General features: G+C 34.9%; 6 protein-coding genes across 7 annotated transcripts; 3 read left to right on the top strand and 3 right to left on the bottom strand.

Moving 5' to 3' along the window:
- The first annotated feature begins 12,446 nt into the window (after positions 1 to 12,446).
- On the top strand, positions 12,447 to 16,415 carry LOC108343814 (ankyrin repeat-containing protein P16F5.05c). Its single transcript, XM_017582205.2, has 7 exons — positions 12,447 to 12,663; positions 12,898 to 13,006; positions 13,108 to 13,195; positions 15,117 to 15,181; positions 15,466 to 15,534; positions 15,608 to 15,657; positions 16,104 to 16,415. The coding sequence occupies exons 2-7, from the start codon at positions 12,929 to 12,931 to the stop codon at positions 16,225 to 16,227; spliced, it is 474 nt and encodes a 157-aa protein (XP_017437694.1). The 5' UTR covers positions 12,447 to 12,663; positions 12,898 to 12,928; the 3' UTR covers positions 16,228 to 16,415.
- A 1,634-nt stretch (positions 16,416 to 18,049) lies between these two features.
- Positions 18,050 to 22,219, bottom strand: LOC108344869 (protein SIEVE ELEMENT OCCLUSION B). 2 transcript variants are annotated; one of them, XM_017583390.2, is made up of 7 exons: positions 21,997 to 22,219; positions 21,394 to 21,486; positions 20,714 to 21,141; positions 20,430 to 20,524; positions 20,148 to 20,287; positions 19,297 to 19,779; positions 18,050 to 18,922 (listed from the first exon to the last, which is right to left on the bottom strand). In XM_017583390.2, the coding sequence occupies exons 1-7, from the start codon at positions 22,195 to 22,197 to the stop codon at positions 18,311 to 18,313; spliced, it is 2,052 nt and encodes a 683-aa protein (XP_017438879.1). In that variant the 5' UTR covers positions 22,198 to 22,219; the 3' UTR covers positions 18,050 to 18,310. The 2 variants fall into 2 exon arrangements, with proteins under 2 accessions (XP_017438879.1, XP_017438880.1); XM_017583391.2 differs by having other exon boundaries at positions 21,394 to 21,483.
- Positions 22,220 to 25,028: 2,809 nt separating this feature from the next.
- Positions 25,029 to 27,014, top strand: LOC128197500 (protein MAIN-LIKE 1-like). The gene is made up of 4 exons (XM_052879554.1): positions 25,029 to 25,049; positions 25,732 to 26,066; positions 26,163 to 26,825; positions 26,913 to 27,014. The coding sequence occupies exons 2-4, from the start codon at positions 25,734 to 25,736 to the stop codon at positions 27,012 to 27,014; spliced, it is 1,098 nt and encodes a 365-aa protein (XP_052735514.1). The 5' UTR covers positions 25,029 to 25,049; positions 25,732 to 25,733.
- A 17-nt stretch (positions 27,015 to 27,031) lies between these two features.
- Positions 27,032 to 27,847, top strand: LOC128197450 (uncharacterized). Its single transcript, XM_052879400.1, has 2 exons — positions 27,032 to 27,494; positions 27,574 to 27,847. The coding sequence occupies exons 1-2, from the start codon at positions 27,126 to 27,128 to the stop codon at positions 27,757 to 27,759; spliced, it is 555 nt and encodes a 184-aa protein (XP_052735360.1). The 5' UTR covers positions 27,032 to 27,125; the 3' UTR covers positions 27,760 to 27,847.
- Positions 27,848 to 28,099: 252 nt separating this feature from the next.
- LOC128197499 (uncharacterized) lies at positions 28,100 to 29,045 on the bottom strand. The gene is made up of 3 exons (XM_052879553.1): positions 28,605 to 29,045; positions 28,340 to 28,531; positions 28,100 to 28,264 (listed from the first exon to the last, which is right to left on the bottom strand). Exons 1-3 carry the CDS (start codon positions 29,043 to 29,045, stop codon positions 28,100 to 28,102), a joined length of 798 nt encoding a protein of 265 aa, XP_052735513.1.
- Positions 29,046 to 29,175: 130 nt separating this feature from the next.
- On the bottom strand, positions 29,176 to 29,854 carry LOC128197498 (uncharacterized). Its single transcript, XM_052879552.1, has 2 exons — positions 29,288 to 29,854; positions 29,176 to 29,181 (listed from the first exon to the last, which is right to left on the bottom strand). Exons 1-2 carry the CDS (start codon positions 29,852 to 29,854, stop codon positions 29,176 to 29,178), a joined length of 573 nt encoding a protein of 190 aa, XP_052735512.1.
- Between the last annotated feature and the right edge of the window lie 26,227 nt (positions 29,855 to 56,081).

The following is a 56,081-nucleotide window of genomic DNA, read 5'->3' as shown; positions in this document are numbered from 1 at the left end:
TCAGTGGATGCATAGATGGAAGAAGAGCTCTAGGTGATTGAATATACTAGCTCAAACGGCCTTCACTAGAAGGAAGCTAGATGGAGAAGGAAAGCTCAATAAGAGGTGACTTTTGGCAGAGTTCTGGTTGCTGGAAAATACATCAGCAGAGTAAAACTCAATATTCTTCAAAAGTAATCTACAAGCTTTGCCTATGAGATTTTGTAGATCAATCTCAAGGCTTTAAGCAAGCAATTTACACGTTTCAAATTTGAACCCATGTGCTAAATGTGTGGCTTCTAAAACACGTGACAAATGAGTTTTATGTGGAGAAAACAATTACTAATGCAGCCCCATAGAAGGATAAGCACACCCCTTCTTGTATAGAAATGTCTATTTTACCCTTCTCCATGTTTTGGCAGATTTGGAATATCTTAAAAGCATCTTCTAGGTCTCCAATCTTCCATCCAAAGATAGCAAAGAGGGTTTAGCCTTTGGGAGAGTACTCATCTTGTAGCTTCTTGATCATCCCTCTTGAGATAGGTCCAATGGTGCTAGGCCTTCTTGTATCATTCCCTTCCCCTTGGAAAGGATTTGTCCTCAAATCTGATGGTGCTTCTGAAGACTTATTTTTGGTGGTTCACAAGGGTTCCTCCGGGGTCAAATATCCATCTGCAATAAGCATCAAACATATCTCTAATTAGTTTTCTTTGACCCAATAATATATATAAAAGACTATGTGTAGAAGAAGGTTTCCTAATTTTTAAATTTTTAATGTTAATATAACAAAGAAACCTTTCTTCATTTGAAATTTTATTTGTATCTTGAGTTATTGGTAACCATAATGGTAACCATAACCCAAGTTGTGACTTTTCATGTGTTGAAAGTGATAACATTTTTAAGGATGGAGTGGCAAAGTCTTTGAAAGAAAAGTGAAATTTGGAAATTTCAAATATAAATGGAGAAAAATGAAAGGATAGAAAACCTCCCCTTAAGAATCTAGCTTCTAGGGTAGAAGGAGATGTTGCCCTTAGTTGCTTTTTCTTTTCTTCCATTTCTATTCGTTCAACTTCTTTCTTTTCTCTTCTTTGTGCGTCTTTTCTCTCTTTCTCTCTTCTTTCTCTTTCTTCCTCATCTCTTCTTTCTCTTTCTTCCTCATCTCTTCTCTCTCTTTCTTTCTCTTTTCTTCTCTTGTTTTCTTCTCCTTCTCTTCTCTCTTGCTCTCTTCTTTTCTCTTCTCTCTCTTTCTTCCTCTTCTCTTCTATTTCGTTCTTCTTCTTCTCTTCTTTCTTTTTCTCTTCTCTCTCTTTCTTCTTGCTTTTGTTTTTCTCTTTTTAATCTCTCAATTCTATATTTGCTTGTCTCTTGCCATAGCCTCTTAAGTTTTTCTAGAAACTCACTTTCCCTACGAGAGTACCCACTTATATTTTGAATGAATGACTCACCTTCTCTAATAAGCTCTCTCATAAGTTCTAAGTTCCTTTCAATTTCTCGAGGCACAAACTTTCTTCTCATACAAGCTTTCAATTCATTCCAATCATGGATGGGAAATTTTCTACCTATGTTAACATGATATTGTCTATCATCCCACCACTCTTTTGCATGCTTTTTAAAACTAGAAGTGTAAAGACTAAGAATATAAGATTCATTGTCTCTAGAATATTCAGATTTAATTTTGCTCACCATCAATGAATGCAGGTCATTAATTTCCTTTTCCCAAGCTAGGTATGTTAATGCACCAATATCATCACCAAAGAATGGAATGTTTTCACTAGCTTGTTTATACAAATCATCTTCAATTCTATCAAATTCATAAGATGAACAAAACTTCCTTCTAGCTTTACTTTTCCTTATCAATCTCAACTCATCTTGAATAACAACATTTTGAAGCTCTCTATTGACTTTTTCTTCATTCATTTCTCTTCTTATTTCCTTGAATTCATTAGCTAAAGTTTGAAGAGAAAAATGTTCTTTTTCACTATCACTAATCCTAGGAGAATGCCTTCTAGACATTATGATGGACTTAAATGTTATTCTTGAAGTAAAGACTAGAGCTTTTCACTTGAAAGCAATATTCCAGGTAAGGGAGGTGATTCACTAGGAATGCTTAAGTACCAAGCCTTATCCTTGCCAAATATGCTTCTAGTTACTTACTAGAGTCCTTAGATCAAAATCACTCTTAAATCCACTTAAGTCTTAAAGACAACAAAGAAAACACAAAGCAAAGAAAGAACACAACCTAACTCTAAATTCGGACCCCTAAGAGAGCTTCCTATTCGCACAAGATATATGCTATCTAGTCGAGAATGGGAAAAGCAATTAAAGTGAGGTCTCCTAGGTGAGGCTTAGACTTTGGATCTAAGACACACTCACCGACTACTCAATTTTAGGTTGTGAGACTTCTTTCAGTCAAGTTAGCAAATGAGGGAAGAACACTTATGAGTTCTTCCACTTCACTTGCTTGCAATGGCCAACTTACAAAATTGGAAAAGAAAGTAAACACAAAAATACAAGGGAAACAACAAAATTTGGGAAAAACAAAGAGGTAGTTGAATGTGGCAGCTTTGGTTGCTCTCAAACAAGTAATGAATCAGACTGGATTCATGCAATTCTCTCAGCTGCAAAGTGAATTATGTTGCTGTTGCAGCAACCAGTTTGATGCAGACCAGTGAAGAATGTGGTTCTGCTGCACCAAAAATCAACTCCAAAGTTGATCTTTTCTTGCTCCAATCCACTCCTTAAGATGCTACCAGTGTTGTAGGACCATCTGAGATAATTCTGCACCCAACAAAGAGCTCATACAAACCACCAATAATCAATTATTAAGCCAGAAAATCAACACTGTTGCTGCCAGAAACTGTTAAACCAGAATGCACAACTGTAGTTTTATCAAACAGCTTATGTGCAGGATTTTCAAACAGCTTAAATCAATCAATTAATCGGTTTCCAATGAATGGTGGCACTCAAAATGAACTTAGGAAAGGATCTATAGTAGATTTGAAAAGCAAGAAACAAAGATAAGTTGCAGCTTTGATCAATTTCGAAACCAAATGTAAACTAGGCAAAGTGTTTGATAAAATGCCTAGAAGAAAGCTGAAAAACTGTGCATCAGATTTTAAATTTTGCTTGGCACTGGTTCACACAGCTTTTTACAATGCAGTTTATGGTAAGATTTGAATTGTGCACTTCTTTTAATTCAATTGAACCAAGCTTTTGCTACCAATTCTGAACTAAATTTGATGCAGTAATCACAACAAGCTTTCAAATTAAAAATTCTGCAACTATACCAGGAAAAGATGCTTAAATATTGGTGGTTTGAATGGTCATTTTGCACAAACAAATTTGGACTCTTAATTTTATGATTGGAGCAAATTTGTTTTACCAAATATGACTTGTGCAAACTGCCAGCAGAGGCTAAATGCTTTTAAATCAAAATTTGACTATTGCAGTTGCTCTTTCACACCAAATTTGGCCAATTCACCATCCAATTTTTAGCAAAAGAATCAAACTGATATGTAATCAATTAAAATGACTCTAAGACAGCAAATCAAACTTAAACAAGACTCTAGGAATGACTGAAAAGATATCCAAATATGAGTTCTAATTTGGACAGATTCAAAATCAGAAAAATGACTCAAACAATGATGATTGCAGTTCGGTCAAGCTGCTTAAACCAGGATTTCCAGATTCTGCATAATGGTGCATCCAGTTTTTATGGTCTTAGACAATACAATATTCATATGGTTTGCACATATTGTAAAGTCAGCATATCATCACAGCCAAGGATGATATTTCCATACAATCCAGTTTCAGAGAAAACATATGAAAACCATATTTAAAACAGATTTGGATCAGCATTCATTGGCACTGCACTGTGATGGAATTCAAGATGCACTGAGCTCTTTAATCATTGCTCATCTCATGTGCTTCTATTGAAAATCCAATCAAACACAGCAGATTTATCCCAAACCAGTTTCAACTCAGAAATTTGACAAAATAAACCAAAACACAGTACTAGACATGACAGAATTAGATTCCAAAATTAAAAGACTCAAAGCAAAGAATTGACCGATTAAAATGATGAACAATAAAGCAATTAAAAGCTGGAAACAACAAATTTCTCAATTGAAATCTACTGGAACTGTGAAAACAATGTAACAGTACAACAAAATACAGAAAACAAGAATGGAAATGTTGAGAGAATGCAGTGAATGAAAACAGATACTCAGCTGGAGCGTGATGCAGAACCAAGGCTCTGAATACCACTTGATACAGTTGCTCCAGAAGAGGTGTGGGTTGAAGGCAGTGGAATGATGAATTGGATCATGAGCAGTGTCGAAGTTGGCTCATGAGAAGCAGCTGGCAGCGGAAAGAATTGTGGTTTGGCAGCAGCGGAATAGTGAATTCAGTGGATGCATAGATGGAAGAAGAGCTCTAGGTGATTGAGTATACTAGCTCAGACGGCCTTCACTAGAAGGAAGCTAGATGGAGAAGGAAAGCTCAATAAGAGGTGACTTTTGGCAGAGTTCTGGTTGCTGGAAAATACATCAGCAGAGTAAAACTCAATATTCTTCAAAAGTAATCTACAAGCTTTGCCTATGAGATTTTGTAGATCAATCTCAAGGCTTTAAGCAAGCAATTTACACGTTTCAAATTTGAACCCATGTGCTAAATGTGTGGCTTCTAAAACACGTGACAAATGAGTTTTATGTGGAGAAAACAATTACTAATGCAGCCCCATAGAAGGATAAGCACACCCCTTCTTGTATAGAAATGTTTATTTTACCCTTCTCCATGTTTTGGCAGATTTGGAATATCTTAAAAGCATCTTCTAGGTCTCCAATCTTCCATCCAAAGATAACAAAGAGGGTTTGGCCTTTGGGAGAGTACTCATCTTGTAGCTTCTTGATCATCCCTCTTGAGATAGGTCCAATGGTGCTAGGCCTTCTTGTATCACATTTGAATAATGATAAAGTCTTGATTGACTTTTTTCCTTAATAGTGTGATGTCTACTTGACCTTTTGTGAAAACATTTTTGATAAGGAAGAGACTTAACCTTTCGCACCAAGCTTTGGGGGCTTGCTTTAATCCATATAGACCCTTGTTAAGTCTAAAGACATGTGTGGGATTGATTGAACATTCAAAGCCCGAAGGTTGTTCCACATACATTTCTTCCTTAATGTCATCATTTAGGAATGCACTCTTGACATCCATTTGATAAAGTTTGATCTTGTTGAACTTCACAAATGATATAAGAATGTGAATGACTTCTAACCTTGCTACCGGGGGATAAGTTTTGGTGTAGTCAATTCCTTCTTGTTGTGAATAACCTTTCGCAACCAATCTTGCATTGTTTTTTGTTACTATTTCGTCTTCATCCAATTTGTTGTGATAAACCCATTTATCCGACTACATGTTTTCCTTGAGGTAACTTAACGAGTTCCCATACCTCATTTTTCTTGAACTGATCCAGTTCTTCTTTCATGGCTTCTAGCCAAGAGTTATCTTCTAGAGCCTGATTGATGTTTCATGACTCTATTTGGGAGATGAAAGTTGTGGTAGGTTGCTTGTGATATGCTTTTGTTCTCACATACTCATTTAGATTTTCTATGCTCTTTTCTAAGGGATGATCCTTGACTATTAGGCGGTGTAGATTGTTGGGTTCCCTCATTTCTTTAGATGTATCATTGAGTTGTTGTTCCTGATGATTTTCTTCTTGACCACTGATTATATCTGAAGTAGATTCATTTGCCTCCTTGGACAGAGTATCATCTATCTACAATTTAGAAAATGAGTTGTCTAGCTCTGACTTGTTTAGGTGAGGCTCATGATTAAACTTCACATGAATGACTTCCTCAACTTTAAGGTTCTAGAATTGTACACTTTAAACGCTTTTGATGTTTCTAAATAGCCAAGCATGATTCCTTCATCACTTTTGGAGTCAAACTTCCCTAGATTGTCCTTAGAGTTCAAAATGAAGCATTGACATCCGAAAGGATGAAAGTAAAAGATGTTGGGCCTTTTGTCTTTTCATAGTTCATAAGGTGTTTTGTTAATGATTGACCTACTGTAAACTCTATTATGAAGATAACATGCAATATTGACTATTTCTACCCATAAGTGCTTAGGAGAGTAAAAGCATTTAACAATGTTCTGGTCATCTCTTGTAAAGACTTGTTTTTCCTTTCAACGACTCAATTTTGTTGTGGAGTCCTTAGAGTTGAAAAGTTGTGCTTAATGCCAAAGTTTTTCCAAATTTTCTGAAAAAAATCATTTTCAAATTCTCCTCCATGGTCATTTATGATAAACATGATTATAAAATTCTTTTTAGTTTCTATCCTTTCATCGATTTTGCAGAAAGTATCAAATGTCTCGTCCTTGTGAGTCAGAAATAGAACCCAAGTCCACTTAGAGAAGTCGTCTACTACTTCAAGTCCATAGCGTTTACCACTCATAGACGTTGTTTCTTGAGGTCTAAATAAATCTATATGAAGCCACTCTAGAGGTCGTTTTGTAGAAATAATATTTTTACTTTTGAAAGACTCTTTGACCTGTTTGCCCTTCATGCAAGAACTACAGAAGATTGTATCATTGAATGACACTTCAGGCAATCCTCTTACGAGATCATGATGTTGCAACTTTGAGATTAATCACATACTTACATGTTCACAATTATTGTGCCATGATATTGCCTCATCTTTCATAGATATCAAACATGAAACACTTCAGACTACAATTCATGTAGATTTATTTTATTCAAGTTACCATGTCTATTAACTATAAATACTATTGAACTGGTATCATCTAATACCTTACATTGACCTTTTTCAAATACAACATTGTATCCACTTTTACATAATTGACTTATGCTTAGTAGATTATTTTTAAGGCCATTTACTAATAAAACATTATCAATGGAAGGGGAGAGGTTCGCACCTATCTTTCCAATTCCAATGATCTTTCTCTTTTGGTTTCTTCCAAAGGTGATTGTTCCTTCTTTCTTGCTCCTTAGGTTTAGGAACATACACTTTTCTCTTGTCATGTGTCGTGAGCACCCATGATAGGGTTTTTCTTTCCGTCATTAAGCATATCTACAAAAGGAATTATTTGACTCTTAGGTACCCATATTTCATTGGGTCCTTGTTTGTTAGTTGTGTACATCTTCTTCTTTCCTGAAGATGATGTACCACTAATTAACCTAACGAACCTAGTATTTTTGGTTTTTGTATTGAATTTACTAAACCCTATGACTCGTTTATATGAGGGATGCCTACTTTCTTTTAATAGGAGATTTAGCTCGTCATTCCGTTCAAGTGTTCTATTCAACACTTTGGTGAGAGTATTGTTTTCATGCCTAAGGGATTTTATGTGTCTAACACTTTCAACAATGGTTTATCTTCTACAAATCTTTTATTATGCAAAAGAGTTATCTCCTTTTCTTGTTCAGAGACTATTAACTCTTTCTTAAGACCACTAATATTTTGTTATAGTAACGTCACATTATCCTTGCATGAAGTTACTTCCTCTTTTAAGGCATTGTTTTCTACAAAATGTTCTCTACTTTGTTTACATAAAAGCCTATGCGTGCTAGACAATTTATATGAATATGAAAGTAGTTCATAGTATGCATGAATAATTGAGTATAAGTTTGAGAAATCTACCTCGTTATTAGAGTTGTTAGATGTATTCTCAGACATACTTTTGCGTCTTCATCCTCATCAGACATGTCCATGTCCTCCCAAGTGCTCATTAGCATTTTCTTGTTTTCATTTATGGGTCGACTGAATTTTTCTTTATATTTTCGATATCAGGACATTTTGATCTGAAATGTCCAAGTTTGTTGAACTCATAACAAATAGTTGAGTCCTTCAGTCGTCTGTCCTTTGATTTGTTCTTCGAGCCAGATTCAAAGTGTCTGCCCTTGAACATTGTGTCTTTGTTTCTCTTTCACATAGACTGAAACTTTTTCGATATGAATGAAAGCTTCTCTTCTTCATTTTGGTCCATGGAGTTTTGCTCATCATCCGACTCTTTAGAGGATTTATTAATTCTAAGAGCTTTGGTGGAAGTCTTATTTGAAACACTTAAAAAACAATAGAAGGGGAATTAAATAATGTTAATGGAAAAACCTTTTCCCAACCTTTGATAAATAAGATTTGTGAGTATTAGATTTATCAAATAAGTATTTAAACGCTCGTGGTAAATGATTGTGGGAGATAATTTCACTTTTTTTTGCTATTCAAAATATATTTATATTTCAAAACTTTACTATTATTATTTAGGTTTAATCATTCGACACGTCCCATTTTTGGGTGGGAATCTCAAATTAGTCCTTTTCTTTTTCGGTGTCTGATAAACAAATTTTTAATCCTAAAAAACAGAGTCAAAAACTTGTTAATACCTCGGCAAGTGCACCGAATCGTATTAAGTAATAATAAATGGTAAGACCAAGTATCATTTCCCAAGAGACTCACGACACTAAACAATTATGTGATTACTCAACTAATTAAGACTCTAAAGAACATATTTTGGGGTTTTTGAATGCAAATGCAATAAAATAAACATGAATGCAATTTGATCAATTAAGGCTAAACACAATAATAAATGAATGAAGTTGATGATATTGTTGTAAGGTTTAGATTTTACCTAATTTACTCTCATGTATTTATGAATTCGTCTTTCTTCATTAATGTTAATGCCACTCTCTAATTTACCTTAAGCCCGATGTCTCGTCGAAGAAAGCCTAATCCTAATCACTAGTTTACAATGTCTTGTCTCCCTAGCGATTAATCATGCATTACATTCGTACAAGAGCTTAAAGGCAACCGATCATCCTATTCCTATGTCTAATTAATATTGCTTCCGGGAGAATTTCCCTAGTTCTAGATTTTCCCGTATGTGTCCATATCAACAAAATCAATGATTATGCAATAGAATGAGTTAATCAAAGCATGCATAGAGCAAAGAGGAAAAACCCTAATAATTAATGAAGTAAAGCATATATAATAAGGAATCAATTCAATACATGAGAGTTTAAGAAGTTACATCTTTTCTAAGAACAATGGAGGTTTAGTTCTCCATCGTCATGGAAAAACTAGATGAACAATGGAATTAAAGAATGAAGGAGATAGAAAAACCCGAGAAAGAGAAGAGGAGAGTCGTCATCATCTCCAAACCTACCCCCAAGGGGTGAAAAATGTGTTTCTATGCTTAAGCCATCATAAGATGCAATCCCTAGGACGTGTAATTCCTTAAATAAAACATAAAAATAATAGAAAATAGGTCCAAGTCCATAAAAATAACAGAAAACAGGTCCAAGCCCACTTAAAATGGCGCTCAGCGGCACTTTTGCCGCTCAACGGTACTTGCGGCTCTTCAGAATGAAGCTCAACTGCATTTTTAGCCCTCAACGGTGATTTTGGCACTTCAAAACTGGCGCTCAACGCAACTTTTTGCTGCACTCTGGTTGACATTTTTGCATTCTGGTTGACTGGTTGACTTTTCTAGTTGACTGATTGACTTTTCTGGTTTTTGGTTGACTTTTATGCATTCCAACCATTCGGTACTTTAACTCTTCTTTCAAATCATTCCAATAACCTACAAAATCAAGGGAATCTAGCACAAAACCATTAAATTCACCTTTAACTCTCTTATTCAATAAACTAAAGCAAAAACATGAGTTAAAGCAAGTTTCTAAGTAAAAAATGGTTGATTTATTATCAAAATTAAGTATAAAAATAACGGTTTTTCAACCGTTGTCAATGTCTCAATTGGATACTTATTTTGTAAAAATTACAACAATTAGACCCTTACCGTTAAATTGGACCCAACGACGTTAATGTATGTTTTACGTGGCATGATACACTATATTTTTAATTGACGTGGCTCAATGAGGTGAATTTAGGTTGTTTTAAAATTAAAAAGTTGGAAAAAAATTGGGAAAAGTTCAAGGGAGATAATGTCGTGTCAGGATGGTTTTGCAATCGGGAAAACCTAAACTTGAAAACCTAAATTGGGCGTCGCGGAGAGGGGCTTCGAAGGACCAAATGTGTTATATGGAGAGCGTGCAGAAGGCGAAGGAGTAATCAGAGGAGGCATTGTTGATGGTGTTGGTGTTGGGGTTGTTGTTGTTGGTGGCGGCGTTGGGTTTGGGAAGGGAGGAGGAGGGGCGCGTGGAAGGACGGAGGCGATGGTGAAAAAAAGGAGATGGGCGATGGAGGAGGAGTAAAGGAGGGAGGTGGGGTTGGCGGTGGTTGATGAGAGTGAGTCAGAGAGAATGGAGGTGGTTGGGTCGAGGGAGTTGTGGAGGTGAAGCATATTTGACAGCATTAGCAGGAACGATTTATCCATCCCTTTTTCCTTTCACCCTCCCTCACTTCACCTCATCAACTATCAATATCTCTTTTGCTACATTAATTTTCTTAGGTATTTAATGATTACAAGCTCAACTGCAAAAGATTGAGTAGTTTTTCTTGATTTTTACTTTGGGCTGTTGAGTTGGTTGATTGGGGCTAAGTTATTTAGAAAATTAATATATTGAGTTCTTGGTTTCATCTATTATAATCAAATGTTTGCTGCTGCTTCAACAACAGAGCTCATTTTGTTTTTGTTATTTTTTTAGCTTAGTTTGTTTCTGGCTCTTAAAGATTGTCAATCAGTGTTGCAAAAGGCGATGATGGTGTTGACTTAAAGATTTAAGATATTGGGATAAGGATGATAGGAGAAAGGATGATGATTAAGATGAGAATATGATGGAGGAGACAAGTAGGGATTTATAAAGGGATTTAATTAGGGATTTATAAAACAAACTAAACGAAGTTATCCTTCTTGACCTTTTTCCAATTTTTTCCTAATTTTTTAATTTTAAAACAACTCAAATCCATGTCATTCAGCCACGTTAACTAAAAACATAGTTTACTGTACCACGTTAAGCATACATTAATGTCGTGGGTCCAATTTAACGACATGAGTCTAATTGTTGCAATTTTCACAAAATAAAGACTTAATTGAGACGCCGAAAAAAAAGAGAACTAAGAGATTCTCACCCAAAAATGGAACCTCCTGAATGATTAAACCTATTAACCTATTATTGAAATATAATATTTTATTATTAAAAGTAGTAAAAAAGGTTAAATAATAATTTTGTTTTTAGAAAATTCAATGGAAGAGTAGCTTTAAGTCAGAATTAAATGGTGTCTCCCACTTAAACCAAATGAAAAGTACGAACCCTTAGGGTGTGTTCTTTTGAAGGTATTTGGGGGAGATGATTTGAATGGATTGAGTGGATTTGAGGGTAATTTTTTTGTTGTTTTTTTAGTGGATTTGTGGTTAATTGAGAGTGGATTTGGAAGTAAAGTTTGTGAGAATTAGTGTAGGATTTGATTGATGTGATAGATTTTAAAAATTTATTTAATTGGTAGAAAATAAAGATTACCAAATTGCCCCTACTTATAAAAGTATTATAAAATGTTATTTTGTAATGTTATATTTAATTGTAAAAATGTTTATAAAGAGAAAAAAATTATGAAAAATTGTTAAAATTAATGTTTAAAAATTATAAAAATTAAATTGTAGTAAAATGAATATATTTTAAATTGTAGAATTAAATTGTAATATAATTTAGTACGAAGTGATATCTATTTATTTGTCACGCATGTGAGAATGATTAACATTAATCGTGTAGTTGTTTGATATCCAATTTAGCTTTATTTTCCAGCATAATTTTTCCATTTCTAGGTAAAAATACAATTTTTATTTTCCTTCAAAACTATACTTTGAAAGAAGTATTAGATGGAAGAATCCAAAGAACCCAAAAGAAAAAATAAAAAACGAGGTTGCAGAAAAGAAATGGAACCAAATGCAGCAATAGAGAGAGAATAGTGAATTCATCTCAAGTGAACAGACCGTTAAAGATTATCAAAATGCTCTTAGTTATTAAAGTAATATAAAATGGTATTTGTTAATGTTATATTTAATTGTAAAAATGTTTATAATAAGAAAAGGATAGTAATTTAGTAAATTGAATATAAAAAATACTTTAAAGTTTATAAATATAATTTTAAAGAAAATTAATAAAATACTTTTTGATAAAAATAATTTTAAATAATAGAAAAAAAATTAATAAAAAAATTAAAAGAATATTCTTTTAGAAAATTATTATTTTTTCTTTAAATATTATTTTTATTTAAATAGTGGATTTTAAGAATATAATTTAACCATGGTATAATTATTATTATTATTATTATTATTTATTACTAATTAAAACATATTAGTTACGTTTTTAGATTACAAGATTACATTTTTATATGAAATAAAATATTTTTAATTTAAAATTGATTATAATATAATTACATTTACTATCAAAATTGGAATTATGAAATTATAGGAGAGTAGAAAGGATATTTCCTCTTAAATTCCTTCAAATTTAAGCACGTAAGCGATGATAAGAAAAATTATGTATGTCAAAAATCAACTCTTTACATTGCTTTCAAATCCTCATAAACGAACATGATTTAATCTTCTAATCCCTCTCTGCAATTCCTCGTGAACAGAAATTTAGGTTCAAGTTCAAGCGAACACACCATTAAAGAGCGATCGCTGCCGCACGATCCTCCTCCCTGCCGAACCTCTGCGACGACGATCCTCTTCCCTGCCGAACCTCTTCCCTGCCGAATCTCCTTGAAGGTACACTATTTTCTTTTCGCTGAACTCTCTCACTCGACGCTGGCAGAGAAGAGAAGTAATTGAACCCTAACCTGACCTCCGCGCACGTAGCCCTTCGGCGACTCACCAGTAACATATGATAATCGGTTAAACCGCTTTAAGTAACCTATGATAAACAGTTTAAACCCCTATGAGTATCCTTGATAACAGTTTAAACAACCCCTGACATTTTTTCGCTCTTTTGATTTATCTTAGCCGAAGGTTGAAGTTAGGGTTGCCACTGCAAATGGGTGTGGCGGAGGCCAACACAGCCCTTCAAGCGCCCTCCAAAGCGACGTCAGATAGCGTCGAAGCCTTGCTTGATGTAACAAAATTAAATTAAATGAAGTTAAATTAAGTTCATTTGCACGTTTAATTTTTAAGTATGATCAATTGTTATGTTGAGTGTTGATGGTTTTTTTACAGGCTGTAAGATATAATGACATGGATGATGTTAAGAGCTTAGAGGCAAATGGGGTTCCTCTTGATTCCAAGGATGATCAGGGGAGAACAGGTATGTATGAAAGCTGTGAGAAAACCCATTATCAGGCCCTGTCAAATAATTGAATTTAGTTTTAAATAAAATTAGAGTGGATTGTAACATTATGAGCGGTTTACATTAATGTGTTAAAAGGATATGAAGCAATGTTGTTAAAATTGAGAATAAAATTGGATACTCACTCGATTCTGTGAGTGTGGAGGTTGAAGCAAGCTGACGTGGAGGGTGGATCGGCGCAAATCAGAGCAAGTATGCAGGATGCTCATTGAACTGAGGGATTTTTGGCCATGTTGATCCGTTTGTTTGATGGCCCATTAAAATAATGACCTGACCTTACCCAAGACAAGACCCAACACTTGTTACCTTTTTTCAGCTAGTGTTGCATTCACGATTCAGAAACAGAGAAGACCCACAAGGCACACACTAAGCTTCACGAGTCACAACCACCGTTGCCACCTTTGTAGTACCTAGTGATTGCGGTCTTCGTAGTCCCTGGCGCTCGCCTTCATTGTCAATGATGCTTGTTATCTATTTTACACTGTGTTTTAATTGCTTCTTTATTATCCTTCTCACCTGTTTTTGTTTCGCTTGCCGATTTGTTCATACTGCAAGCTATTACCTTAATCTCATGGTGCACTATGATGCTGAGTTTAAAGCTGATTATGAGGTGAAACATGGAATGTATGATTGTTTGGATAGGTTGATGGGAGACATTGATGAGATCAATAAGATTGATGCCCAAATTGAGTATTTCAAGAGCAAATTTGGATCTTTTGATAGTCCCATAGCTCAATGTGCACTTAAAACCAAAACTCCATCACAATGGTGAGAATCATATGGTGACGAACATCTAGATTTACAAAGATTTGCAATTAAAGTATTGGGTTTGACTTGTAGTTCATCTGGTTGTGAGCATAATTGGAGTGTTTTTTGAGAACTTAAGAATTTAAATTTATGAAATTGATTTTACAATTATTAGAGAGGCTAGTTTGACATGTTAATTAGCTTTATAATTATTTAGGTCCACACCAAGAAAAGGAATCGTTTAAAACAAAAGACCATGAATGATGTGATGTTATTCAAGATTGAAGAAGGATGTTAGGAAAAGGAAAGACTAACATTGATGATCTTGTTTTTGATGATGAATGGACTAAGGAGGAGAATGAAGCAAATTCAAGTTTGGATGCTTCAGATGAAGACAATTTAGTTGAAGTTGGAGAAGGCGAAGATGCTAGTAGAGGTGGTGTTGTTGCACCTATAGATGATTTGGAGGTTCCTCCAATTGTTGATGATGACGAAGGTCATGGAGGAGACGAATTAATGAAAATGAAGATCACATGGAGGATGACAATGATTATCCTAGTTTAATATGAATGATTTCCTTGGATAGTTTTTGTATTAAACATTTATGAATTTATTAGTTGTTTTATGCATGAGCATTTTATGAATTATGAACCTATTTTTAATTGTTATATATTAAATTTTATTACTCAAGACTTATAATGTATGAGTTATTTTTATCATCTATATTATTTTTAATGGATGCGCATGCTGTTTGAGTATAATTTTTCATATACTTGTAACTCTTTCGAGTCAAGTTACGGTGCTCGAATTATGATGTTTTATCCTCTTAGGATCCTGGAGTTTTGTAACATTGATGTGAAGGTAGACTTTGGTTATAGAGTTTGACTTTAAAGCTTGTCTTGGATGAGGTCTTGAGATGCAGGGCTTGTGAGGAGAGATCCCATGTCATAAGGTCATATTGATTGAATAAGTTGACTTTCATATTGAAAGAGGGCATTCAAAACTGCAGCCAGGGATAATACAATTTTTCTAGGAGATAAATTTTTTCTCTCTTGAGAAAATTCAGAAATAATTTACCTATGAGATCTTGTACAAGTGGGCTTGACTTTGCTCCTCTGATGTTTGCATCCAGCTCTTCATATGGCTGCGGCTAATGGACATGTGGATATTGTGGAGTATCTAATCATTAAAGGAGTGGTAAGTGGCTTTTTCTCAAACATTCTCATATGGTTTTCTTAACTTTGTGATCAGAGTGAGCCATTGGTTGATTGCTACAGCAGAAGTAGACGCTTTCTGTCTGATATCAAGTCATATCGCTGGCCGTTACCAACTTATTCCTTGAGTAAATCTGTTCTAGCATTTTATATTTGATGAAGTTTCACTGTCTGATTTCATTGACCATTACCTACCTTTCTGTCTCTCACTTCCAAACATCCAATCATATTAGAGGTTTTAAAGCATGTGCTTGTGCTTGTGAACAGGATCTTAATGCACCTAATGAGGAAAAAAATACACCTCTTCATTGGGCGTGTCTCAATGGGCATGTTGAGGTAAATAACGTGTTCGTTCAGTGACATCTTATTTTACAGTTCATGGTTTTCTTTGACATGGAATACCTTTCAGGTTGTCAAGAAACTAATATTAGCTGGAGCTAATGTCAGTGTTTTAAACAGGTTTGTTATATTACCGTAGCCTCAAGAATTTTAAGATATGCAGTGAGTTTCTTATAAGACAAAAATTAGACATAGTTTCTTAAATGCTTCTGATGTTCTTTAATTAGAGTTGGAGTCTTATATCAATAATCTTCCTGATAAAGATTTATAAGAAAGTTTAATGTATCTCAAATTAAAATTTCAATTCCATTGTAGAACAAAGTTCCTAAATTAAGTACAATGCTCATGTACGGACAACATAAAATAGTTTTACCCTGCCATTGAATCATACATCGCTATTGGCATGACTTTTATGGTAATTATTGTAAAAGGCAACAAATTTAACATAAATGTTATTTTGTGATTGGAGGATAGGGTAAAATTATTTTTCAATGTCTTATTTTTTTCTGAAATTAATTTAGATCTTGTCCTTGAAATGCATCTGTTTTGGCAATGACATTTTTCAGGCACGAGAGGACCCCAATGGATGAAGCTGTGAGTAGGGGAAAGCTAGAAGTGATGGATGCAACCAATGAAGCTGTGGCACTAGTTGAACTTCGTGGTGCTATGGTTTCTGAACAAGAAACCTGAAGTTTATGTCACTCTTGAGTAGCTTCTAATATGAGAATTTGGTGATAGTTAGTTATACGTGTGTTCTTATAATGTTTACATTGTTAGTGTGAACAAAAGTTTAAAATTAATTATCAAAACCTTTTATATCTTGTAATTAAATGTTTATTTATATTAATTGCATAAAACAAAAGATTTAGATGTTTTTTCGTTTTTTGTTTTTGTTTTATTTTTTCGTGATCTGTCCTCCGCAGCATGCTTAGGTGGGTTAAAATTGGTTTAGCTGTCAATTAGCTCTCCTTAATGTTTTTCTTCATTTTCTTCCCGCGCCTTATAATTTCTAACTGGATAATTATAATTTTTAAAATGATATTTTATCCTTACTCAAGGGACTGCTAGATTATCTGTTTCAGAAACAATCTACAATAAGCTTTTTGAATTTTTTTGAGTAGAACTTTACTTCAGGATTTCCAGCACATGGTTCTTAGAACAAGCTTTTGTAGACCATACGAATCCATTTAAGAAGGTTTCCAGAACAACATTTCTTGAACTAACTTTTCGAAAGACATAAGATGTTTTTCAGAATTAACTTTTTGAGACACTTTCTGGAACAAACATTTTGAAAAAAATATGAATTTGTTCCAATACAGGAATCCTAGAACAAAATTACAATAAGATTTTTGGAATGAGCCAGAACAAATTTCTAACTTATATGTTTTGTACAAATAATTATAGTTCTATTATACAATATTTTTAGTTTTCAAATAATTCTTTTATTATAAATTAGGTTTAATGTATATTTGTTTTAATTTTATATTTTTAGCTTATATAATCTGTTTATTGTTTTGATCATAACTTTTTATGTATATATTATTTTTGCTTATTTCAATGGCATTGTATTCTATATTGCTAGATTTTCAAACTGGACACAGTACGTTATATTTAGACTTCTTTACTATTTTTTACAATTTTTGTAAAAGAATACTATATATTTAAATTTGCTTATATTAACTTATACACTTTTAATTGAACTAATGAACCTTACTAGAATCCATGATCAGGTTCATATTTGCTTCAGTTTCCAAAGCTTATATAAAGTTTAATTGTGGTCAAAGTAGAGAGAGAATTCATTTACTAAATATTTGGATTTTGGGTGTAGAATAGAATCTGACTAGGTACTAAAACCTAGTGGCATATGCACTCAGTAACATCTCCCTCAATTTCCTTAACAAACTTTGCAATGTGAAGGAAATACTTCTCCAAAAATCTGAGTCTAAACTCTCCTAGTCAACCACTTGAGCTTTGGCCTCTATCATCCAACAAAACTCTGCTTAACCAGGCAAACACCAACTCTTTTACACAGTAGGTTGGCCACTACTTCATAGAAGCTTGATAGTTGTGAGCCATCGTCATATTTTGTTGTTGAATGTCATTAATCATCCCATTTCCCAGCTTCTTCAAGACTCTCAACAGATTGATAACAGATGATAATGCTTTGGCTTCAGCCTTTGCTTAACAACAGAGGCTTTTTGTTTAGCTTTTGCTTCAACTTCACATTGAAGACGTTCAACTTCTTCTTCCTTTGGACGGGAAAGTATTCTTTTCTAGCATTAACTTCATCTTTTAGATACTATATTCTTTACAGAGTTCGTAGGATTAATATTACTATATCTGAGATATAACATAAGTAAATTGAATTGTTGAACTTTTTCTTTTAGATACTCATACATACAGGTGCACTCAAAATTTTGTTTCTTTTTCGTGTCCCCATATTACATTTTCTTATTTTTTGTTACATCTTATTTTAGATAATATGCATTTAAAAAACTAAAGAGTCAAATAGTTAACTGAATAAAAGAACATAGTTATATATTTAACTGAACTAAAGAGCTTGGGTAGCAAGAAGGGATTGAACATGATTGTGCACAACCAGTTATTCTTTCGAAACAATTCACTCAATAAATAATACGCACCTGAGAAAAAAGGCATAAAAATGAATATGTACTAAAGCAAATTTAAGCCAAACTTAAGGAAGTCTAATGCATGAAACGAAACCAAATTTAAGCCACCGTGAGTGAGAGTTGTTTAATGCATGCATTTTGTCTTAGGCAATGTCACCAGTTTCAAGACCATGGCAGCATTTGTATTTAACAGAAGCTACTCCCATTTCATGTCCACACTTCTTATTTGGACATGGTAAGTGAGCTAGAATGTCCGTGGGGTAATTAGCAAATTCCCTATGTTCACATTTTTTAGGAACACTCTTAAACTCGCATTTCTCATAATAATCCTTGAAAGCTACATCAAAGCTCACTTCATGGTCCAATTTCTCTTTCCAAATTTCCAAGTCCATGACAGTTCTAAGCATAGCATCACCAAAACCTAGAAGCTTCACGTGAGACCCTTTTGTAAGAATGGCCCATCCATTAGGATCTTGTTTGAGGGACAACAAATTCTTAATCTCTCTTGTTGTGGAGTCTTCCACTTCTGCATCACCCTTCTTTATTCGTTTCCTGCTAGCAAGCATGTTGTCTATGGTGATCCAGAAGCGTGGAACGTTCTTGGGACTCTCACTTCCCAATTTATAGGACTCAATTGTGGTTTCCACTAGGCTGAAAGTTCCACTATTTTTCAATTTCTCCACAGCTGAGCTGAAATCTTCAATCCACTTGCTGTTGGTACCTCCATATATGAAGATGTAACAGTCCCTGTTGATCTGGGTTACCGACACAAAAAACACAGTTTTATTTAGTGTTGATATCTAAAATTACAATGGCTTAACTAGTAAATGAAGATGTAACAGTCCCTGTTGGTCACTATATTGTTTTTTTTACTGAATCGACTCCTTATTTGAATATAAAAACTAAATTACTAATTAAACCAATTACAAATGAATGTGATGCCAAGAAAACATGGGGATGCAAGCACAAGCCTTTGAGATTGTAGATGAAAATATAACTACAGGTTTCGTTGATACATGACTACTAAAAGTGTGGCAGTTTAATTTGGAAGAATTCAACAATAAAAAAAACAGTCATCAATGAATTATGCATGTACCAAACAGAACAAGCATTAGTTTGTAGAACTTACCAATTCCCTTATTGTTGAACTGACGTTCTTTATTTCAGTCCAAAACCAGTTCCACTGCTGAGTAAGTCGAATATGGTCAGAGGTTCTGAAAGGGAATCCCTCAATCCCCCATGTGGAAATAATTTGTTTTGCATCAGGGTTTTCCACTTTACCCTGAGGACTAATGAGCAAGATAATGGGGTTACCCTTGTAGTTGAATACCTCTTTGATAAGATCAATACCTGTTTTGAATTTGAATTCCTTCATCACGAACCACCCAACCTCAGAAATATTTTCTACCTTTTTCCTTTGCTCTTCATCCCAAACACTCACAATGGGGATCCACAAAATACTGAAATCCTCTTTTCTGTAACCTTCTACCTCTTTAGGCTCTTCCCTCAATTTCACATCGATTGATATCAAAAGCTGAGTCTCATAGTCAATGTTGTCAGTGCCCGAAATAAACAACAAGACATACTTGTTCTTGAACACTCCAATTCCAGCCTGTATATAAGTCAAGCAGATAATAATTAACAATGAATTTGTTATTGTACTCAACACTATGATACTGTAATGATTAAACCCTTTGTTTACACCGAGTTTAATCACTCATTATTGTTATTTTTACTTTTAAAGACAATCTTTTTAGTTTCTGGACAGCATTTTTAATCCCTTCAAAGAGTAAAAGGAATTAAAACGAAATGAGTGAAATTAAAGAACGATTCCAATGATAAGAAGCAAAATGAAAGTTTTATAGTTGTATAGACAAAACGAATAACCAAACATTCTATATACATTGGATTAATACTAAAAGTATAAGAAAATAGTAGTAGTGAAGATAGAATAATTAAAGATATTTCTTTAATCGATACCTCTTTTTGGGCAAGAACATTATACACTACTGGTCTTGGCTCCTGAGGATCAACAATAAGAGCTTCCAAATATTTTACAATGTCAGTTTCAGTTGAATTGTTGATAATATCCTTCCGCTTTGAATAATCTTTTATTCGCTCTGCATTCAACACAAAGAACATTTACCTCTGTCCCCAACTATAGTTCAATTTATCACCTTTACTAGTTCAGAGAATTTAAGGGAAAACATGCTTCTAATGTTCATATAAAAGATTTGCAAAAACACTAAACACGTAATTGACCTATTTGTGTGTTGCACTTATCCTGATGCTCCTTGAAATTTTTGAGAATGTAGTCCAACTTATAGTCAAATTTGGATAAGTCATATCTGTATCCCCTGAATCCAAGCATTTGCAATTACGAGTTATTATACAAAATTTTAATATACATAGAATAGATTTGGATCCTCTCATGTGTATAATTAACTTCAAGTCTATAATTAACATTCAAATTTTATATGTCAAATTTAAGTGTGAGTCTAAGTTTCATATTTTATAAAAATAAGAAGTTAATAAGAAAAACTTACTTGTCACCCAAGAAATCAATGTGGCTTGTACAAGTGACCAGGGTAATAATGGTCCAGTACGCAAGAACAGGAATCTCATGCAAAGTGTCGGTCAAACCAGGAACATCCTTTACGTTATAGTCTCCAGTAATGAGCTTCTTCCAATGAGTGATGCATTTAACTACTTCCATAACCTTCTTCACCAAATTGTTGAAGTGATCTAGCTGCTGCATGTTTTCCATGATGCTATGAAGTCCATTCAACTCTGCCAATGATTTTTCAAGTTTGTCGCGTGGAATAGGGACGAGTTGCCAAAGCTTGCCATACTCAAGAGCAAACGCCGCCAGAGCTATCACTGCTTTTGCATCCCAGGAATACTCTCTCAGCTGTTCAAGGATCAACATCGTTGTTTGATGGGCATATTGCTCTCCACGACCCGTGCAAATCATCTGCAACCAAAATCACTTGTTAAATTTCTCTCTTTTATCAACTTTAACACCACTCAAAAATTGTTATCATATATTATTTCATGCTTCATTTTCGGTGTCTCTATTTTGATGAGTGCATTTGTTATTTATTACAGGAATGTATGCTTTTTAATTCAGAGAAATTATTACTTGTTCTGATAACCAGAGTTAACTCAGTGGTTAAATAGCTTCTTTCTATTCTGAAATAAATCTTAAATTTGATTCTGCCTTTACCTGGCAAGAAATTCGCTTCAAGGTAGGGAGTCGAGGGCAAGATATTAATGTATCCTTTTCTTCTCTGACTTGTTCATTTTGTTCCCCATTCTGCTGTACATAAAATTGTCAACGCTTAGTTAAAGAACTTATAACTTACAATCATTATATATTACTTGAATATGTAGATTTGTGTGACAAATTATTAAAAAAGTATACTTTTGCATTTAGTTTCTCTTTTTTACAGAATTTAGTCTGGAGCATGGAGTTTCTGACATTGTTTTGTCTTACATCAGAAAGTTGAACAAAGAGATCTATTTAAATGGCTCCGGGAACAATTATTCACTTGAGGATTAAAGGAGTTTTTGTTCCACAGATAATGTTCCAATATCACAAATACATCTTTCTTTAATCTTTTGAAGTGTTTTCTAAACCAAAACCGTGACAGGAGTTCTAGATTTCAAATTTCAAAGAGAACAATATCTCATCGGATTTGAACATATAGATAACACATTGGACAATTCCAAGAGACTAGATAAGTTCAGCTAAGAATAGATAAATGCTTTGTAGAATAACTCATTACACTCAATAAGATATATACAAGAGTGTGTGAAGTGAAGTTACCTTGATCGAATGAGCAATTTCAATTGAGTGGTCGATCACTTTTGAAGCAATACTGTGAAGAGATCCAACGTCGTACTTCTCAACACAATGGTAATGAGTCATGTATATTTTCTCCAACATCTGATCGTCATTGACATCAAATGGGTTAAGCAACAGCTTCTCCTGAAGAAGAGTGTTACTGGAAACTTGCTTAGACGACATGTTAAAGTTCTTTAGACAAATATTTGAAAGCCAACAATGTGTATTTATACAGTGAAGAAAAGCACTGTAGTTTAAAACGAAAAGCCAAAATAATGACTAACAAACTTCAGTATATATCAAGAAAGAGAATGAATTACATAATACAAAATTCATGTGGCTTTTGTGACCTATAAGTTTGCTCTCATAAAGGGTGTAACTGATAATTTTCCAAACTAGAGTTACTCACTTACCTACTTCGATTCAAACCTTGAAGGAAAGAATGTGTAACAAACAGTACTGTAAAGAGTGATGTGTTTTCAAAAAGATAAAGGTAAAATTGCGAATAAAGGAAATAATATACTCGGAGTGTTTCTGCTATCATGAGTTCTGCCCTTTTATATATTTTATTATCAAAAGAATAGAAAAAGATTCAAGTTTAAGGTTAATTAAATAAACAAAAATATGTTTGATTGTGCATTTTTTAAGAGCTTAGAAATACACTGATACCAATACAAGTAAAATAATCATAAAGGGAGAATTTGCTTCCATTTAGAAGTACTTTTTATATGCTTTGGCCCTTTATTTTAGTACAAGATTGGTTGTTGGGAAAATTATTTTGAGTGACTAATAATATAAAGACTAATAATATAAAGAATGATGTTTTAAAATATTTTCTTTTACCAAATAGTTTTAAATTTATTTAATTTTTATTTAACTTATAAATTCCACATGAAATTTTGTATGAATTTTAAAATATACACACACATATATATATATATATATATATATATATATATATATATATATATATATATATATAACTTTTGCATTCAAAAAAGATTTATATTTGACAAAATAATTTAAAATTTTCTTTTCATTAAATGAGAAATATTAGTTTGGTTAACAGTTTGTTTGAAAGCATGATTACTTCTTTTGAAAATAATATATACCTAATAATTAAATTTTAAAAAATAAATACTTGTTGACATTTATTATAATGGTTCGTTTAAAATTTAATTATAGCCTCAAATTAATCCCACACTTTTTCATTGTAGATTTCAGAGTGATATTAAGTTTAATTTGTATTTATACAAGAGATGCACAAAATGAGGTGCACTTAATTGAACAGTTAAAAACTATTTTGAACCAAAAAAATTTGTTTGAATTCAACTGAGAAACTAAAGTGAACTATTTTTTATTTTATCTAACTACATGAACTAATAAATTATTGTAATATTAATTGAACCGAATTGTTATTTACTTTAATTTTTTATTGTTTTGCTTTATAAATGTATTGTTATTAATTTTCTTTATAAACATTTTCCAAAAAACTCTTTTAATTATAACTATTATAGACCGTTTAATCCTTTCAAAAATTATTAAACCATGTTTTGCAAAAAAGTTGTAACTATGTATCTTAGTCTATTATTGCTCTGTTTTGTAAACATCGTGTACAATTGTTTGGCTCAATAAACATTTTTCAAAAAGTTCTTTTAATGACATAAGTGTTTGATAACTAATGTAGACAATCTAACCTTTTCAAAAGTCGTAACATTATTTTGTAAAAAAAAAATTTAAAACATCATTTAAAACCCCTTTCTAGTGTTTTTTGGGATAATACATTATTACTGAAATTTAGTGTAAAATATTAAGTAATTTAGTTGAACAAAAAATTGTACATAATTATTGGAAAGAAAAGTTACAAAATTAGAATAACTACACATGTAAAATATGTTTTAAAAGAAAGATTGATTTATTTTCTATGACATTTAATAATGGACGTGACTGATAAATTAATACTTTAAAATTTTAGATTAGTTATATAAAACTTAGTATAAATTCATTTTTAAACTAATAAAAAAAATGCAAATTCCTTTTCAAACTAATAATAGTTAGAGTTACGTATGGGTAAAATGAACTGCACTAAACTGCACGTTTAAAAATTACACTGAACAAAAACTAGTTATAGAGAAAATCTTATTGGCTGCCATCTTATACTGCATGGGAACATCCACAAGATCTACTACTTGGAAATCTTTTGCATGAGACATTGCCTCTTGGTGCTCATTGATGATCTTTTCCATTATTTGATCAGTTTGTCAAGCTTATGTCTCACGACATTTTGCAGCCAAGTACCAGAAGGAAAGAAATCTCTAACGTCACAACCTCCTTCAACTTTCATCATTTTTTTAATTACTGATATAAAATTGTCATTGTCTTTGCCTTTCTTGCCAAAGGTAGAGCTTAAAACAATTGTAAAAATTGATGAATGTACAACTTCAGTGAGGTTAAGGAGGGATTCATTCTCCGAGTCTATCCAATAAACAAGATTGAACAGCTCGTCTTCTCTGATTGGCTGGTAGTTGACATGTTTTAGGCTTAAAAGCTATAACCTAGAAATTTTTCTTACCTACCTCCAATAATTTCCTTAAGAAGAAAAAGCTATGCATGTTTAGTTGTAACTGAGTATATAAATAGATGGGGTGTTGCTCCCTCCACCCCCACATGCTTCTCCCTCCACCTCCCCAATTTTATATAATTCCAACTATGTCCTAACCCAATTTTATATAATTCCAATTATGTCCTAAAGTTAAATTTTTTTACTTTTTTTATTTTAATATTTTAATTAATTTAAATTTACTTTTTCCTAAACCTACCAACCTTTCATTTTCATCTCTCACTTCTCACTTCCCACTTTCGTAACTCTCCCTCACTTCCATAAGCTCTTCTCACTTCCGTCTCCAACTTCTCCATTTTTTTCCATTTCTTTCTCCATTTGTTTCTCCATTTATTCTTTGTTTATCGTTTTTGTAGAAGACCGTTTGGTGTGGAGCAACACTGGTGCGGAGGAAACGAGCAGATCTGCGTCCCAGGTTGGTCTTTCACCCCGTGCTTGTCGACGATGTTACTGTGCAGGAAAGGCTGAAACGGATGTGGGACATCCATTTGCCTTCGACGGATGTCCGACTTCCGTCGACGAATGTGGGATATCCGTTGAAGGCCAATCGGATATCCCACATCCGTTTCAGCTCTGCTGAATTTTTTTTACTTTTTTAATTGTTTTTAAATTATTATAACTGAAATATATATTTATATATTTGATATATTTATTGTTAAATGTTTTTAAATTTTTTTTTTGACTTAGATTATTATTTGAATATTTTATAAATTTTTTTATTTGTAGTTTGTAAATAAATTGATTAAGAATTAGATACGAAAATTTTTATATATTTAAATTATTTTTATTTCTTAAAATAAATATTATCAATTTAATTTATTTAATATTAGTAAATTTGTATTTGTATTTATTTTATTTATAGTAAATTTGTATTTGTAATAATAATTAATTTAATAATAATTAAATGGAAATGTATTTAAATATATTATTTTAATTAATTAGCTAATTGTTTCTTTTATTTAATTTTTGTTGTAAGTTAATAAATTAATTATTATTAGTTTAATTTATTTTGAATTGCATTTTTTATAGTTTATTAATGATATTTGAAACAATAATTTATTTTAATTTTTGAAATTAAATAAACAAATTATTGTTAGAAATGGCAAGAACACGTGGTGCATCTTTTAATTCTCGAGGTGAGAGTTCTCGAGGAGAGAGTTCTCGAGGAGAGAGTTCGTCGCAGGGCGAAGCTCGGAGAAGACCTACCGTTTCTGCTCGTAGAAGTCGGGCAGCTCCTATCCAGCATGACCCCATAGCTGAGGAGCGAGCCGTTGAGGAACAAACATATGAGGCGTATGAGACTCATGGAGAGGAGCATGCAGATGTTCATGACATACAAGAGGATGTCGCTGGATTTCCTGGAGGTCCACACGATCATTCATTGCTGACGCACTATGTTCAGCATGTAGCTTATGCTATTTCCCAAGGCCGGGTGAGTGCAAAAATAAAATTTATTTTATTATTTTTTTAATAGAAAATTTATTTTATTATTTTTTTAATAGAAAATTTATTAAATATTGATGTGTAGGATCGAGGGGACACACTGAAGTTGATCTCCCACGGAAAAAAAGTAAATAAGTTAGGACCATGCCACGAGGGAATTCAAGACATTGTGTTGAATTCCAGTTTAATGCCTCTTACAGGGATTTGTTATGATTACGTTGATAAGGGGTTACTCCTCGGATTCATAGAGAGGTGGCATTTTGAGACCAGTAGTTTCCATCTCCCTATAGGGGAGATGTCGATTACTCTTGATGACGTCTCGACATTACTTCACCTGCCCGTGATGGGACAAATGTGTGATTTGGAGGAGTTGGAGTTTGAGGAGGCTCGTACAGCCCTTGTGCAACTGCTCGGCGTTGATGGTGGCACAGCAGGTGCTGAGATGGAGGACGCACGTGGTCCGAAAGTCAGACTCAGCTGGCTTAGAGAGATATATGTTCAGAGGTGTGAGTCGCAGCATTGGGACTATGCTGCTAGAGCATATTTGTTGCATCTAGTAGGATGTACGATTTTTGCAAATAAGAGTGCCAGTTCTATACGCGTGTCTTACTTATTGTTATTTAGAGACGTACACGCGTGTGGCAGATATGCCTGGGGTGTTGCTGCACTCGCCTATTTGTACGAGCAGCTCGGGGATGCGAGTCTCGCGTCCACGAAGCAGATGGCTGGATATTTGACTCTATTTCAGGTACAATTATAACTTTGACATTTATTTCATGTATTTATTTCCATGTTCGAACATGGATGTAATTTAATTGAATGATTATTTTTTTAGAGTTGGATATACGAACATTTCCCTGGCTTGGGGAGGAGGCGGTTGGTGACTTCTTACGATGATACCACACCACGTGCCATGAGGTGGCAGAGCCCTAGATAGAGTTCCACTCTCGCAGAGATTCGGTCACAGTTGGATGCGCTGACATACAGTGGAGTTGTATGGCATCCATATGAGGGGCATCGAGGCATTCGGCCATTCTTCGGCATCTGTATGTATTCTGGATGGATTCGGATTGGTGACACCCTTTGGCGTCATTTGCCTGAGCGTGTGCTGAGGCAATTTGGGTTTCAGCAAGACATTCCACGATCACCGACTACGGTTCCAGATGCAGATGTAGTGGCCATTGATCATATGTGGTTGCACTTCAGAGCTCACGTTGTGAGTAATGTCAGACATGCAGCATCCCCTTCTGACTGTGTTGATGGGTACATTCAGTGGTTCAGAAGGGTTTCGCATCCTTATATTATTGTTACTGCAGATGACGCGCGACCGGCTCTTGCACCTAGACAACGCCCCGATGTTCCACGGGAGGCACGACCCCATCGTAGATCGTCTCCACCTTCACCATCTGGCGCCCTGGTATATTATTTTTCATTGCTTATATTATTAAATTTTGATCACCTTGTTTATTTAATTGTTTGATATAATTATAATGCAGCCTAGATTTAGGCGAATGGCGAGAATGTTACAGTCCTTGATATCGTGTCGTCATGTCACCGAGGGTACTGTTGCACATCAGGTGTCAGTGGACCTGCTTCAGATTGCTAATGAAGGCATCGACGAATATTCCACGCCTAGGAGAGAGCAGAGGCATGTGCGTGGTAGACGGTCGACGTCTAATTGATAGGACTTTATATTTCCTTTATCTGATTATGTATTACAGGACTTTAAATTATCTTTGTATTTGTAATAGACATTTATAATTTCTTATAATTTCAATGTTTTCATTTTGAGTTACATGTTCTTTTATATTGGTTATGTAGATGATCAAATATTTATATGTTTAAGTGGAAAAAAAAAGAACTTAATTAACAACAAGTAATATAAATATGATCATATATAAATAAATACTACATAAATATCACGAATAATAAAAATATAATTATCATGAATACTGACAATAAGTACTTAAATAACAAAATATAATAGTGTATTTCTACATATCTTCATACATAATATAAATATCATGAATCACCTAAGTCAACATAAGATGTTATTATGTCCATCAACTGTTCAAATGCGTGCATCCTACTAGTATAAATAGATGACCACGCTCGTGCCTCAGGATAACAGTGGGTTGAGGACATGATATTCACCGTGGGCAACGGACAACCTTCTTGTAGCTTAACCTACATTATACAAATAACAAAATATAATTGAGTGATAAGTAATTTTAAAATAAATTCATAACAAAATGCACTTACCTGCACAAAATGACATCCATGAACATGTCCTATACAAATTAAGCGATGTTGAGTGATATCAGAAGGTGGTGTGGAACGTAGTGGAAAGATAGTATAATTTTGAGAGTATGACAAACACACTAAGATAACGTTATATCGGTTAGCAATTGCATAACCAATGTCTGGTAATGTCATCCACTTGCTCGTGTTAGCCTGTTATGAATAAAAGTTGTTAGAAAAAACCCTTTGTGCAATAAAGAAACTACATAAAACGGGAAACACTTACCGCAGACAGTGACTGCACCAACAAAGAGGACCTTAGTTCTTCTAGTCTATCATAGCCTCCTACTAGGCTTGCATATTCATCACGCCATCCACTCAGTTCTTTGTACAACTCATTCCTCACAACGGGCCATGAATCTTCTCCGAGTCCCAACAACGCAGCAATGCATCTATACCCATAGTGACCATCAGCCACAACATCAACAACGTCCACAATGAAGGGGTGAGTAGTAGAATGAAACTGGTCTATCATTGGAACTCTCCTTTTCTTCATTGCTTTTGGCTTTGATTGTAATTTACTTCTCACAGATGAAGATTCTATGGTTGAATGAAAGGCGTCCACATACTCAAAATATGATGGATCCCGCGTAGTAGACCTTTCACTTCGTTTAACTTTACTTTTTTGTGCACCCTTTGTCTTGACTTTATGTAATGGAGGGACCATTGATGTCAATGTAGGACAAACAATTTAGGACCACCCTCAGATGTTAAAAATAAACCTTTCAACTTTTCCAAAGCCCATGTGAAATTACTCTGCCTTTCAGTAGACAAGAAAGCAAATGCTGCTGAGAAGGTTAACCCTGTAGACGTCATACCCACAATCTCAAGCAACGGAAGTCTATATCTATTTGTTTTATATGTGGAATCCATCATAAATACAACATTAAATGAGTTTAACAATTTCACCGCATCAGGATGTGTCCAAAACAAGTCAGTAACAACCTTTGAATCATCAGCACACCTACTCCAGTGAATGTACTTATCCCGATTCAACAACATCATAAGTTGTTGTAGTTCAGTTCTGGACCCTCTTAATGATCGTTTATACGCATGCCTTGCGTTGTAGATTTGTTTAATCGTTGTGACATTTCGATCATTATTTTGTTTGAGTGTTAATAAAATATTTGCAGGTGTAACTTTACTCTTTGTCATATCAACCAGTAATGACTTCTCACTCGTATTTAACCTGCCAGCATAAGGGTGACCCACTAAAGTTTCAGCCAACTCATGGTTGTGATGTCCACACATCACCTTCAACACCCATCCGGCCCCATCTGAACATGGTTTACCCTTTAATCTAAACGGACATTCACATTTACGAGTGCCGTATACACTAGCCACTGCATCAGCTTTGTATTTCCTATATTTTCCCCCTCTTTCACATCCAAGTATGACATACGTTTTTCTTCCCCGTACACCAGTAGCTATGTCAGATCTTACTATTACCACAACAAATCCTAAATCAAAAGCCATCCCTCTTACCCATTGAATTAAGTGCTCCCGTGAATGAAATATTTCATTTGTTGTAAATCTATTTGTTAAATCTCTCTCTACAACTTTGCTAATTGATGAAGACAAATCAGATTTCAAACTACAACCAATCTGAGAATCCATATGAAGATATTCATTCATTTTTAATAATAATCACCTACAAAATTATAATGACCCTTATTAACATAATTAATAATTAATCAAACAAATATAAAAATATTAATATAATTAAATTATATATTTGATATAAATAGAGTAATAAATAATTTTTTTATATAATTATCAAATTATTAAAGAATTAAAGATACAAAAATCATCTATAACAAATTCATATTTTAACAAAATTATTACGTTTAAAAACTAACCATATATAACATTTAAAATTATAAATTTAAATATAACTTACTGTAAATAAAATAAACAAATAAAATAAAAACGAAACTTAAAAGGAAACTGTTTCTGGACGGATGACATCCTTCAACGGATGTCAACATCCGTTGAAGGATGTCATCCGTCCAGAAACAGTTTCCCTTTTACGTTTCGGTTTTATTTTACTCCTAATGCAAAGATTACAGGCTTAGATATTAAAAAGATTATTGGAAGTATGGGAAACGTTTAGGGTTTGGGATTATAGGAAGGATTATGACTACGTACCTGGAGAGGAACCACAATAAGAACACTACACCATAAACGCACTGCACCACGTACTGTACCGAGAACAAGAGGAAGATTGCTTGATAATTCTTTTCACGATCACCAAGCTTTGCAGAAAAATATTTTACTCATACAAAGAACTACGTAGGTTATCACTGAAATATGTTATAAATGAATAAAATTAAAAAACAATAATTTTTAAAATAAAATGTTACTAAGGGGCAAAATAGTAAAGGAAAGGTAGAGGAAGGGGCAAAAAAGTAAAGAGGAGGTGGAGGAAGAGATGCGTGGGGGTGGAGGGAGCAACTCCCAAATAGATGAGACTTTGGGCCTTGTGGCAAAGTTAATATCATGGGCTTTCATCACTTCCTTAGCATAATCATGGGATGAAATCAAAATGGTAGAAACCTCTCCAAGTTGAAGAAGCATCAAGGGTCCATATTTTTAGGCTAGCTCTCTTAATTTGCCTTTTGATGCTCATTGATGATTTTTTTGTATTATTTGATCAGTTTGTTTATGCAAGCTTTCAAGCTTGTGTCTTATGACATGTTGCAGCTAAGTAAAAGAAGGAAACAAATCTCCAATGTCAAAAACGGGTGGGAAAAAGAAACTGCACTGAATTGAACTTAACAAATAATTTGTTGAGAAGAATTGAAGAGAACTATTTTTTATTCTATCAAACTCCACTACACTGAACTGCACTGTAATATGAACTAAACTAAACTGCCATGTAATAAATCACCATGCTTCATGTCTCTAGGAACTATGGGTGGGCAAAATGAATTGTACTAAAATGTATGGTAAAAAATTGCACTAAACCAAAAACTGATTTGCTTGAAATGAATTGAAATAATTTTTGTTCTATCAAACTTCACTAATGTATATTATGTGTAACATCGCGATTTTTTTGGATGTTTCGGTTACGAGAAAAAATTTTAAATTTTTAAAATCATAATACCATCTCGGAAATCAACTTATATAATACTGAAATTAATAAATTCAAGACGAACGAAAACAAACCCTATTACATTGTCTCTAAAATTTATAGCACAAAAGATTTAAATAACCCAAGTCGTCTTCCCACTTTCGCGTCTCTATCATGCATCTGGAGCATTTGTAACATCCCCTGCTCCCGTATAACCAAATGTCATACGATCATCGCAAAACATACACACAACCACAACACAAACAAATATGAGTAAGCTACCATAGCACAACCAATGACAGTAAAATTTGTACATAGGAAACAAGCACAACTCAATAATAAATCAATAATCTACAAAGCTATCATACTTACATAATCATTTTTACACTTTTACCATCATCAGTATCCTCATTAACCCTATCACGATTATACCATCAACGTTATCCTATCAATAACGTCATCAACATATTGTCACTACAAATTCCCAACATCATCAAGAAGGACCTTGGTCTGTCTCCTATACCCAACCATACCACCTGTAGCTTTCCCATACAAGTTCATAACCGTACCACCTGTAGCTTCTCCATACAGGCTCATAATCGTACCACCTGTAGCTTCCCCATACAGGCTCATAATCATCACCTGTAGCTTCCCCATACAGGCTCATAATCACACCACTTGTAGCTTCCCCATACAGGTTCATAACACACTAGATAGTCTAAAACTCAGGATTTACAGGTACAAGATAGACACGTCCCTTTCTTCAAGTATATACCACTGACAAGACTTCAACTTCATCCTCAAGATATTAAAATTCGTAACTCAATTTATTATCTTCACTTATTAGTTCTAGATCTCACAATACAAGAAGTCAACCAAAATCAATCAATAATCAAACTAAATACTATCCATCCTACCATTTTCATCATTCACACATTAACATATAAAGTTTCATCGATATTCAATATGAATCCAATATAAATAGCTCGTGAGTTTCACAAAAATAAGTAAATCACAACAATATACTAATTAACATCAAGAGAAGAGGAATAACTCATTCATTAAATCTATTACCCTTGTAATTCCATTATTTCCTTTTTAAACCATTATTCATTAAGTCTTCATTATTTTTCTTTTCAAACCTAATTAATTTTATTTCCAATTTTATTTTCAATTACTTTTATTTTCAATTAATAATAACAATTTTATTTCCATTATTATAATAATAATAATTTTATAATTTGTATAAATTAATGTTTTCCTTTCTCACCCTTTTTCAATTTATTTTTATTAATTACCGAAATAAATTATGAGTCCTGCACACCCAAATTAGCTCCAGCCCAATTTCAAACAAGAAATCCAACACTGGCCTACAGGCCCAACTCAAGTCAAACCAAATCAACCTGCCAGCCTCCTAAACCAAACCCAGAGACTCCACGGTCAACCACCACCGCAACCCTAGCGGCTCCACCGCGCAACCAACAACCACCACAACCCCAAACGAAATAGAAACACCCTCCAACGTGAAACCCAGAAAACCCAGAACGTGAAAACAGAACCACCCCCATATCAAAAATGAAAACTCCATCATTGCTAAACTCAAAAACAGAACAAGATCAAAAACCCCAATTTCAATCATTTTGAAATTCCAAAATCTTAATTTCCCACCCTAAAACGCAAGAATCAAGAATTCCCAAAATTTCCAATTTCAGAACCCTAAAATGCCAAATCGGAAGATTAACTCAGCTGCTGCGTCGGTCTTCCCCACCACACATCATCGCCATCTTCACCCGTCATCACCGTTCGCACCCAGACCTGCGTCCTTACGCGAAATAAAATAGGAAACCCTTAAACTCAAACGAAAACAAGAGAAGGAGGAGGAGAAGGAAGCTTGCGTCGCGAAAATTCACCACCGTAGCACACACGCCAAGAAAGGAACGCCGCGCCATCACTCCGTCATCGCCGCCATAAGGTCGTTGCCTTTGCTCAAGACGCAGATCATCCTCGCCCCCAACTTGGTCGTCTGTGGTGGAGAGAAGGCAGAAACTTCAAGCTTCTGGCTTGAGTGTGATGAGGAGAAGGAGAAAGGACAAAATGAGCCACTGAAGGTGACCCTTCGAAACGAAAAGGGCTGAACCCCTAATTGGGTTCACTGATTCAAGCCCACTTAAAATCAGAAAGAGAAAAGAGATCAAAATTTGGGCTTTAGGAAAATAAATTATCTGCACTTTGATTAAGGTTAAAAAAAAAGCTTCCAATAACAATGCTCCCTCCACCACCACACCTTTCTCCCTCCACCTCCCCTTTACTATTTTGTCCCTCAGTAAAATTTTATTTTTAGGGTTATTATCTTTTAATTTTACCCATTCACAACCTATTTCACTAATAACCTATTCTAGTCCCGTATATGAGTAAAATAATATTCTTTCATTTTAACATTATGTTTCTTCCTCTCTTTCTTTCGTCGTTGTGAGATACTACAAGTTGCAAATGTTGGTGGTGGTGGAAAGAATTATCAAGCAGTCTCCCTCTCGTGGTGCAGTGTCGCTCTCGTGGTGCAGTGCGTTGAGTGGTGCAATGCGTGGAGTGATGCAGTGTGTGTCGTGCTTCCTCGTATTCGAATAAACCTTGAAATAAAACCCTAAAATAAAAAACGTAACCTTTAAACGGATGTGACATCCTTCAACGGATGTCAACATCCGTTTAAGGAAAAACGGATGTCGACATCCGTTTTACCTTAAACGGATGTTGACATCCGTTGAAGATGTCACCTCTGTTTAAAGGTTACGTTTTTTATTTTAGAGTTTGTTTTATTAGGGGACATCCGTTGAAGGATGTTACCTCTGTTGATGTATACTTCCTCACGCTGGTTGATGCTTTGGACGCTCCTCGATGTTCCTCCACACCACGACGGCGACGCTCCATCACACCACGGCGGCAATGGAAGCTTTCAAACCAAAAAAAAAAAACTGGGAAGAAAAAGGAATGAAAGTGCGGGAGGTAGGGAGGTGAAATGGAAATGGGGAAAGGGGAAGAGAGTTCCGTGGGTGGTTGCTGGGAAAGTAAAATTAGGGTTTCAAATTATTTAAAATAGGGTAAAAGTAAAAATCTTTTTAACTTAAGGATATAATTGTATTTAAAATAATGTGGGGAGGTGGAGGAAGTATAGGGTGGTGGTGGAGGGAGCAACACCCAAATCCTAAACCTAATCAACCCTTTAAAGAAACCCGTAAACCCTCATTTTGATCTTAATCACGTGAATTCCATTTGTGTAGTAATAGAATGATACTCAGTGTTAATTGGTTTACAATAATTGATCAAAATTCCATATTCATTCAACCACATCACAACAATAATCATTAACCATAATCTTAAACATTCAAATTAATTACAACTACACAACAATTAATTGAACAAAAGAAAATTATGCATACATTCACATTCATCATACAATAAAATAAAAGGTAAGCTTCACATACCTTAGCCATTATGAAGCTTTAAGGATGAAGATCAATCAACCACAAACATACGTTTCTGTTATCTTCTAAAAAAGTGTTCTCCTCTTCAATCTCTCTTCACATTGCTTTATTTTTCTTTCTCTCAAATTTTACTTTCTCTCAAATGTTACGTATATCTCTTTCTACGTTTTCCTTAAACTCTAAGCTTTTATTTTTCAACATTTAATTGATGCTCCTCAATATACAAAGGGAAAAGACATTATTGCCCCCAGACAAAAATATAACTAAAATAAATTAAAGTTTTCTCATAAACTTATCTCCCTAATATTTGAACTCATATTCATTCAATCTTAAACACACATTTCTACCAACAAGCCAACTCATCACATTAAAAATGCAGGACATCATAAATTTAACAACCATACAATAACATATTTTACACTTATATCAACAAAATAAATAATCACAATTAAAACCATGCATCTATCTTAAACAACTATGACCAACCACCATCTGTGCTCAAGAGCTAAAGCAATCATTAACTCAACATGAATCACAAGTCAATAAGGCAAACACAAGATAATCTTACTTCTTACAATCAAACAATTTATCACTTAACACCAAACCATTGCAACAAACTATCAATTTAACCAAGTGCATAGCTCCAATTAAAATTAAAAACAAAATAAACACAATTCAAACATGCATAAAAATAACATAAACAGGAGATGCTGTCATCACTCCCCTCAAAGGCATCTGAATCTTCTTCCAAATCAGCCTCTGCCATGGCTTCGGCTCCGGACGTGCCACCTCCTCCACTAGCTTGGGCCTGGTCCCCAGGCCAAGACATGCGAATGATGAACTCATCAAGTGAAATGCACTGAAGTCCGGGAGAAGCAACATATAACCTAAAAACACTCAAGCACTCAAATAATAAAAAATCAAAACCAAACAACTAACTTAATTAAAAATAAAAGTTTAGAAAAGTTGGGTTGCCTCCTAGTAAGCGCTTGTTTAACGTCATTAGCTTGACACCACTATGCTCAATTTGGATTTTTGATGTTGGCGTGCTTCTTTCTTTCATCACATCAACATAATTTCAACAACTTCCTAATCACCAACTTGACTCTCCTAGAATAAGGAGCCTCAATCTCAAGAATTCCATTTGCTTTGATAGCCTTGATAACCCATAACCTGTTCTTGAATTTCATTGGTTTACCAGGTTTGAGTTCATTATTGTCCAGCATCGAGTCTTGGTGATCTAGTTTCTCTTCCTTATCTCCATCCTCTTGACCAACTTGGCAACTTGATTAGGTAGACTAGTCACTGATAGAACTTCATCTATTGTTTTAGGACTAGTCTGTTTTACTTGAATTGGATGCACATCGTCAAAGACATTAAAATTCACCTCTTCATCTTGATCTTTCAACGTTAAAAATCCATCATCTACATGAATGACAACCTTGGCTGTCTTCATGAATGATCATCTAACAATGAGAGGGATATCTACATCTTCCCCCACTTCCATCACTACAAAATCTACTGGAATTTGAGTTTGTCAATTTGAATCACAAAATCTTCAATTACACCATAAGGATGCTTGATGGACCTGTCTGCCATTTGCAAGATCATTCTTGTAGGTTTGACCTCTAGACCATCGATCTTCTTGAGCATAGATAGGGGCATCAGATTGATGTTATCCCCTAAATCAACTAGAGCCATCCCTATATCATTATTCTCAATCGTGCAAGGGATATTGAAACTTCCCGGATCTTTGAATTTTGGAGGGAGAGTCTTCTACATAATGGCACTGCAATTACCCTGCACTTCAATTGTTTCTTCATCTAGATATTTCTTCTTTTTAGTGATAAACTATTTCAAGCATTTAGCATACGCAGGAATTTGTTGTAGTGCTTCAGTCAAGGGTATAGTAATCTCCAATTTCTTGAAGGTATCCATGAAACGCTCAAATTGCTTCTTTGTTTCCTTCCTTGAGTAAACTTTTGGGTAAGGGAGGGGTTTCTCAATTGTTTTTCCTTTTTTTCTCTCATCCTCTTCTTCTTTCTTTTTCTCCCCCTCATCCTTCTCGTTTTCTTTCTTTTTCTCAGCCTCTTCTTTTCTCTCTTCTTTTTCACTCAACTCATCTTTCTTTTTTCTCTCAATTATTCTCTCATTTAACATCTTGCCACTTATAGTCATAATGACATTACATTCCTCCTTAAGGTTAACTTCAGTATTAGCCCCAAAATTCTTCTCATACTTTTCCTCCAACTTCTTAGCTAGTTGAGCAACTTGTATCTTCAAATTTCTAATGGCAGCTTCTGTGCTTTTATGATTGGATATGGAAACTTGCATGAATTGTTGAAGTGTGTCCTCTAGCTTTGCAATCCTGTCATATAAGGAGGGCTGTGGTTGAAATTGCTGCTGTGGTGGTCTAATTGATTGCCCTTGGCCCATGCTTGGATGTGGTCTCCACCCTTGGTTGTAGTTACCTTGGCGGCCCTGATTACCCATATAATTAACTTCTTCTTGAGAATTGGCTTGCATGGCACACTGACCATTTACATGATCTCCACCACATAGTTCAAAACCTTGACGTTGAGCTTGAGAGACATTGTGAAGCTCCTTAGGAAGTTGAGAGATTTTCTTCATTAGAGTCTCAAGTTGCCGAGTTATTATCTAATCTGAGCTAATAGGGTATCTTCAGATTGCAGTTGGAGAACTCCTTTTTGTTGGAATTGACCTCTTTCATTATGCATCTCATTATCATTAGCCGCCATATTCTCTATCAACTCATAAGCTTCATCTAGAGTCTTGCACTTGATGTTACCTCCAGTTGAGGCCTCCAACATCGATTTAGTTTGTGATTTTAGTCCTCCAAGAAAAAGAATGACTATTGTAGGTTCATCAAATCCATGAGTAGGAGTCTTCCTTAGTAGGCCTTTGAATCTATCTCATGCTTGGCCTAAAGTCTCATCCATGCCCTGTTGGAGAGAAGAAATTTCCTGCTTCCCTTTGTTTATCTTGGACTGACGAAAATATTTGCTCAGAAACTTAGCCACCACATCTTCCCACTCAGTGAAACTATTCTCAGGGAATAAATTTAGCCACATCTTAGCATTGCCACCCTAAGAGAAAGGAAACAAGCTAAGCTTAATAACTTCATCTGCCACATCCTGAATCTTTACTGTATTGCATATTTCTGTGAAAGTGGTCAAATGTTCATATGGATTCTCATGACCTAAGCCATTGAATTGATTACTCTGCACCATGTGAATGAAAGTAGACTTCATCTCCATGTTAGTGGCATTGACCCTCGGCCTGACAATACTGTTAAAATGAAGAGGGCCAGTGATTGTTGCATAATCCTCTAGAGTACGTGTAATTGGACCCATATTCTGATTGCCAGCCATGTCTTCTATTACCTTCACAGTACTTCCAAACCTGTAAGGAGAGGTTCAGATGATCTTGTGCTCCTAGTACGAATTTTGCCCTGGATACACTAAAGAACACTGCACTAGAGCACCAAATTAGCCCAAACAAATAAAAAATAAACAAAAATTAAAAACAGTAAAAATAAAGAAAAAAATTAAAGAAGTTAAGAATCACACAAAAGTAAAGTATGACCACGAGTCTCGGAGATGAGTGCATATTTATGCCCAGATTTATGTTTTAAAATTCAAATATTTGATGAGATTCTTGTGCTTAAATGATTGATTTAAAATAAGATTTGTGATCATTGGCTTTATTGGGTTTGGGAATTAAAGATGCTTAAAATGTGATTCTTAGTTGCATAAATTATTTTGGATGTTCTAATGTTTATTTGTGTAGCTGAAGTTAGAATTTAATTCATTTAAAAGCATGAAATTGAATGGTCAAAGCTAGTCCAATCTGGTCAACTCAGGGTGCCTATGTAATTTTGAAAAGAAACAAATGGCAAAAGTGCAATAAAGGAAAATTTTGGACTTTTGTGCAATTTTAAATAAAATAAAAAGGGTTGAAATGTAATTTTGGGCAAGTCTAAATCTATTAGATATTTTAAAAGATAATTTGGAGAAAATATATCTTAAGATATTTTATTTGATATGGTTAAATAACTATCTTATTTAACTATATCAATAAGTATCAAAAGATAATATATGCCAAATCTTTTTGAATCTAGGAAGGATATTATCAAATTTTCTCAAAAAACTGATTAAATCTGTTGAATATTTGGAAGATATTAGATATAAGATAAAAGATCTTGTCAATAGAATTTGAAAGTCCAAGCCCAATCAAGCCTATATAAAGAGACCCAGGGGAGGCAGAAATAACACTTCATTCATTCTCTCAAACTCCTGCACTAGAAGCAAGCATCCACCACTCCTCTCACTTTTATTTCATCATGTGTTTCACTCCATTCATGGAGGGATACACTCCTATGGCTATTCCACTGTAATTTCATTATGGATTCTGAGGTTAAGTTCAATTAATGTATTTGTTTCTTTTGATTATTGATTTGAGTTATTCTTCGTCTATGTTTTTCATCTATCAATCATATTAAAAGCAATGATTTTTGCATCATAAGGTGTTTGAATCTACATGCATATTAATCATATGAGTTCAAGGATTTCTAGGTTTGGTTGAGAATCTACTTTGGTTAAATTTAGGAACTTTCATATGATTAAACGAGCTTTTGCTATCAATTGAGAATGTACTTTGATTGATGGTAATAATTTCAACTATAATTAATTGAGAATTTACTTTGATTAATTAGCTTTTAATTTGGTTATGAGATTTAAGGATAGACATGATTAAACACAATATGATTTGATTGAGAATGTACTTTGGTTGAATTCATTGTGAATAATCTAGAAAGGTCTTGCATTTGATTGAGAATCTACTTTGGTTAATTGCATGATCGCCCTCAAATTAATTAAGAATGTACTTTAATTAATTTGAAACTTGAACAATAATCAATTGAACAATGATATGTGAATAACTGATGATGAATCTATCTTGGAAAAGTAGTGGAATTAGCCTATTTCATCATAATTGTTGTTAAGATTCTTATTTGTTCCTTAAACATTAATCCAAACATCACTTTTATTCTTGAGCATTGCATTGCATTCATAAGATTCAAATATTGAAAGGCAATTCCGTATTCATTGGGAGACGACTCAGGGTTACTTTAACCCTATTTACTTTCTTGAGTACTACTTGGCAATACTAAAGTTGCCTTGAAAAGTAGTATTAATTTGATAGCTTCAACGACAGTGTATCACCCGACAACGACGCCAAAAACTTGTTAACTCATTGGAAAGTGTACAAAATCGTATCAAGTAATATAAAATGGTAAGATCAAGTATCGTATCTCAGAAGACTCACGACACTAAACAATCGTGTAATTACTTAACTAATTAAGACTGAAAAGCTATTTTGTTGGTTTTTGAAATGCAAATGCAACAAAAGTAAATATGAATTCAAATTGATCAATTGAGGCTAAAACAAAAATGAATGGATGGTGTTGATGATATGAGATGATTATGTTGTTGGGGTTTAGATTTCACCTACTTTACTTTCATGAATATAAGAATTCGTCTTTTTTATTATTAGAATGTTAATGTCACTTTCTAAATTACTTAGAACCCGATCCATCGGTGTAAAAAGCCTATCCTTAATTATTATACCTTAATCCCTTGAATTCCTATTAACCAATTCCGCATTAAGAAAAGAAACTTAAGACAACCAAACGTCCTATCCTTATCCCTAGGCAATATTCCCTTTGAGTGAAATCCTCCAGATCATGATTCATAAGATATTTCCCAATACTCAAACAAATCAAATATCAAGTCATGAATGGCCAAAACAAGACAAGAATTACGAATCGGAGAAAATCACTAACATTCAATAAAAGAAGCATAAATTATTTAAAACATGTTCAAATATATGAAAGTTTAGAGGTTACATCATACCCAACAATAAATGAATTTAGTTCTCTATTGTCATGTAGAACCTTGGTGTACAATGGAAGAATGAGATGGAAACCCTAGAAAGAGAGAAGGAAAGCTTGATCAGGTAGACTAGTCACTAATATAACTTCTTCTGTTGCTTTAGGATTAGTATGCTTTGCTTGAATTGGATACACCTCATTGAATACATTATAAGTCACCTCTTCATCTTGGTCTTTCAATGTTAGAACTCCATCATCTACATGAATTACAGCCTTGGTCGTCTTCATGAATGGTCTTCCAAGAATAAGAGGGATTTCTACATCTTCCCCCACTTCCATCACTACAAAATCAATTGAGAATTGGATTTTATCATTCTAGACCACAACATCTTCCACTCCACCATAGGGATGCTTGATGGATTTGTCTGCCATTTGCAAGATCACTCTTGTAGGTTTGACCTCCAGACCACCAATCTTCTTGAGCAAAGATAAGGACATCGGATTGATGCTAGCCCCTAAATCAACTAGAGCCTTCCCTATATCATGATTCTCAATGGTGCAAGGGATATTGAAACTTCCCGAATCTTTAAATTTTGAAGGGAGATTCTTCTGCATAATTGTACTGCAATTACTCTGCACTTCAATTGTTTCTTCATCTAAATACTTCTTCTTTTTACTGAGGAATTGTTTCATATATTTTGCATACGCAGGAATTTGTTGCAGTGTTTCGGTCGAAGGTATAGTAATCTCCAATTGCTTGAAGGTATCCATGAAACGCCCAAATTGCTTCTCTTTATCCTTCTTTGAATAAATTTTCGGGTAAGGAAGGGGCTTCTCAATTATTTTTCTTTTTTTCTCTCATCCTCTTCTTCTTCTTTTTCCTTTTCCTCCCCCTCATCATTCTCATCTCCTTTCTTTTTCTCAGCCTCTTCTTTTCTCTCTTCATTCTTCTCCTCTTTTTTGCTCAATTCCTCTTTCTCTCTACTCATCTTTTCTTTCTCACCAACTTCCTTCTCTTTTCTCTCTGCTAACATCTCACCACTTATACTCATGATGGCGTTACATTCCTCCTTAGGGATAACTTCAGTATTAGCCCCAAAATTCTTCTCAAACTTATCCTCTAACTTCTTAGCTAGTTGACCAATCTGTATCTCCAAATTTCTAATAGGAGCTTTAGTGCTATTATGATTGGAGAGAGACACTTGCATGAATTGTTGGAGTATGTCCTCTAGCTTTGTAGTCCTATCATATAAAGAGGGTTGTGGTTGGTATTGCTGCTATGGTAGTCTATTAAATGGCCTAGCTTGCCCTTGACCCATGCTTGGGTGAGGTTTCCACCCTTGGTTGTAGTTACCTTGGCGACCCTGATTACCCATATAATGAACTTCTTCTTGAAGATTGGCTAGCATAGCACACTGTCGATTGATATGATCTCGACCACATAACTCACAAAGTTGTTGTTGAGCTTGAGAGACATTTGTAGCTCTTTAGGAAGTTGAGAGAGTTTCTTCATCAAGGCCTCAAGTTGCTGCGGCATTATCTTATTCTGAGCTAATAGAGCATCTTGAGATTCCAATTTAAGAACTTCTTTTGTTTTTGAATTGAACTCTTTCATTATGCATCTCATTATCATTAGTAGTCATATATATTCTCTATCAACCCATAAGCTTCACCTGGAGTTTTGCACTTGATGTTACCTCCAGCTGAGGCATCCAACATCAATTTAGTCTGTGATTTTAAACCTCCAAGCAAAAGAATGACTACTGTAGGTTCATCAAATCCATGAGTAGGAGTCTTCCTCAGTAGGCCTTTGAATCTATCCCATTCTTTACCTAGAGTTTCGTCCATGCCCTGCTGGAAAGAAGAGATTTCCTGCTTCCCTTTTTTTATCTTGGATTGAGGGAAGTACTTGTTCAGAAACTTACCCACCACATCTTCCCACTCAGTGAAGCTATTCTCTGGGAATGAATTTAGCCACATCTTAGCATTGGCACCCAAAGAGAAAGGAAACAAGTTAAGTTTAATAGCTTCACTTGGCACATCCTGAATCTTCACTGTATTGCATATTTCTGTGAAAGTGGTCAAATGGTCATATGGATTCTCATGAGCTAAGCCATTGAATTGATTACTCTGCACCAAGTGAATGAGAGCAGGCTTCATCTCCATGTTAGTGGCATTGACCCTCGGCCTGACAATACTGTTAAAATGAAGAGAGCCAACGATTGTTGCATAATCCTCCAGAGTACGTCTAATTGGCCCCATCTTCTTATGGTCAGCCAAGTCTTCTGTTACCTCCAGAGTACTTCCAAATCTATAAGGAGAGGTTCAGATGTTCTTGTGCTCCTAGTACAAATTTTGCCCTGCATACACCAAAGAACACTACACTAGAGCACCAAATTAGCCCAAGCAAATAAAAAATTAACAAAAATTAAAAACAGTAAAAATATAGAAAAAGTCTAAACAAGTTAAGAATCACACAAAAGTATAGTATGACCACGTGTCCCCGACAACGGCGCCAAAAGCTTGTTATGACTTAGAAACTAGCTTGAAATCATGCTTTTGTTCAAGTATTGGAAATAAGAGAGTTGGATGGGTTTTATGCTTGGTTTTCCTTGTTTTGACAGGAATTAAGATGAATTGGATGAAAGAAGTTGAAGTAGCAAAGAGTTGGAACCCAGAAAAGACAAAAACAGTACCAGACCGAACGGTAGGATGCAGGAGAATCCAAACCGAACAGTTAAGAACCCAGACTGAACGGTTACATAGACTGACCGAACGGTCAGATAGAGGAGAAGACAAAGACCGAACGGTTCATAACAGAGACCAAACAGTGTGAAGGTGGTGGAAATAGGCCGAATGGTGTGAGCAAGAAAGACAACTGCCGAACGGTGTAACTATGGACTGAATGACTGCAAAAAAACAGAGGCGAACAGAACGGTTTGTGAGAGGAGAAGCTGAATGAAGTGGTAGAAGTCATGCCGAACGGTCAACAATGTAAGACCGATCGGTCAAAAGTGAAACCGAACGGTCATGCGTCATTTGAGTGCCGCAGCTACCGCTGAGCGCCGACGACTTGGTCTTGGACCTATTTTTTGTTATTTTTATGGGCTTGGACCTGTGTTATGTTATTTTTATGTTCTATTTAAGGACTTGCACGTCCTAGGGATTGTATCTTTGGACAGAACGAAGCAAAATCACACTTTCTTCACCCCTTGGAGGAGGATTTTGGATGCTCAAGCTCCACTCTTCAAATTCTAGGGTTCTATCTTTCAATCTTTCATTATTTTTCATCTAGTTTCACCATGATTATGGTGAACTAAACCTTCATTGTTGTTGGGGAATCTATGTAATCCTTTGAAACTCTCATGTATTGAGTTGGTTCTTTAATCTATATGCTTGCTTTAATTAATTGTTAGGGTTTTTCTTCTATACTCTATGCATGATTTGCTTAACTCATTCAATTGCATGATCATTGATGTTTTTTTTATGGACACATATAGATAAATCTAGAACTGAAGAAATTATCCCAAGAGTAATATTGCCTAGACATAAGGACAAGAGGATTGGTTGCCTTTAAGCTTCTGTGTGAATGTAATGCATGAATAATTGCTAGGGAGACAAGACATTGTAAACTAGTGATTAGGAGTAGGCTTTCTTCACCGAGACATCGGGTTTAAGGTAAACTAGAAAGTGGCATTAACATTAATGAAGAAAGATGAATTCTTGAATACATGAGAGTGGATAGGATGAATCGGAAACCCCACCAACATCATCATTCCATAATTTACATCAATCACTTTTGCTTCTTTTGATCCAATTGATCAACACATGCATTCATATATAATTTTCAGTATTTGCATTTAAAGTTACAACAATTCGTTAACAAGTCTAATTTAATCACTAAATCACATAACTGTTTAGGCCGTGAGTCCTTTGGGAAACGATACTTGGTCTTACCATTTTATTATTACTTGATACGGTTCAGTACACTTGTCGAGGGTTAACAAGTTTTTGGCACCGTTGCCGAGGACTCGTGGTTTAACTATTCTATTTGTGTGATTATTGATTAACTTTGACTTGATTTTTATCTTTTTATTTTATCTTTTTATTTTATCTTTTCATATTTTTATCTTTTATTTTATCTTTTTATTGTTTTTATCTTTTCATCATTTTATCTTTTCATCATTTTATCTTTTTATCTTTTGGTTTAATAGGTTCGGAGGTCCCTATATTTGTGGGTTCGTTTCAATTGGGTCCTCCAATTTTGAAAGTGATCAATTTGGTCCCTAATTTAACAAAATTGAGTCAATAATACCCTTTCCGTTAAATGCAATGGACGTCATTAACTTTTTAAACATGTGGTATGTTGAAGCATCCTTCAAATAAAACTGTGCCACCTGCAAATAAAAGGATGCCTCAACATGCCACATGTTTAAAAAGTTAACGTCGTCCATTATATTTAACGGAAAGGGTATTATTGACTCAATTTTGTTAAATTAGGGACCAAATTGATCACTTTCAAAATTGGAGGACCCAATTGAAACGAACCCACAAATATAAGGACCTCCGAACCTATTAAACCTTATCTTTTCATCTTTTCATATTTTTATCTTTCTATCTTTTCATCTTTTTATCTTTTCATCTTTTCATATTTTCATTTTTTATCTTTTCATCATTTTTATCTTTTTGTGCTATCAAATGTTTTCTAGGGTTTTGTGCCTAAATCTTGCAGGATGCAATTCGGACAAGAATTTAATTATATGGGCACTCAATTCTACCAAGGTAATCTCAACCACTGGTGGGAACCTGACTCAAGCATGGATCAAAGTCAATTTTGGCAAGCTGCTGGACAATTTGAGAACCAACCACAACAACAATGGCAGCAACAAAGCTCTCTATCAGAAAGTATGGCAAAGATGGATGGCGTCTTTCAACAATTTATGCAAGAATCCATCTCCACTCAGAAAAGCATTGAAGCATCATGTAAAAGGATGGAGATGTAGATTGGTCACATGATTTAGAAATTGGATGATTTTGGGGTTGATACTGAGGTTGATACTAAAGTTAACCTTAGGGAGGAATGTCAAGCCATTATCACTAGAAGTGACAAGATTTTAGATGAGAAAAAGATAGAGAGAAAAGAAAAAGAAGACTTAAGTGAAAAAGATAAAAAAGTAGAAAAAGAAAGAGAAGTGGTTGAGAGAGTGAGAGAAAAGAAAATTTGTGTGAAGATTAAGAAAGTGAGTGGAAAAAGAGAAGAAAAAAAGAAAGTGAGAGAAAAGAAAAAGAGGACGAGAGAAAAAAAAGAAAGAATCATATGAAAAACCTCTTCCTCATCCAAAGAAGTATCGTAGGAAGAAGAAGGAATTTGAGCACTTTATGGAAATCTTCAAAAAATTGGTGATTAAAGTTCCTATGATTGAGACATTGAAACAGGTTCTTGGTTCTATCAAATTCCTGAAGAAGTTCAGTAAAAAGAAGAAAAAAAGAAGATGGAACTTGAGCTTGATTGGGTCAAGCTAGTGACGTTAAAAAAGCGTTTGCTGGGAGGCAACCCAGTGACTTAAGAAGTTTTATTTTTGGTTTGGTGATGTAATTATGAACTTTTGGTATTTTTTGTTTTGGTTATAAACTTGTTACAGGGTTTACATCTACTGAAGGATGTTAGGTGGTATTATATCTACTAAAGGATACTATGTTCGGTTACACCTACTGATGGGTGTTGGTAAGAAAAGATTTGCACCTACTGATGGGTGCTGGAGGATTTTGGGTTAGGCTCGTGATGTTAAACAAGCGTTACCTGGGAGGCAACCCAGTTGATTGAATTTATCTTTGTTTGTTTGTTTGGATTTTGCTATAGTTATAGGGATTGAATGTTTGAGTGATGTGAGAAACTAAATGCATTAGGGTAGTGAGAGGCATTGGTAAAGGACACTTAGGGCAAGCTAGGAAGAAGAAGAGTTGGTGCCGCAAATGCCGCTCAGCGGTAATTACCGCTGAGCGCGACCACTGCAGATTGGGCTGACTGGTTTGTTTTATTTGGGCTCAGCGGGATGTGGCCTATTAGGTCTCTTTTATACCTTAGGGCGTGTCTTGGCCGCCACTTTCAGATCTCCCAACTTATACACACTCTCAAGCACTCTCCAAAGAGTTCTTTACACTTTTTCCTCATTCACCCTTCACAAAACTTCTCTTACCATTTTTGCATCAAGTTTCCATCCAAGTTTGGGGTTTGGTGAGAGCATTGTTGTTAGGGGCTGATTTCTTCATATTCCCAGAGCATTCTAAGATAAGGAGTGTTTTAGGGAGTTGTTTGTGGTTTACTAATGCTTAACAATGTGTCTTGTGGTTTTGTGAATTGTGTTTGATGTAGGGATGGCCTCCTCATCGGGCAAAAGAATCAAGACTATAAGATCCAAGAAGAAGGAGAGGAGGAAGATATGGATGATAGTAGGGGTTGATGAGGAGCTGAGATAACATCTACTAATGGATGCTATCACCTTTAGAGCAGGATTTTTTTGATCTTTTGTTTTGTACTGTTGAACTTATTTGCTTCTATTATTAGAATAGGTTTGATGTACTTAGTATGAAACTTTATCTGCTATGATGGTTTGCTTGTGATTTATGCATGATAAGTATTGCTTGATGATGCTTGGATATTGATTGATGTTGAGATTGTGCACTATATGGTGATATACGGGTGGTTGTTCATAAGCTATGTGAACAGATGCATGATATTGTGATTGTGATTATGATGCTAAGCAGGATGTGTGTGTGGAATGATTGGACGAGCCTATATGTGAGGTTTTGAACTCTAGAGTTTGTGTGAATGAATGCTATAGCATGAATGACTTTGCTCAGGTTTCTATGATTGAATCACTTGCTTGTTTGTATCATATGATCAAGGCCATTTGTTGGTAACCCTTTATTAGCCAAATGCATGATTTTAGCCCAATAAAAGAGAGCACAATGTGTTCTATCCTTTGAACCCTTAGCTTTGAACATGATAGAAAACCCTTTTTGGAAAGCTTTACCTTGAGTTGAGTTGAAGATATCTTGTGGTATTGATAAATGTTCAAGTTTGGGGTTGTTGGGAAGTATAGAAAGGAAATATGAAAAGCATTGACCTAAGCATATGAAAAGCAAAATAAAAAGGAAAGAAAAGAAAGAAAAAGAAAGGCTCAATGCAAAAGAAAGTTGGGAAGAAGGAAGAATGGTTGTGTGTAGATGATTCACTTAACTCAAGGATTTTGTGATCCAGGAAAACCAATTTTCTTGTTAGCCCAACCACATTATAAGCCGTAGAAAAGTCCTTGTGACGATACTTGCTTGTGAATGTGTTTGATTGTGGTTAAATGAAAGGCAAAGTTGATTCATGTGACATTGTGATAGTAGAGTGAATGAGTGACCTCTTATACATTTGTCTGTTTTAGTGAAACACTTTATCTGGTGAGGAAAGATTCCATGAGCACATGAATACATCTATGCTTAGTTAATTGATCATTCATAAGAATAACATTTGTTGGATAATATGTGATTATGTGAACACCAAAGCATGTGTGCATCTTGACTGAATTCTTTTTGATAAGTGGATTTGAGTAATTCCTTGTCTTGGAAGAAAGAGTTTTTGAATGTGGTGAACCATTGTATGGATTGGTGGAAGACTGACTTACATCTTATTTGCTTGAGGACAAGCAAAGTTCTAAGTTTGGGGTTGTGATAATGGTTGAAAAACCGTTATTTTTATACTTAATTTTGATATTAAAAACACTCTTTATGACTTAGAAACTAGCTTGAAATCATGATTATATCTTTGGACAGAACGAAGCAAAATAACACTTTCTTCACCCCTTGGAGGAGGATTTTGGATGCTCAAGCTCCACTCTTCAAATTCTAGGGTTCTATCTTTCAATCTTTCATTTTTCTTCTAGTTTCACCATGATTATGGTGAAGAAAACCTTCATTGTTGTTGGGGAACCGATGTAATCACTTGAAACTCTCATGTATTGAATTGGTTCTTTAATCTATATGCTTACTTTCATTAATTGTTAGGGTTTTTCTTCTATACGCTATGCATGCTTTGTTTAACTCATTCAATTGCATGATCATTGATGTTATTTGTATGGACACATATAGATAAATCTAGAACTGAAGAAATTCTCCCAAGAGTAATATTGCCTAGACATAAGGATATGAGGATTGGTTGCCTTTAAGCTTCTGTGCGAATGTAATGCATGAATAATTTCTAGGGAGACAAGACATTGTAAACTAGTGATTAGGAGTAGGCTTTCTTCACCGAGACATCGGGTTTAAGGTAAATTAGAAAGTGTTTTAGTGAAACACTTTATCTGGTGAGGAAAGATTCCATGAGCACATGAATACATCTATGCTTAGTTAATTGATTATTCATAAGAATAACATTTGTTGGATAATATGTGATTATGTGAACACCAAAGCATGTGTGCATCTTGACTGAATTCTTTTTGATAAGTGGATTTGAGTAATTCCTTGTCTTGAAAGAAAGAGTTTTTGAATGTGGTGAACCATTGTATGGATTGGTGGAAGACTGACTTACATCTTGTTTTCTTGAGGACAAGCAAAGTTCTAAGTTTGGGTTTGTGATAATGGTTGAAAAACCGTTATTTTTATACTTAATTTTGATATTAAAAACACTCTTTATGACTTAGAAACTAGATTGAAATCATGATTATATCTTTGGACAGAACGAAGCAAAATAACACTTTCTTCACCCCTTGGAGGAGGATTTTGGATGCTCAAGCTCCACTCTTCAAATTCTAGGGTTCTATCTTTCAATCTTTCATTTTTCATCTAGTTTCACCATGATTATGGTGAAGAAAACCTTCATTGTTGTTGGGGAACCGATGTAATCACTTGAAACTCTCATGTATTGAATTGGTTCTTTAATCTATATGCTTACTTTCATTAATTGTTAGGGTTTTTCTTCTATACGCTATGCATGCTTTGTTTAACTCATTCAATTGCATGATCATTGATGTTATTTGTATGGACACATATAGATAAATCTAGAACTGAAGAAATTCTCCCAAGAGTAATATTGCCTAGACATAAGGATATGAGGATTGGTTGCCTTTAAGCTTCTGTGCGAATGTAATGCATGAATAATTGCTAGGGAGACAAGACATTGTAAACTAGTGATTAGGAGTAGGCTTTCTTCACCGAGACATCGGGTTTAAGGTAAATTAGAAAGTGACATTAACATTAATGAAGAAAGATGAATTCTTGAATACATGAGAGTGAATAGAATGAATCGAAAACCCCAACAACATCATCATTCCATAATTTACATCAATCAATTTTGCTTCTTTTGATCCAATTGATCAACACATGCATTCATATCTAATTTTCAGTATTTGCATTTAAACCTACAAAAATTTGTTCACAAGTCTAATTTAATCACCAAATCACATAACTGTTTAGGCCGTGAGTCCTTTGGGAAACGATACTTGGTCATACTATTTTATTATTACTTGATACGATTCGGTACACTTGCCGAGGGTTAACACAAGTGTACCAAATTGTATCAAGTAATATAAAATGGTAAGACCAAGTATCGATTCCCATGAGACTCGTGTTACTAAACAATCGTGTAATACCTTAACTAGTTAAGACTAAAGAACAATTTCAATGATTAAAAGTAAAAGGCTATAAAATTAAACACAAACTTGAATGTAAAATCTTAATCTTTTGCAACTAAAAGAAAGAATGAATGAATGATATTGATGATATGAGATGATGATGTTGTTGGGGTTAGATTTCACCTATATTACTTTTATGCATATTAGAACTCATCTTCTTCATTGGAATGTTAATGTCACTTACGAGATTACTTAGAACCCGATCCTTCGGCGTAAAAAGCCTAGTCTTAATTATTAGACCTCAATCCCTTGAATCCCTAATAACCAATTCCACATTAAGAAAAGAAGCTTAAGACAACGAAAAGTCCTATCCCTATCCCTAGGCAATATTCCCTTTGGGTGAAATCCTCCACATCATGATTCATAAGATATTTCCCAATACTCAAACAAATCAAACATCAAGTCATGAATGGCCAAAACAAGACAAGCATTAAGAATAGAAGAAAATCACTAACATTCAATGAAAGGAGCATCAAATATTTAAAATGTTCAAATACATGAAAGAGGTTACATCATCCCCAACAACAAATGAGTTTAGCTCTCCATTGTCATGGAGAACCTTGGTGTACAATGGAAGAACGAATGAATGGAAACCATAGAAAGTAAGAAGGAAAACTCACGCATGCCCAATCTTCCTCCAAAGGGTCGAAAGTAGTGTTTCCTTGCTTCAACCGTCCAAAGATGTCAATGCTAGGGCGTACAAGTCCTTAAATATATCAAAAATTGGCCACTAAGCCCAAGTCGCTGGCGCTCAGCGCCCCAACTAAGGGCAAGCATGCGAAATTACAATGAAACTAGCGCTCAACACCCCTCAAAGGGCAAACAGGCGCTCAACGACATATGTTGACCAATCTGCCTCCAAAGGGTCAAAATTTGTGTTTATATGCTTCAACCATCTAAAGATACGAACCTTAATGTTTAAAAGCCTTTAAATAGATCAAACATGGATCATGGGCCAACGTCGTTGGCTCTCAACGCCCTAAGTGGGGAAAATAGGTGCAACTGCGAGAAGACTAGCGCTGAGGGCCCTGGTTGAGGGCAACCAGGCGTCCTCCGGTGCAATAGACTGACGCTCAACGCCCCCAGGAGGGCAAGCAGGCGATGATGCACGAACCTCAACGTTGAGGGCCCCTGAAGAGGGCAATCAGGCGTCCATGCGAGCCTACCTGCGATGAGGGTCCTAAACAAAGGTAACCAGGCGGCGCCCTTCGCCTTCTTTAGCCTTCTTCTCTAGTGCTTTTGCTGTCCCTATTGAGTTCAACTTCCTTGATTCTTTTGCTCTTCTTCCAAAACACACCAATATCCTACAAAATAAAGGGTATTAGTGATAAAAGTCATTAAGTATAACCTTAATTCTCTTATTCACATATTTTAATTAAAAATAAGAGTTTAAGCAAGATTCAAAGTCAAAAAGGGTTAATTTACTATCACAATTGCATCACAAATAATGATGAAATCAACCGTTATCAAGCAAGAGATCTAAAAAAAGCTTAGAGCGGAGCTTAAGGAGGAGCTTAGGGTGGAATTGTATGATGAAGTCACTACACAAGTGACTGACAGAGTTATGCGACGGTTCTAGCAGCAGTTTTAGAGTTATGGGATGCGCCCACAACCATCTCCTACATAGGAAAATGTTGTGCCTCCCACAAGTAAAATTAATAAACCTTATTGTTGAATAATTTATTATTTGTATAATCTAAAATTTACTCTAACAAGGAGAAGCGAGAAATGAAGTAGTTCAGCACCAGCCATCCTAGGGGACGACATGGACGACGCTAGTCCAAGTTTAATATACATTTTAGATGGTACCAAGACGATGATGGTAGCTCGTGGAACAGTGTTTCAGGCAGCGACTGTTGTTCATGGTATGGAGCTATCAGAGGATGAGGTCAAGGTCTCAATAGACGACATTATCATAACATATGCCTCAATTCCTGATATGATCATAAATGGGGCAACAATGAAGAGCTTTCAAAGTGACAACAAGCATAAAAAAGAGTAGAATAGGTTTCCTTTGGGCGTGTATTTGCCTTTTGATTTCTTTCTCTTAGTTCTTGTGAATAATTGCTTATAAACTCTTCTTTCTCTTTAAGAGAAAGCAATGTGGGACTATCCATGGCTTGATCTTAAAAAGAAGAGAAGAGAAAGTGAGCATACTAGGCGTGTAGGAGTTAGTAGCATAGCTAGTTTTCATATTTTGAACTATAGGAGAACTAGTTGCCTTATAAACCCTTTGGAGTGGAGAGAATTGAGCAATGTGGGACTCAAAAGTCCCTAGAAGACCTGCAGCAGCTGCTGGACGGACTACACCCTCAAAAGTCCCACATCTCCTAGATCTTGCATCTTAGCTCACTCCAAAGGTTATATAAGAAGGCTTAGGGGTCTCCTTTTTGTACACCTTACCTTGATTCAATGAATTTGAGTTGATTTGCACTTTTGCAATCTTCTTTGAGATAGAATTCTGTCTCTAAAGTCCCAAATTTGGGCAGACCTTATCTTGTTCAAGCAAGTGGCGGTCCTCCTCTTGATGCTTATCTTGGAAGCTTGTTCAAGTGGCGCATCTTCAATTCCTAAGTTTTCTTTTCTTTAATCTCTTCCATTTTTAATTTCTTTCCCATTCTCTTAGATGTCATTTAGTATATTCTCTCTAGGTATGCACTTCCCCATCATGTGGTATCATGAGCCTTAGGTTTTTGATCTCTTAGGAATTGTATGCTAGAGTAGAATAGCTTAGATATGTTCATTTTCGCTGAGCCATTTTCTGTCTCGCCCAGCCTCTGCGTGAAAATACAGTCAACTTGTATGATTTAGTTTAGCTTCATTTCTAGTCCGTTTTTCATGCAATGTTTTTTCAAAGTTTCGTCTAGATGTCTAGTTTCATGTAAAAGTTTTACTTTGTTCAAATTCGTTCTGTGCTGTTCCCAGTAAAATGTTTTCTCCACTATGTCAGTCCAGTGCTTACTGTTTGAGTGACTTCTAATCTGTTTGCATTGTTTGCTTGCTGTTTGGTACTTGTGGTGGCTGGATTTGATAATTGGACGGTGCTAAGACCTCCCTACACTCTTAAGCAAGGATTCAACACTTCATATCACAGTTTGGAGGTGAGTCCCGTGGCTGTCCAGAGCCTTATCCATGCTGGCATTTCTTCAAACAACAACAATGCTATTGGAAGTCTTCAACAAGTAGGTGTCCTTATTCCTTTTGCTTGCTGTTCCAGATTTAATTTCTTGTCTTGGCTGGATTGTATGTGTCTTTCCTTGCTTGTTAACTTTGAATTGAGTCATATGTGTTTCATCCTTAGGAGTTTTCTAGCAAATAATTCTTGAAATTGCACTTCTTAAGAGTCTTGTTGCATCTTGGTTATTGTATGCTGAATTGAGTTTGATCAACCTAGGATTTAAGTGTGTAGACTTTGCTTGTATGTTCTGTATTAGTAGAGGCATTACTTACATCCAATTTTAGCTTTAATCAAATACACATACTCAATTAAATCCTCCTTGGCCGAGACTAGTGATATCAATTCTGTATGATTATAATAAAAATCAAACCAACACCAAATTTGGTTGCTGTTTTGTGCTAGTCTGGCTGAGAAGTTTGCCCACTGTTTTGGTGTGTTTGATAGCTAATTTTGCAGCCTCTTTTGTCATAAAATTACCAAATATATAGTTTTGAAGTTTGCCAAATTAATTCCATCCATTGCTAGATCTTTCTCTTCATGTATGCATAGAATTTTTGTGTGACTTGTTTCTTAGTTGTGTCAATTTTTGTTTGCTGTCTTGTTCATTTTGTGCCACTGTTTTGCCTCCATTTTTCTTGTTGTTTTGTCTTCATAAAATCATTAGATTGTTGCCTCCTTATTGTGTGCCAAGTTTCTTGATTTTTAGGTTCCATTTCCATCATTTGTCTTGTAGTTTTCATTCATTCTTTGGCTTTTACCATGTGCTGTCTTGATTTGGCTTCTTTGCATTGAGGGTGGATTGTACATCTTTCCATTTGCTTTGGACTTGAGTTGGTGCTCTCAAAATGGACTTGTGAGACATTACTATTTTGAAAGAAGAGTGCATGTGAGTAGAGTGATCTTGCTTTGTTTCACTAAAACCGTGAGTCTTGAGCCTAAATTTTTGGTGCTATTGGAGTGAACCTTGGCTGCTGTTTGTGCGACTTTTGTTGTTGTTTTAATATCGTTTCTAACTTGTTTGGTTTTGAAAGTGTTGCTGCTGTTTGCATTAGAACACCATGTCTGTAGGTTCAAGCAATTCTTCTTCCACTGGAAGTAGCCATCAAGAAAGTGCCTCTAGCAAACTTGACTGGATAAAGGCCTTTCAACAAATGCAACATCAACTTGACTCCATTAGTAAACGGCTGGACAAGGACACGAAAGCAAAAAGGGAGCAACCTCATGGTCATGATCATGGTTTCTGCAAGAAGAAGCAAGAAGCTAGAACCGTAAATGTATACCTTCCTTCGCCAAAGAAGCATCCAGAAGATAAAGCTATGGACCAAGGCCTTACACTACCAAAGTTGAATTTGCCCACTTTCAAAGGGGAAGCCGAGCCGTCTATTTTTCTAGATTGGATAGCTAAAGTAGACCAAATTTTTGATTTGTATAGTGTAAATGGAGCTTTGCGTGTAAAGTTAGCTTGTTTAGCTTTAGAGGGATACGCCAAACAATGGCTAAATAGGAGATACTTAACCATGGCCTCACCCGCGAGTACATGGGAACATTGCAGGGACATTTTGTACCAACGTTTCGTACCTCCATACTACCATAGGGACCTCTTGATTAAGCTCCAACGACTTACTCAAGGTAGACGAAGTGTGGAGGAGTATGCTCGTGCAAAAATAGTTAGATTTATGAGTGAACTTAATAGCAACATCCAAGATATAATTGAATTCCATGATGATGAGACTTTAGATGTAGTGGTTCATAGAACCATGAAAGTAGAGAAGAAACTCTTGAAAAAAGAAGCTTGTCATAACAAATTTTCCAAATCTTCAAGAGATGTTTTCTACAAATCCTCATCATCAAAGGATAAAACCAATGATGTTTCTAAGGAGCCCACTAACAAATCGTTTCCTCATTCTTCTACTAACAATTCCTCTTCCCCACCTAAATCTCCTTCTAGACCAAGTCACATTAAATGTTTTAAATGTTTAGGACATGGTCATATAGCCTCTGCCTGTCCCACCAAAAAGGCAACATGCATTGAGGGTTCCTTAACTTCACCAACCTATAGCTCTTCTTCCTCATCAAGTGATGCCAAAGAGAAGGTCATGCTTACTTGTTTGAATGAAGAAGGAAAAGAAAGAGATGAGAGAGTAAAAGAAGAGACTGAGAGAAAAGAAAGAGAGGAGAGAGAAAGGAAAGAAAAAGAAGAACTTGTGAGAGAAATGGAGAAGGACAAAGTCTTAGTAAAAAAGGAAGTGTTACTGAAGGCACCATCCACTCCCATCATTCAAATAGATCTAAACCATGCCAGGGGAGTTTTTCAATCCTTCTACTTTTCTCCTTTTACTAAGTTTTCTTTCTTTGTTCCAAAAATATTTTGCACAACTTTTTCAC

Source organism: Vigna angularis, chromosome 6, assembly GCF_016808095.1.
Source record: "Vigna angularis cultivar LongXiaoDou No.4 chromosome 6, ASM1680809v1, whole genome shotgun sequence".
Taxonomy (NCBI): Eukaryota; Viridiplantae; Streptophyta; class Magnoliopsida; order Fabales; family Fabaceae; genus Vigna; species Vigna angularis.
Note: the sequence above shows the minus strand (reverse complement) of the source record. Positions and strands in the feature narration are given on the sequence as shown.

Coding starts and splice junctions, on each gene's coding strand:
- LOC108343814 (XM_017582205.2), top strand. CDS start 12,929: ATGGGTGTGGCGGAGGCCAACACAGCCCTTCAAGCGCCCTCCAAAGCG. Junction 13,007..13,107: donor GCGTCGAAGCCTTGCTTGAT/GTAACAAAATTA, acceptor GTTTTTTTACAG/GCTGTAAGATATAATGACAT. Junction 15,535..15,607: donor GTCTCAATGGGCATGTTGAG/GTAAATAACGTG, acceptor AATACCTTTCAG/GTTGTCAAGAAACTAATATT.
- LOC108344869 (XM_017583390.2), bottom strand. CDS start 22,197: ATGTCGTCTAAGCAAGTTTCCAGTAACACTCTTCTTCAGGAGAAGCTG. Junction 21,487..21,996: donor AAATTGCTCATTCGATCAAG/GTAACTTCACTT, acceptor TTTTATGTACAG/CAGAATGGGGAACAAAATGA. Junction 19,780..20,147: donor ATGTTCTTGCCCAAAAAGAG/GTATCGATTAAA, acceptor ACTTATATACAG/GCTGGAATTGGAGTGTTCAA.
- LOC128197500 (XM_052879554.1), top strand. CDS start 25,734: ATGGCAAGAACACGTGGTGCATCTTTTAATTCTCGAGGTGAGAGTTCT. Junction 26,067..26,162: donor ATGCTATTTCCCAAGGCCGG/GTGAGTGCAAAA, acceptor ATTGATGTGTAG/GATCGAGGGGACACACTGAA. Junction 26,826..26,912: donor GATATTTGACTCTATTTCAG/GTACAATTATAA, acceptor TTATTTTTTTAG/AGTTGGATATACGAACATTT.
- LOC128197450 (XM_052879400.1), top strand. CDS start 27,126: ATGTATTCTGGATGGATTCGGATTGGTGACACCCTTTGGCGTCATTTG. Junction 27,495..27,573: donor CTTCACCATCTGGCGCCCTG/GTATATTATTTT, acceptor ATTATAATGCAG/CCTAGATTTAGGCGAATGGC.
- LOC128197499 (XM_052879553.1), bottom strand. CDS start 29,045: ATGGTCCCTCCATTACATAAAGTCAAGACAAAGGGTGCACAAAAAAGT. Junction 28,532..28,604: donor TGGTGCAGTCACTGTCTGCG/GTAAGTGTTTCC, acceptor TATTCATAACAG/GCTAACACGAGCAAGTGGAT. Junction 28,265..28,339: donor ATGGATGTCATTTTGTGCAG/GTAAGTGCATTT, acceptor TGTATAATGTAG/GTTAAGCTACAAGAAGGTTG.
- LOC128197498 (XM_052879552.1), bottom strand. CDS start 29,854: ATGGCTTTTGATTTAGGATTTGTTGTGGTAATAGTAAGATCTGACATA.